The sequence below is a fragment of the Lycorma delicatula genome, chromosome 3 (genome assembly GCF_047948215.1).
Source record: "Lycorma delicatula isolate Av1 chromosome 3, ASM4794821v1, whole genome shotgun sequence".
NCBI classification, from domain to species: Eukaryota; Metazoa; Arthropoda; class Insecta; order Hemiptera; family Fulgoridae; genus Lycorma; species Lycorma delicatula.
This window is the reverse complement of record NC_134457.1, coordinates 202,274,994-202,347,082: the sequence shown is the minus strand read 5'-3', so window position 1 is coordinate 202,347,082 and position 72,089 is coordinate 202,274,994. Positions and strand designations below refer to the sequence as shown.

Here is a 72,089-nt window from a genome sequence, read left to right as displayed (position 1 = left end):
GCTGTTGACTCTGCTCTTTTTTCTTCTTATGGATCTTGTTTTCAAATCAGTCCTGTAGAAAATAGACTTCAACCTTGTGGATACCATATCAATTATCTAGCATTTGTGGATGACATTCTGTTATTTTCCACCATCAACAATGGCATGCAGTTGGCGCTCGACACTTCTGAGGCTGCTGTTATGGTTTATGGCTTGAATTCCAATGTGGCTAAGTGCAGTATACTGTCCATCCGGGCTACTGCAAAACAAAGAAAGACCAAGGTTGTCTCTGACCCTTGTTGTCGTTTGTCTGGTATTATTCTGCAGTTGAAATCCTATGCCCATTTTAAATATTTAGGGGTAGAGTTCCGATCTTCTGATCTTGTTTGGACATCTGCCATTTTGTGGCAGACTGAGAATATTGACAGCTTGAGTAATTGTTGTCCAAATGGTTTCTGGTGTTGGTCAACTTGAAAATTATCATCAGACCAAGATCACTAAACACCACAGGCAACACCACATGGATGTGCAGTCAGTTTGGTGTTGCTGAAGAGCTAACAACATCTTGCATATTGTCTTGGCATGGGGTTTGGAGTAAGGAAAGTGCTGCTGATCTTCGGAACCTAGACCTGTCCTTTCAACCATGGCATCAATTACAACTAATGTGGTGCAAGGAAGCCACACAAACTTCATCCATTTCATGCAATTAACATTTCGTTGAGTCAAAGGAATGGAGCTTGACCCCTGCAGATAGGAAGATGGCGTAGGTGGCGATTGAGGAAGACACTTTGAGGACTTGGTGGGAACAGGGGATGAAGGGCAGGTGGACCCACAGTATAATTCGTGATATTAGCAGACGGATTTTTACCACACTCAGATTCTGACAGGTAATGGGAACTTTAGGGCGTATTTATATCGTTTTGGATTAGACTGTCTGGAAACCTGCCCTGATTGCAGAACAGAAGAAACGGCGCAGCACATATCCTTTGAGTGTCCCCACATAACTATGGAGAGAGGTGAAATGATTGAACTTCTGGGTATGACGGTTTTATTTCCGCCTGAGAGGCTTATAGACTTAATGCTGGCCAAAGAAGAGCACTGGCTTGCTGTGACCAGGTATTCCAGAACAGTCTTGGAGAGGCTTCAGATGGCGGAAGAAACAAGGAAAGCAGACAGATGCCCAAGAGTTCTGGTGCAGGGCTGTGGGTGAGTGTCTAGGGGACCTCCTGATCGTGTTGGGGTCACCTGGATGCAGTGAACCTGTGGCCTCTCTGATGCTCAGAGCATGAGGGTAAGCTCTGCTTTCTAGAGCTAATTAAAAAATTTGAAGTACTCCTGGGTACGAAAGTTATGTTTCTGCCCGAGGGACTTACGGATTCCAGGCTAACCAAAAAAGTGCTATGGCTTGCTGTGGTTATTATGACCTAGTCCATATGGAGATGCTCCTAACTGAGGAAGAAGGAAGAAAGGAGACGGGCGCCTGAGAGCTCTGGTGTGGAGGACAGGGCTGCGGGTAGTGTTAAGCAGATAGATTAAGTAGTATTTTAGTTAGAAGCAAATAAGATTTGTTAAAAACATGTGGATAACCTGAAATTTGCCATGTGCTCGGCAATTTAGGTTAGTTACCGCTATGTGCCAATGTTCTCTCAGAAAGTTTCTCAGCAAAGAAGTGAATATTAGTATTAGTCTGGTGAATTTCCTACTACAATCTACGGTACCAACCTAGAAGTAGTAGTGTTAGTGGACTTGCCCAACATAGTTGTAGGAGGAAGACAGTGAGTGTCAGTTGATCATTTTTAGGCTTGGCTGATCATCTTTGGTCATGGCAGATTTCCAGGAAGTTAAAAAGTCCAGGCGGAAGAGGAGACCAGAGCCTTTTTCTTCTAGCTCCTTGACATCAGAAGATGAAGGGTACGCGATGGACACAGAAGCACCCACTCGGGTAATTAAAGTGAATCCACTAGCAGAAAAATTTCAGAGCGAGAAGAGCAGACCAGGCAGTTCTGTCTAGGGCAATGCAGGAGGAACTAGATAATCTTTTGGTTTTCACAGAAACCCTCCACAGTGTCAGCTCAAAGGTGTGAGCGAAACTGATTCTACAGTTCCGGCGTTTCAAAGAGGTTCTGTCAGCATTGGCGGAAGGCTATGAAATGTTGGCCTCCCAACCCAAGGAGGTCAAAGTTATTCAAAAACTGGTCTTGGTCCCAGCCCCACCACTGCCTAGGCTCTATGCTGATATTGTCAAAAATAAGCGGGAAGCCAGTCAGATGGCAAAAAAGCCGGATGTACTTTTCGTAAACAAAACAGAAGGATCCTCCAAGTCCAGCAAAGACCTAAAAAAGGACTTTCGGGCTGCCCTTCACGACAGCTGAAAGGGCCTTAAGATTCAAGACTTTAAAGAGACCAGCAAAGGGCTGGTTGTAGTTGCAGACAATAAGGAGACTATCTGTGTCATCATGGACTTCCTGGCCATCAAAAAACTTAAAGTTGATCCCAAAAGGAAGCATAGGCCTCGGGTTATTGTCTATGACACTGACTGCAATTTGTCCAATGAGGAGGTGCTGACTCATACGAGAGCAAAACACTGAGTTGAACAAGGCTGCTTTTGAGAAGGAATGCAGGATGGTCTTCAAAATCGGTAATGTGATGCCCAGCGGTATCACAAAGTTTTTGAAGTAGGTGCTAGTCTCTTCCAGAAATTCTTGGCTGAGGGAAGGATTTATGTTGATTTCACATCTTGCCACGTCTAGGAACACACTGACGTGCAATGATGTTTTAAGTGCTGCAGGTTCAGTCATAGGGCCAAATTCTGCAAATGTGTGTTGGTATGCACACATTGTGGTGAGGAAAACCACAAGCATGACAACTGTCCACAGAAGAAAGAGACTCTGTCTTGTGTCAACTTTAAAAGGTTGCACAAGAATCATAGGCACTCCATGAATAGTAGGGAGTGTGGTTGCTATCTAAGAGCAGCTGAGATGTATTTCAACTCTCTGGATGGTTAGATTTGGTCAATTAAATGCCCAGGATGCCTATGTTGTCAAAGTAGAGTTAGATGAGGTTGTCGAACAGCGGTGTCTCGATATCGTACTTCTACAGCACCCATACATGGTCAAGGGTGATATGCCACGTTTCCAAGGATGGAGAAAGTTTTTCGTTGGACAAGACAGTAAAGCCGCAATTCTGAGCAGAAGTGGTTTGGAAATGGTTCTAGTATTGTGAGGGTGAAGATTTCACTATGTTTAGCTGCTATATTTTCCCCTAATACAGATGTAGAGGAATTTCACAGAATGTATGCAATTTGAGTCATATGGTCAAAAGGAGGGGTGACAGATGTCTTATTGGTGGAAACTTCAATGTACAGATCTGGGAGGCCAGATAACAAATGTGGAGAGTTTTCAATTAGTGGCTGGAACATGCAGGTGTCCATGTTTCACTCCTGTTCTTGTTAGCAGTTTATTCAGTGTAATCAAATTTTTTATTGACAACTTTTTTTGTGTGTAGGGAAGGGAGAATGATCATACTATAGTTGCATGCATGTGTATTGAGTGAATGTAAAGAGTGATAGTGTGATTGTTTTAGTATGGTCAATAGTTGATTTATCTTGGACAAATTGCAGGTAGTTTACTGTTTTGTAATTGAATAACATTGGAGTGTATTAGTTTTCAGTATATAAACTGGTTAACTATTTCTGTTTTAATGTTTTATAATACTGTGTGTTATATTAGTTGCCTAGGTTAATCTTGTAAGAGGCTAGTACAATCTGCCAAATTTGGCAGGACTTACTCGGTAACTTTGAGGTTAACCTAACTAAGTCTGCCAGTTTTGGCAGACAGTCAGTGTTTTCCGCAGAAAGTAATTTTTTGAGGTTCACCTAACTGCATATGCCAGTTTTGGCGCCGAGTTAGTGTTTTCCTCCACTTTTGTGAAAACAGCTATTTACATGATTTGTTTACAATCTTTTCCAATTTTGAAATCAAGTCTATTTGATAAATTTTAAAGCACTATTGCTATAATTGCTATCTTTATATTTTATAATTATTAATAGTTGTTTCTGGATTTGATGGAATTTATATACTGTTATGCAATAAATAAAATGCAGGAGGATGAATTGCAGGCCTTCAAAGCCAGCAAGTCTCCCACATTCACCTGTAAGAGAAGCAGGTTCGTTCACTTCAACGCAACAGTAAGTGATGGGGGAGGGGGATCTTTCATAATAAATAAATCTGGTGCAGTGAGGGTCCTCATTAAGTCACCCAAATACACCCTCGCTCCCTTGACAGAATATTAAAAAGGAGAAAAGAGGATGAAGCTAATGATGGGAATACACAGACAAATGTCAATTGTCAAACGTTTGACTCGTCTTTTGCTGCTAGAGCTGTGTGGTTATATTAATTTATTTAAATTAATAACAATCAAGAGGAAGGGGTTGACAAAGAGAAGCTTGGAAAACTTGTCCTCAAGCGATGGTCCAAGGACCTATTTAAGCATACCTCCCTGGTGAATGACCCCATTCAGGATGAGGATATTGGCACAGTGCTGATGCTGGATCTGGCAGCTAACACTGACAAAGAGGGTAAGTAAGAAAGTGATTGACAGAGTACCATGGGTTAGTAAGCTCATTAAGGAAGAGGGACTGAAACCTGGCCAGGTCCTTGTGGAGAAATCTAGTGCAAGGGTCTTGGCAAGAGAAGATTTAGATTGCCACTAGCAAACCTATTATGTAATAATAGTCAATTCCAGTGAAGAAGAGCTGAAGAGGATGTTATACTGGAAGTCTCCAAAATAGTTGCTGAAGATAAGAAGAATAGTTTCATTGGGACTAATAATAAAATGGGACAGATTATGAGGAGAGTAGTTGAGTTCTTTGTTTGGAGGTGCTCAACTGACTTCATGGTGTATCTGGAGAGGACTGCGGAACAGGTGAAGATGGGTACAATTGAAAAAAAGCTGAAGAGACCAGTTTGGGTCCCATCCATCACAGTAGAGGTTAAAGCTGAAGGTCACTCCTACACTGACCTAAAACAAGTGAAGGCCAGCGTGGTAAGTGAAGCGGAGGGGATCCTTTCAGCCAAGAAGCATTCCAAAGACAACCTCCAGATTTGGGTTAAGGTGGAGGGAGAGACAGCTGAAAAACTGAGAGTGGCAACTGCAAAAAATGTATCTTTTGGGGGGGGGCAGATATTTTGGGGAGGCTTGACCATATGTTCATTAAAGATATTGACAATATCTTTACCTCTAGAGACAAAAGAGAGTATTTGGGCAGCAATAGGAATCGGTAGACCTGCCAAGGTTATCTTGACCAGGCCAGCATTTGGATCAACTAAGGTTGCATTAGCGACTGTCGCCTGTAACTGACGCCGGGGCCAGATGGGATTCTGATGGAAGCAGTGAAGGCCCTAGTGGAGTAGTATTACACCACTGGAGTGCAACTGGAAACGATAATCAAGAATGTTACATGTGTATTAGGAAATATCTAGTAACCAATGGGACAAAATTTAAGAACAATTTGCAATAAAAAGGGAAAAGATTACATTTAGACCATGCCTGGACAGTGTTCAAAATTAGATCCTGTTATGTGATTAAGTACTTTACGTTATATTTCTTAATCCTTCATTATTATTTATCAAAATTATTATTTTTTACCAAATTATTCATAAAAATTATTTATTTTCAAATAAACTACCTTCTCATAGTAGAATCTTCATTAGTTAGTGATACAGACTTCAATGAACTTAAGTGTTAGCTTCTAACTAGGATAAGTACTTCATATATAGGTTATGTTCATTATTTAGAGTGGATGTAGCTCCTAATGGCTTGTCAGTATTTTTCCTTAGAAAAGTGGCTTTTCCGGAGTGTATTACATTGTGCGTGTGTGTACTTTTTCATTTGGATGTATTTAACAATCATGCAAGTTCGGAAGGTGCAGTTTTTTCTGTGTGATTAGTTAGTAAGAGATTTATAATAATAGCATAGGACCACGTGCTGCCGGTATAACCAGCGAGTGCTATTAGCTCTATTTGCTAATATTTAACACGTTTATTATTTACTTTGTATTTTTAGACCTTAATTAGACTTCTTTGTTGCATTTATTAGTTTTTATTAGTGAGATTTAGTTTTATAAAGAAGTTACAACTACATTGTTAACTAAACTTCTGCAACATGCTCATACAGCGGAACCTGCCATTGTTGCAGGTCAGTCAACTTTAGTAAAGCAAGTGAGTACAAAGAACATATAGTTTCTCTTTGCACTAAGTAGATTCAATGAATTGTTTGTGGATGGATACAGTGTAGTCTGACAAAAACAAAATGATTGTTCTTAAATAGTGAATCGTTCGAAAGATCGATTATAGGTTTAGTTCACTTAAACTTTAAAAAACTCAGCTACAGTACAGTGAATTATATATTAATTTTTTTTTTTTAAAAATGCAGAATAGATCAGAGGCATGCTGACATGGAGGCTACGCCTGTTAAGGCCAGCACCAGCATGCTGACACCTGATGCACAACCTGGGGGGCTTCATCCCCGTCACAGTACAGATGTTAGAAAAAAGATAGAAAGCCACATTATAAAGAAAACCTCCAACTGGGAAGAGGAGCTTCCCAAACAACTCGAGGACTTTGTCGTGAAATTGGAACGGCTGGCATCTGACCTCCGAAAAAGCATCGATAAGAAGGTAAAACGAAGCATAAAGGAGGTCGATGAGTGACTAAGCAGCACAGTAAAAGAATTAAGAAGAACGGTAAGCAGTAGTATACTCACTACAGGAAAGAAACAAACAGCGGAGGTGGCAACACAGACTGTGACTGCCTCTGGCTGTCCAATTATAGATGACTTAACAATGGAGTCCCCGATGAAGATACGGTAGACTTTATCAAAAAGACATGGCTAAAGAACGCGTACTGCAATACTTACACAAGACAGCCCGATAAAAGAGACGGAGCACTGGATAGCATTGCGATAATAGATATGAAGGAACTAACAGAGAACAAATTACACGAGAAGCTGGATACAAGGCATCCTCAATTAGCGTGGCTACTCAATGCTCTAGGAGTCAAAGCAGGAAATCTCTTGACAGCCTCATTAGAAGCAAGGTTGTTTGGAGAGGGGATGAATGATAAGGTTCCTGTCAGGAATACATTTGAGGTGGCCTACGTGGACTCCAGAGAAGACAATGACCTCACACAATCTCTTGTAAAAATTTTTAACAAGGTCAAGACGTTTAATGGTGGAGAGCTGGGCGAACTTCAAACTGACTTATACGGCACTTCAACCACCAACCTTAAACGAAAAATATTGGAATGCGAGGGGAGGAAGACAGGGCAGAAATATTACCAAGTCGCCCCAGGAGGCAGACTTCCCTAAGCACAAAATGATGAAATACCGGCTGGATCCACGCACAAGGTTGAAACACTTGTTGTAAAGCCTACAGCGACGTACATGGACCTATTGAAAATGGTACGGAGCAAGGTCACAGTGTCCCCAACCATGAAGATCCTTTCCATATGGAGGACCAGAGACCATATGGAAATAAAAGTCAGAGAAGAGCGGAAAAATGCCGGGCAGTTTAAACAAATGGTCACTAATACAATAAAGGATGGGAAGGTGATGGCAAAGACCAGAACTACTGCACTGCGCATAAGGGACCTTGTAACTTTGTATGTGGCACACAAGGTGTAGACATAACAGATGATCGGAGGAAGATTAGATTAGGAGGAGGGAAATACTGGTGACATATCACAGATGGTGCTGTCTGCGGGTCATATCCGGATACCGGACTGTCTCAGGAGCGGCTGCAGAGGTTCTAGTGGGACTTCTTACTATCGACCTGGTGGTTGAGCAACGGAGAAGGATGTGGGAGATTAGGGGTCTCTCACCACAAGAGAGGAGGCAGCAAAATAATAACATAACTGTCGAGATGAACAACATATGGCAGCAGAGATGGGACTAGTGCGAGAAGGGACGGTGGACACATCTCGGATGCTTAGTGATGTCAAGCGATGGAGCGGCAGACGCCACGGCTCCCTAGATTATTACTTAACGTAGTTACTGACAGGCCATGGAGGGTTTAGGTCCTACCTGTTCAGGTTCTGCCTGGACCATTCCGATGAATGTCCTGTCTGCCACGAGGAGGAAACCACCTACCATATGTTTTTTAAGTGCGCGAGATACGATCGTGAGAGAAAAGATCTATTAGATGTTATACATAAAGAGGAAATGTTCACACCGGAAGAAGTCCAAGATATATTATTGCAGTTGGAGACGAACTGGAAGGCTGTCACTGACTATACCAGGACAGTTGTGTGGGACCTAATTACCTGGGAGAGAACCACATAAGAGCTAAGCGTCAGAGGACATGTAGGTGGACAGGCCCTCAACCAAGCGCCTAGGGGGCCCCCCGAATGCGTGGGGGGTCACCTTGGCGCGATGAAGCTGTGAGCACTTAGCACAGGTGTTGGATGGCAGCCTGGGTGGCTTGGTATTTTAGGTAGGTACTGTATCTGTAAGGTATCAGATAGATTATATCATGGTTAAGCAAAGATTTAGAAATCAACTCGTTGACTGCAAAACTTATGCTGGAGCAGACATTGATAGCGACCATAATTTGGTGATAATGAAATGTAGATTGGGGTTTAAAAACCTGAAGAAAAGGTGTCAGATGAATCGGTGGAATTTAGAGAAGCTTGAGGAAGAGGAGATAAAGAAGATTTTTGAGGAGGACATCGCAAGAGGTCTGAGTAAAAAAGATAAGGTAGAAAATGTAGAAGAAGAATGGGAGAATGTTAAAAAGGAAATTCTTAAATCAGCAGAAGCAACTTACGCGGAATAAAGAGAACTGGTACAAAAACTTGGGTTTCAGACGATATGTTGCAGCTGATGGATGAAAGTAGAAAATATAAGAATGCCAGTGATGAAGAAAGTAAAAGGAACTATCGGCAATTAAGAAATGCTATAAACAGGAAGTCCAAACTGGTAAAAGAAGAGTGGATTAAAGAAAACTGTTCAGAAATGGAAAGAGAAATGAACATTGGTAAAATAGACGGAGCATACAGAAAAGTTAAGGAAAATTTTGGGGTACATAATTGAAATCTAATAATGTGTTAAACAAAGATGGTACACCAATATATAATACGAAAGGTAAAGTCGATAGATGGGTGGAATATATTGAAGAGTTATACGGAGGAAATGAATAAGAAAATGGTGTTATAGAGGAAGTTGAGGAGGATGAAATGGGAGAAACAATATTGAGATCTGAATTTAAGAGAGCATTAAAAGATTTAAATGGCAGAAAGGCTCCTGGAATAGACGGAATACCTGTACAATTAATGCGCAGTGCAGGTGAGGAAGCGATTGATAGATTATACAAACTGGTATGTAATATTTATGAAAAAGGGGAATTTCCGCCAGACATCAAAAAAAGTGTTATAGTCATGATACCAAAGAAAGCAGGGGCAGATAAATGTGAAGAATACAGAAAAATTAGTTTAACTAGTCATACATCAAAAATCTTAACTAGAATTCTATACAGAAGAATTGAGAGGAGAGTGAAAGAAGTGTTAGGAAAAGACCAATTTGGTTTCAGGAAAAGTATAGGGACAAGGGAAGCAATTTTAGGCCTCAGATTAATAGTAGAAGGAAGATTAAAGAAAAACAAACAAACATACTTGGCATTTATAGACCTAGAAAAGGCATTCGATAACGTAGACTGGAATAAAATGTTCAGCATTTTAAAAAAATTAGGGTTCAAATACAGAGATAGAAGAACAATTGCTAACATGTACAGGAACCAAACAGCAACAGTAATAATTGAAGAACATAAGAGAGAAGCTGTAATAAGAAAGGGAGTCCAACAAGGATGTTCCCTATCTCCGTTACTTTTTAATCTTTACATGGAACTAGCAGTTAATGAGGTTAAAGAACAATTTAGATTCGGAGTAACAGTACAAGGTGAAAAGATAAAGATGCTACGATTTGCTGATGATATAGTAATTCTAGCCGAGGGTAAAAAGAATTTAGAAGAAACAATGAATGGCATAGATGAAGTCCTACGCAAGAACTATCGCATGAAAATAAACAAGAACAAAAACAGTCATGAAATGTAGTAGAAATAACAAAGATGAACCACTGAATGTGAAAATAGGAGGAGAAAAAATTATGGAGGTAGAAGAATTTTGTTATTTGGGAAGTAGAATTACTAAAGATGGACGAAGCAGGAGCGATATAAAATGCCGAATAGCACAAGCGAAACGAGCCTTCAGTAAGAAATATAATTTGTTTACATCAAAAATTAATTTAAATGTCAGGAAAAGATTTTTGAAAGTATATGTTTGGAGTGTCCCTTTATATGGAAGTGAAACTTGGACGATCGGAGTATCTGAGAAGAAAAGATTAGAAGCTTTTGAAATGTGGTGCTATAGGAGAATGTTAAAAATCAGATGGGTGGATAAAGTGACAAATGAAGAGGTATTGCGGCAAATAGATGAAGAAAGAAGCATTTGGAAAAATATAGTTAAAAGAAGAGACAGACTTATAGGCCACATACTAAGGCATCCTGGAATAGTCGCTTTAATATTGGAAGGACAGGTAGAAGGGAAAAATTGTGTAGCCAGGCCACGTTTGGAATATGTAAAACAAATTGTTGGGGATGTAGGATGTACAGGGTATACTGAAATGAAACGACTAGCACTAGATAGGGAATCTTGGAGAACTGCATCAAACCAGTCAAATGACTGAAGACAAAAAAAAAGTATCTGTGAAATGAGTAACAGCTGTGTGCAGCTTCTGTGGGTTGCGCTTCTGGTGTGTACACATACTCTGTATTTTTGTTTATATCTTCTAGTACTTACATAATGTTTAGTTTTAGGTATTACATTGTTTGTTTATATGGTTAGCTGTATTTGTACATGTATTATATATAATTTTTATTGTGTTTTGTAGTGACTATTTAAAGGCCAAAGAATCTATATTGTGTTTTTAACTTAAGATCTGTACTTGTAGTATGATATGACGTATGACTGTGTGTGTGGGCGACCTCCCCCTACCTGATGGAATGCGTTATTAGTTATGCCAGGGGGGTGGATAACCAGGGGTGGAAGTTTAATCAGTAGTGCGCAGGTATACATACACTCTTTCTATGACCTAGCAGGACCTATTAGCGACCCCGACACTGCTTCGCCGTCTGTAAAATTGATTCCCCACCTCTACAAAAAAAAAGGCATATCCTACGCTGGTCTACTGAAGATGGTGAAAACATCAGTGTCCAACTGGCAGTGGATATTCTGTTGGTGAGGCAAGGCAGAGGTGACAATGTAGATAAGAGTACATCAAGGTTCAGCAGCAATCCAAGACATCAAGCAAAAAGTAGCAGCAGCTTCTCCAATGATAGTGGTTGCAGAAAGGGAAGGGACAAGCAAGATGACGATTGTCCATGTACATGATCTCGATAGTGAAGTCATAAAGGAAGAAGTCTTATGGGCGGTTGTGTGCATACTGGGGGAGCACACTCTGGCTTGGGTGACCTTCCTGCGTCCGGCCTATGGGCCCATGCAAAACGCAATGGTGATGTTATCGTTGAGGGAGGTGCTCCAACTGACCTCGATGGGACTGCTGTTGGTCGGATGGTAGTCCTGTTGGATTGCGATCCGGCAACCATATACCACCTGCTACAGGTTCTGGGGCAGTGGTCACGTTGCTTTGGCATGTATGAGCCAGGACAGCTTGCACGGCTCAACCATGGTGCATAGAATATAAAAATATTGGTCATTGGAGTGGGTGGGGCTTGGGTTTGTATGGCCCGGAAGTGAAACGCCTCCTTTTGAACATAAACAGAAATGTGACTGCCCATGACCTGTTGTGGGCAGCTGCACAGGACAACGATGTCGACTATGTCCTTGTCACTGAGCTGAATCATTGGGTACTGGCCGCAGGCGGTTGGTGCACTGATGAAGAAGGTAACATGGCAATTAGAGATGTAGCTGGAAGCCATGCTATGTTATACACTGAACTGGGAGATGGATATGTTATAATGGAGCTCACAGAATATTTATTGTTCATGGAATATATATTCTCTAAATGTGAACAGTCTTGCTTTCTAGAACACGCTTGATAAATGCATGTGTGTCATATGCAAGCCGACATTCTGGCTGGAGATCTGAACTCTGAATGTGTTGAACTAGGCGGGTTCAAATCAACACAAAGAGGATATGTATTGGTGTCCATGTTAGCGTTGAAAGGCTTGGTGACGATGAATGAACCACAGGTGCCGACTTATGTAGGGAGAGGGTGGGTCAGTTACAGATATTGTTGCAATAACGGACCGTGCTGCTTCAAAGATGGCGAACTGGAGGGTCCTCGAAGAAGAGTATGGGAGCGACCATCAGGCCATTACATTTGATGTGGAATGGGGCAGGGCTGCAGATGTTTGCCTGCCCAAGAGATGGAAACCAACTGAACAGCAGGTGGTAAGGACAGTGGACAATGCTGCCACAGAAATAGCACTCCAGGGGATCACCTACCCTGAGGAGCTGGAAAGGATACTAGCCTCCATGTGCAAGCGGGAGGCAAGCATGTCCACCAGGAGAAAGAAGTCCACATACTGATGGAATGGAAACATTGCAGACAAGAAACGAGAGGCCTGCCAGGTTTGGAGGACCCTCCTAAGACTCAAAGGGAGGCAATGGATTGGGGGTTGACTGAAGCAGAGGAGTGTTGCCAGATTAAGAGGAACTTGAGGGAGGAGATTAGGAAGGCGAAACGGGAGGCCTGGGTTTGCTTGATATGAGGTCATCAAGAAACAATCAGGCAAGCAGCTCCCTCTCCTTTCTAAGGATCAGACACAAGAGCGGTATCAACTCTCTTTCTAGTCATGGTTCTGGACTGGGTCGAGATCCAGAGTGCGATACCCAGACCTTTTGTTGAAGAGGAACTTCGAACTGTGGCCCTGAGGATCACAGGATAGAAGAGTCCATGACCAGAAAAAGTTCCTGGAGTAATTATCAGGAATCTAGTGAGGCACCACCCTTGGGTTGTGTTGGAGGCCATGAACGAGGTATTGACAAATTGGACACTTCCCCAGAACTGAAAGGAGGCCAGGCTGGCTCTATTGCTGAAGCTGGCTGTTACTTTCTGTCACTATCTAGTGACGATAATTAACAAGTACCTCCACAATTGGAGTATTGTCACCTATGCAGAAGAAGTAATGCATTTTGATATGACATGTGGGGTACCACAAGGGTCGGTGCTGGGTTCACTTTTGTGGAACCTGGTATATTATGATCTCCTGAAGATGGAGCTGCCGGACAGGACGGAGGTGGATGTGTAAACCGACAACCTAGCACTACTAGTTGCCAAGTTGGCAAGAATCAGTGATTGGTTATAGAGAAGAGGGATGCAGCTTGCTCCGACAAAGACATCAGTGGTAGCTGTTCTCGGATGGCGTCGACTTTGGCCAATAAAGATTGAAGCTGATGGAGTTAGGGTGGTGGAGCAGTGAAGTGCAAGGTACTTAGGCGTTTGGCTGGATAGGTCAGGGCACTTCACTAACCATCTCCGGGAGGTGGTAATGACCAAATGCAGCAACTAATCAAAGAAAATTCAATGTTGGTACATGTAGAAATTCAAGCTCGCATAGCAGATCTTTGTGGATTACCTGTTCATATTAGGTGTAAAGTAATAACAGAATCAAATAAACTGGGAGAAAATGAAAGTTTTAGTATGCCAGGAAAAACTCATGATAGAATAAAAATGAGTTAATATCGACAACTTCCAAAGATGCGCATTACATAATATCATATACAATTTTCATATACTACATAAAGCTCTGCCCACATTGAAAGATGATTATGTTTAGCTATTGCTTAATGTGATGGAAGTATTCTTTTAATTTTTTTTATTATAATTTTTAGAGATATTATGTTTTGCTAATTAATTTAATTAATTAGAATCACACATTGTTAAATGGATTATTTGTTTTCCTAATAATTAAAGAAAAATTCTGTACAAGGCAACTTGAGAATATTTCTACTACGTATGGAGAGGACATACAAGGAAAAGTTATTAGTTATATTTCAAAGACAAAATTAAACAAGGGTAATAACTATATTTAAAAAAGTAACTGAATTATAACTAAGTAACAGACAAAAACAAGCTCTAACTCAAAGTTTCCTTAAGTGTGTCAGTAAACTTATCAAATTCTCATGCACTACACCAGTATGTACCGGTTTACCCCTTCCTGCCCCAAACAATATCAATCGATTTAAAATTTCCTGGCATGATCATAGTGCAATTTTCCATAGATTATCTGCTGCATACATATAAATAATAATGTTAAGAATTATATCACAACTAATACGTGATGAAATAAATATGATTTTTTTTTTTAATAAAATTAATATTGAACATTTTTTATGTCTTATTAATGCAACAAAAATAATGTGTAATTTTTGTGTAATTTTCTTTGTTTCAGAATACTGTATTATACACCTAAATTATAATAAATTAAAATATTACATAACAGTGCGCATTAAAATAAAAAAATTTCTGTAATATAATATATATATTTAAATATAAATACATAAAAAATTAAAAATTATCATATTTTCCCTACCATTAAAAAAACATTAATTCACAATTACAAAGTACAAGTCATATCTGGAGAACCAATATGCATTCTTTAAAACAAATCAAGTTATATATACTAGAAAAATTTATCCCTTGTGTACTTCATGAGCTAACAATTTGATTGGCATTTCTTTATTCTAAAATTTATATATTATTTTTAAATACAATTATACTATAATTAAAATACTTACTTAGCACTTACAGAAATACTGAGTCACAAAAGACCACTAGAGGTAACCAACACTATCTTGTATGAGTATCAAAAGTATTAATAAGTTTTAAAAATTCTCATTACACAGGTACTAATTACTGTCATATATCGTTCCCAAGCTGACTTAACAGTAGCCTCTCTGAAAATAAATCAGTGAAAAGCAGATTCAATAAGCAATTTGAAAAATATTCTTTACTAAAAAAAACCTTTAACTTACATCAAATAATAAATGTAATAAATTAGGAGTTATAATTTTTAATAAAATTTTGTGAACATCAATTAAAAATTATATATAACGATTTAAGTAAAATTAACAATTCGTTCTTTTATTTCAATTTAAACAATTAATAACATTTTAATCCTCTTGAGCTGCCTCTTAACATATAATAATGTATATGTTAAGAGACAAAATGGATACATGTTTACCTTGCATTATTCTTTTTTAAATCTGTTTACTCTTTGACAGATCTGCTTAATAGTATTTAAAAATTGAAGGTCATTCATTTTTATTTACCAATATGCTACACTTGACTGTTTATTGCTTAGGTAAGAATGGAATTTTCCTCTTTTTTAACTTTATTAAAATAGTATTAATACTTCATTAATTTATATTGAAAACAACTACATTTTTGACAATTTGTAAAGCTGTAAGTAAACTTTCTTGTCATGATTTAATAGTAACTGAAACAAAATAAGATAAAAAATTAAATAACTGTTATTTTTTTTATTATTTTACTGAAATTAATCTTTTTTATAACATTTATATTTTTGCTCTGTACTATTATAATATATTTAAATCTATTTAAAAAACATTTAGTGCAAAATATTGTGATAATCTTTTACGAAAATACTTTCCAGGGATGCTGCATCCTCAGTGACTAAGATTATGGCTGAGGTAAAAGTATTTTCATGAAAAATTAAGGCATGACATGTCTTACCTCAAGATTTTGTAAGAGGTAGTTTATTTAATAGACTTTAAATATAAATTTATATTAATTTAAACTAGTTAGTAATTAATAATATAAACTTACTTTACTTCACACACACACATGCACACGCACATGCACATATGTGGTCTATGCATATAGGTTGTTCAAAAAGCAACTAAACTAAATATTTAGGGTTAACCTGGGAGTTACTGGACCTTGTCATCCTCAAAGTATGAGTAGTTCCTCCAGTACTGAAACATTTATCCCAATGGTGTTTCCACTTTAAAAAACTGTCACAAAAAGCTTTGTGGTTTAAACTTTTTCAATGCCATTTGCAAATTTTTTTTAGTTTCCTCAATTTTGCCTTTAGGTTTTAATATCTAATTTAGTGTTAGGTAACAAAAAAGAGTACACAAGAGTTCATAGAGAACTCTTTAGAGAGAACAGAATCTAAAGCCATCACTTGGCCACCAAGCTTAAGTTCAGGCCACTTTCTCTTGATACTTTCTCATAGTCTTTCGACCTTCAGGCAAAGTTTCATAGCAAAAATACCTTTAATGTCAAAAAAAGAATGTAGACATAACTTAGGTATTTGATTGAACTTAACAGAGGATTTATTTGTCTTTGTGATACTACCCGACTATTAAAAAGACTAAACTTAATTTTCGACATTGTAATTATGAATCTATGTTTTATTAATTATCATTATCTTTTCATAAATGTTTCATTATCACTGACAAGACTTAACAGCTTCTGAAAGTTTGTAACACAATGATATCAAACAAGGAACAAAGTTGATACATTTCCACCTTTTTTTTAACAATTCACGTCATAAACAAATTAAAATGTTGCACTCATCTGCTAGTTTCCACACAGTCAAACAACAATTAGAATACAGTTCTTTGACTTTTGTGATAACAGAGGTGTCTGTTAATGTTGATTGCCTTCTTGAGAAAAAATTGTTCTTCCAAATTATCTACCCTAATTCAGATTTATTTTAAATCATTCAAACCAGTTGTAATACAGAATACAGCATAAATAATCACTACCATAAGCTTCTTTATAAATTCAAACATTTCAGTAAAACTTCTTCCAAGTTTTTAAAAAATCTCATATTAATATGTAACTCATACAAATTACAAAATAAACCACTAAAATGAGGTATGAAACAGCAATTAAAAATGGAAACTTCTAAAAAAAACTTTGAATAGAATGGCACGTTATACTTCATTTTACATAGTGGTAACAACTGCACATCTCTAAAATTCCTCAACTCGGAAATATTTATTTAGATTTAAACATCTCATTATGATTTTCAAACAGATCTTGAATATATTATTAAAAAAAAATGATAATAGTCAGTAAACTACTAATTAATTTTTTTGTAACTTTACTAATATTTCTCAGAATTATTCACTGGCACAAATATTCATTATACTTGTAACAGATATTTTAAAAACTAATCATAGGGAAATGTTTATATATGAAAATGTAAGCAGTCAAGTAGTAATATATGATAAGTTTGTTCTGATATTTTATTTTATATGTTACAGTTGAAAAAAACTATGTTATTGTACATCATTATAGAAACATAATACATATTTTATGATAAAAACTGCAGATGAGATTAATCAAACCCATTTAAATTTATTAAATAACTTTTGGTACACTCCACATGCTACCATAATGTTCTGGCTACTAAACACAAACAACTTGTTTAAGATCTCTTGATGTTAGATAAACAATTAACCTCTTTTTTTATAAATTTTCTAAGTTCTTGACTAAAATGTTCTTTAAAAGATTGAGGCCTATGCAGAAACATAGTTAAATAATGTAGGGCAACAGTCATTATCACAATATGACATGTTTCTTAATGAACTAGGGTCACAACAAGCTATGAGCATGATCACAATTCAGTAGTAACTTGTACAGCTTCACGATCAAACATATCTTAGATAGTGACAGCAACTTTCACCGCATGACCTAATACACTAGTTACAAGTATACTCAAACCCAAATAAAAATAATAATTAAATTAGGTATTTTCCAATAGTATATTCCAAGAACACATAATTGGTATTTCTGAAAATACTGCGATAATAGAGCTAAAATAATCCAAAATGTTTGATAAACTTCACTAGGAATTATCATCAACAGAAAAATAATGAATGTTACCTGAAAACATCCATTTCAATAGCACAACTTGTATATGCTGATAGGAAATTTGATAAGTCAGTTTCTGTCCACGATATCTGACGCCATGGTTCAATACAGCGCTCAACCAGCTCAAGAAACATGCATCTATAATGAAAAAAATGCTAGCTTAATATTTATAATGATATATAAAAATGGTTCTGTAATAAAGACAGAATGAGTTATTAGTTGTTTATCATGTATTTTTATTTTTATTTCATAAACTCTATCTTGTTTTCTATATGCCTTTCATCTCAGATCATTTCATACGAATCTGATAAAAAATATAAAATAATGAAACATTGGTAGATTACTCCTGGCAATTTTAAGCTATCTAAAAAACTGCTAATAATACAGACTATAAAAAATTAAATATTCAAATGTTTTATTTTCTTATTTAAAAATATATTTCTTAAAAACAGTGAAACTTTTTCCCCTATTCAGTGGAAAAAAGCATTGATAATACATTTTTTTCTCATTTAAAGAGATAAGATTAATTTATTACTTAAAACAATTAATTTCTTATGACTACTGTATGTAGATATCCAATGAACAAAACACACCAGTCGGAATAGCTCTAAGAATGATGATATTCAATATTCAGCCCGTCCTGGTGCACAGAGTGAAGACATCACACGTAGCACACAATATTACCTGCATTTTCGTAGGCTTAACACACTGATCTATAACAATATATTATACGCTTAATGAAGTAGGAAACAACTTCACCCTCAATTTCTCTTGTAACATGGTATGGTATTATTCTTGGGAATGATTATACATTGTTTTAAAGAGAATCTGACATATAGTGATTCTAGGCGTCTGGCCAATAATAGAATCTAACTTCCATACTAATAAGAAAGTGAATAATAAAATGATTAACCTTGAAAAACAAAAATCCAACAATTCTATATCAATCAGATTTAAAACATCTGCAAAACAATTTTATAAATAAATAAAATCTTGAGCAACAATAAATTTAATGTTTGGAAACATTCCCAGAAATAAAATATACTGATAAAGAAATTTTTAATCTCAGAAAAGCAGTTTATCATTTTAACTATCTTTTTCATTTCTTTTATAAATATGACCACAAGCATACCCATTACAACACTTTAGTTACCTGTCACATAAACATGTGTCTGTCACTCATAATTTTCAACAATTATTGAGAAAGAAAACATTTTTAAAAGCTTTAAAAAATAAATCCCAGATGGATGGGATGATAATCTCAGCCTTGAATTACATCAGCCATACCATGTGGATGGTAAGGCCCACCAGATTTTTGTTTGAACAGTAGCATAGAAGAGTGAACATTATTTATTATTTGGTTAATTTTTATCTGTTTAATTAAATAGGCATCCCATGTTATTCAAGGCTGAGATTATCATCCCACCCATCTGGGATTTATTTTTTAAAGCTTTTAAAAATTTTTTCTTTCTCAATAATTGTTGAATATTAGGAGTGACAGACAGTCATGTTCATGTGACAGGTATTAGCTGCTGCATTTTATACAGGCTGATTAACTAAAGTGTTGTAATGGAAATGCTTTGTGGTCATATTTATAAAAGAAATGAAAAGATATTAATGAAAAATCTGGTGGGCCTTACCACCCAGATGGTAAGGCCCATGGGGATACACATAAAAATTGCTATAAAGCACCATCAACTACCAGAGTACAGGAGCAACCATATACAGGAAATCTCAATTGAAATTTTTAACTGAATTGGCCCTTTACTATTATCTGTAGTCTACTGTCCTCCCCTCAATGTGATCAGGAATGACCTGATCTCTAATTTCCTTTCAACGCTGGATACCTGTTTTATAGCAGGAGATAACTGGAACATATAGCATTCTCTTGGGCCTCTTGGTTCATAACTACATGGGGAAGAGCTTTAAGGAATTGCATTATCAACAAGCACCTGAATATGATATCTGGGATGGAACCTACATACTGGCTGACAGATCTAACACAAGTCCCAGACTTATTAAACTTTTTCATCAGTTCAGATATTTTACCGATGTACACTGATGTTAAGAACAGTCTTGACTCACGTCTGATCATTCAGATGTACTTCTTATAACTAGCACAATAGATAATTGTAAAAAAGAACAAAATGGCTGTGTTTTACACAATAATAGGACAGACTGGGACTCCTATCAGAGCTGGATTGAGCATATATCTGCCTAGTCCTTTGAAAACTAATACTGATATAGATAATGCAATGCATTACTTGACTGAATTACTGCAAGATACAGTTTGGCGGTCGACACCAGAAGATAGATGTGGAGGACAGGAAGGTATGACAGGAAAGATAAACCTCCAGGAAGGTTATAGATCTTATTTCTGTCAAGAGGAGACTAGGATGGAGATGGCAATGTTACAGAATGCCTGAGGAGAGAACATCCTTGAATAGGACTGCTCATAAATTAAAATAGCTGCTGCGATCCATTAAAAGCAAGAAATTTAGAAACTGCCAAGAGAATCTTTCCCCTTTGCAAAAGGTTGATTACTAACTATAAAAGGCCACAAAGGGTTTGAAAAGACCATCACCATCATTCCCAACTTTTATAACGTTGAATGGGTCGTGAGCTCAGAGTAACAATCAGAAAGCTGAAATATTCACTAGGCAAATTGACCAGATCTTTCAGCCTTTCCACATATGAGGAGCTAATAAAGAGGAAATAAATGAATTCTTGAGTAGCCCTCCCTATTCCTATGAGTCATCAGTAAAAACTTTTTCATTAGTAGAAGTTCTGCAGGTAATCAGAAGAGGATGGAATTCAATGAAAGCTAATGGGTATGATTTGATTACTAACAAAATGTTGATACTTGCATTCACGGCCATCTAATAAATACCACATTTCTTTAATGGCATTCTTCAAACTATAAGCTTCCTGAGAGAAAGGAAGCAAGGTCACAAATGATAATGGTCCCAAACTGAGAAAACCTTCCTATAATGTAGCCTCATACAGACTGATAAGCCTATTACTGATACTATCAAAGATATTTGAAAGACTACTTCTTCAGAGGTTATGGCCAATTCTGGAGAAAGGGCATGTTATTTCATCAGTTCGGCTTCAGTGGTGGTCACTCAATGATCAAACAAACACAGAGGATTGTCAACATTATCAGCAAGAGTCAAGAAGAGAAAATGTATTGTTTCAACATTTTTTTTACATGTCCAACAGACCTTTGATAAGGTTAGTTCTGTGTATAAATTGAAAAGGAGCCTTCCTCAACTGTATTACTTGATCATGCACAACTATTTGGAAGGATGTTTCTTCCAAGTGAGGTACAATCAGGACTTGGTACTCTTTGATACTGAGTCAGGTGTTCATCAAGGATCAGTTCTAGAGTCTCCCGACTCCACCGGACATTACAGTTGCATCATTTGCAAATGACATGGCAAACCTATCTGTGGGTGCTGCCCCTATCATAGCTTCAAATAAACTTCAAACTGTATTGGATGTAATTACTGAATGGCTATCTAAATGGAAGATGAAGGTTAATTCATCTAAATCTATACATTATGTTTGCAATAAGGTGGGATGACTGCCTGTGAATTCAACTGAATGGCGTTTTCATCCCCCATGCTAGCAGCATGTGATAATTGGGGCTACATCTGGATCACCGTCTGATGTGGAGGATTCATGTCAGCAAGAAATAGAAACAGCTTAACAATAAGTTCAGGGAGATGGACAGGTTGCTAGGCAGGGAGTTGCAATTATCATTATCCAACAAGCAGTTGTACAAAATGATCCGGAAATTGATTTGGACCTAGGGGAACCAGCTCTGGGGTAAATAAGCAAGTGTAATGTTGACATCATACAGAGATTGCTGAACAGATTATTGAGAAATAAAACAGAAGCACCTTGGATTGCAAAAAACACTGATATACATGATTACCTGAGAGTGCCACACATTCACGATTCAGTACAAAGTACAAAATGAGACTGATCGAACATGTGAACTGACTCACAGTTAACCTTCTGGATAATAACAAGGACCTACAAGATAATAGCCTTATGGCTGCAAATATTGTATCTGCGAGGTTCTTCAAGATTTGGGATGAATCAGTTAGCTTAGGATATTATGCATCATCAAAATGTTTTGTTTCACAATTTACTTTTGGTGATTCTATTTTTTTCCACTCTTTCTTCATTTAGTTTGTTTTTTTGTAATTCTTTATTCTTTGTATGACTGATAGGGACTACTTCTTGGTGTTTTCTTTGTTTTATGCTCTGGACTTGATCAGAGTTCTTTGGAATCATCATTATATGTACTTGTTTATCTTTGATATGTATTTATATGTACTGTATAAGATATGTATATATATGCATACATATGTACGCAAATTTGATTCTTTGAGATTTTAATGGAAACCTCTTTGCGTGTAATTTATTTTTTTGAAATCAAATTTACTTATAGTTCTCCACTTAATCTAAACTGACTTTAATTAAAAACAATATTACTGAGAAAAAAAATGCAGTCATAAGATACATCTGAGCAAGGAAAATAGAAATAACGGTAATTCATTAAACAAACAATAGAGAAAATCAAAATAATCTATGTCCAAAAACAAAAACAGTATGAAGGAAAACGTCCTAAAGATAAGGATGAAGTTAGTCAGCAACAAATAAAACAATTCATATTTTATAATATATACACATTAAACTTTCCCAGCTATAGTGATGCATGCTGCAATAGCAACTGCTGTTATAATAGGAAGGTGTATAGATCGTAAAAAAAAAAAAAAAATTAAAAAGTCTGTTTTAAGTTCTGTTCCTTAAGAAGACATTTAATTCTTTTTAAACAAAAAAATAGATTTAAAGAAATCATAAATAATCTGAAAAAAAAGATTATTACAATGATCCCAAATCTAAAGAAACTATTTTTTTCAGACAGATATTTATGCATATATACATAAGAAAGTATGAATGTTGGCCTATAATGGTTTTATTACTCTGAACCCTTTCAGACGATTTTCTTCAAACTTAGTGGACAGCTACAACTTTCAAGAGGGAAACAATGTATTGAATATATGCAAAAATTGAAGAAATTGGTGGAGATGTTTGGCTGAAATAAAATTTTTAATCTTTATGGGGCAATTTAGCAAAAACTTTTTGTTTAAAAGTTATTTTTTTTTATCAAGATCATAAATTACTAAAAAAAAAATTAATTTAACATTCACCCCGTCCCCAAAAAATTACTATATTTTTTCTTTTGTAGCTAAATCTTGTTTCAGAAAAGAAGTTAATGGAAGTTTTTTGCATCTATATCTTCTGCATCAATAGGCCTTCAAACAATAATAAAACCTTTTTGCCTATCCCACTCTACTGGTTTCTGGTAACAAAAAATATTTTTAAAATCTTTTAAATTTAAGTCTATCTCACAAGTTACCCATAACATTTAAAACATAAAATTCTTAATTTTTCAATAGCACTTAGTCTTTAGTATTTCTTGAAAACAAAAATTAGCCAATAAATTTCCCCCTCTTCCTAGAAAAATTACAATTTTGTTTATTTACAATTACAGTTAATCTTTGTATTTTTTAAATAATTTTCAACAGTTCTTTTTTTAAAATTTATTATCACCATTTAGGGATTATTTTTATAAAATAATTTAATTTTATTAATTAATAATAATAATTTTATTTTTATAATTTTTTTATAAAAATTAATTTTTACTTCTTGGGTATGTATGCTTTCTCTTGAGACCCCAAAAAAAAAAAAAATTATTTTTTTAAATTTTTATTTTACTAAATTAAAAATCAATATTAATGAACACATCAATCATAAAAAGCCCCTTGATGCATGATCCGTCAAAGTTTAAAGGCAAAAAACATATTTTTCAAAATTGTGATGTTAATATAATCATTAAAAATGTTGGTTATTGCTTTATTTTGATGAGCATCTGCTTGGTTTCAAAAATTATTTTATAATAAAGATACAAATAGAGCTTAAAATGATTGAATTGAAAAATTAATTGCATATCTTGACTGGCATAACTGGTAAAGTTACATAATTGATTGCCGGCTCTTTCGAAATACTGAAGAATATTTCATCTGAAATGTGTGATTACTATTCTACAAAATGTAGTTAAATACACATTCCTTATTATTTTTTTTATGAAGTCGCAAATATAGTAGTACAAGATATAAATGAGTTTCTAATTATTAATTACAACTATCATATACAGTACTCTTTTAAAAAAAAGAAGAAAAATATATTAAAATCAAAAAGTAAACTAAAGCTGCAAATCTATGAATTTTAATCAGTCAAAATGTAATAAAACCTTAATGTAAAAAAATGTTTACCTCAGTTCACGAGTACGATGTAGATTACATGCAAGTCCAATAAGTGCTCGAGAATACATTCTAAAATTTGATTCCAGTTCTTGATAAGCTCTTTCCAATAATTTTGGTTTCAATCGGTGAGAAACTAAACTGTAAAACAAGAAGAAACAATAAAAATTAAACTATCATCATCATACAGGTAAACTTACATATTCCCATTAAGATTTAAAATCTTGAATATTAGAATTAAATTTTGCGGGATTTAACATCCCATTGCTTGATAAATAACATATGCTTGGTTTGAAACCAAATTAATCAAATACTAATTTTAATAAAACTATCTAAAAAGCACCAAAAAGAATCAAATATAAAACATAATCAATCTCAAACTTCAAATAAAATCTGTAGAAATCATATTAAGAATATTTATCAGCTCTTAATGACATGCAAACTAATTTGAGGAAATAAATTTTACTTTTTGTAAAATGACAGGTTGTATGTATAATATACAACACACAAAATGCAATTGGATATACAAAAAGGTATAAATTACATTTTTTACACAATTTAACATGCCTAAAAAAATGTATTAATAATCTAATTTTAATGACTTAAATTAAAAATGATAAAATCAAAAAATTTACAAAAATTGCATTAACTCAACACTAATTTATCTATTCATCAATGTAACTGCATTGTTTTTCAACACTAATAAGCTGGTATACAACGCTCATACAATATTAAATGTATTTTTGCCTAAAGGTTATGGGCTTGTAGTCACTTCCTTTTCTCTTCAGAAACATTATTAACTGTCTATTTATCAGTTTTTATTTCCTCACTATCATAGTTGACAAAAATCTGTAGAAAAATCATTTCTTTTTTTTGTTATTGTATTTGTCCATATTCTCCTCTGTAATAATTATGTCAAAGACAAAAGTATAAAAAGTTTAACACAAAAAGTACAGAATTTAATAATGCCTCTTACCTTATGCTTATTGTTATTATATAAAAGCACTTTCAAGGGTTTCCCTCATCATCAGAAACATATTCTTTTTAAAAATCACACATTAAAATTTAAAATTGTAAACATATAAAAGTAGTCATAAAAGTTAAAAAGATTAAAAATGTTATTATATATGGCTAGCCACACATACAGTACTGTACTAAAATATACTGAATTTTTATTTAAATTATATAAATGTGCTGTTATCTAAGGCGGTCTTGATAAGAAAGTCATTATCAAAGTCTGTCTGTACATTAATAAAATTAAACTTTTGTCTATACTTGTAAATATATTTTCCTAAAATATTTATTGTTTTATTATTATTATTATCCCATCCTTGTATAATTTCTATTATATTTAAATTTGTATCCAAATTGGTGATTGAATGTTTTATTGATTATTAAATGGTCTGCAAGACTGGAGAAACCTAAACTGTTGTTTTTATAAGATCTAAAATGTTCTGCAAACCTTGCCCTAAAGGATCCCAATATAAAAGACGTTTTCCCAATATAAATTTTGTTACAATCATTGCATTTTATTTTATAGGTACCACATAAATTATTGGGATCGTTATCATTACTATGGATTTTTAAATGATTTATTATGTGATTGTATGGTCTATAAGCTATTTTATATTTTTCATCATTGCAAACATTAACCAAATTTTCAATAACGCTTTTATTATTTATAGGTATCAATGTTGTTTCATTATTACATTTCAATTTTTACTTTTTATAAATATTATCTATCAATTAATGACATGTTATATCCTTTTTTTACTGCAATACATTTTATAATACCTATTTCTGAATCTGTTTTTTTCTTTATTATGTGTGTAATGTATTACTCTATTTAACATGTTTGTAAATATATTAATTTTGTGTACCCAAAGATGATTAGAATTTCTGTTAATAGTTATTTTATTAGTTGTTGGTTTCCTATATACAGTTATAATTTCATTATTTTTACTAATTTCTATGCCAACATCTAAAAAATTCATTTTTCTGTATTTGTCAGTTTCAAAGGTAAATTTTAAATTATTATGACAGGAATTTTTTTAAATTATTAAATGTTCATTACTTATAAAAGGTTCATAGACTACCAAAATATCATCCACGTATCAAACCCATAACTGAATTTTGTGAACATGGGTAATACCATATACTATTCTACTTTCAAACTTCTATTAACCCATGCTTTTACAAAATAAAATTATATTATACTTTTGTTGTTGTTATATAAAAACAACAAGCATAAGGTAAGAGACATTATTGAAATCTGTACTCTTGGTAAATTTTTATACTTTTGTCTTTGATATATATATCTTTATTTACAAAGGATTTATGGATGACACAGGACTCAATATTTAAAACTTGAAAAAGTTTTTTGAATGGATCTCATTTCTTCCTTCAACATTAGCTTGTTTTTCTCATCGTTGAATTTCATTCTCTGGGAAGGAATCTCTTCTTCTTGGTTTATTTTAAAAATCCTGACTAGCTATTCACTAGCAAAATTCAAAGTGGACAAGAAGATCTATTGTGTACCTGGTATTTTTTGCAGTTCTGCCTATAACCACAACTATCCACAACTATGTTTTCTATCCGATAGCTATGCAAAAAGTTCATTCAGAGAGGCAAATCTTCTTTAACCTTCCTCCTGCATGCATAGACACATAAACTGGTTATAAATGAATAATTTAATTTACTGAAAAGACAATAACTCAATAACCAAGAACTACAGCAGTATCAGACCAGAAGCTGATTATATCTTTTGCTATAATGCAAAACAAGAAAACCATTATAAAAAGTAACTGAACAAAGTTAGGTTTCTGCCAGTTCCTTCTACTTTTATTACAATACATAATAGTTATGTTAAAAAAAACTGTGTCTAAGCATTACAAAATCTTGTATATAATACACTAAATTAATGTAGTTTATATTAACTAACTAAAGATTACTCATTGACCTGGATATCACTGCCAACGGTAAATATTAACACATACACATTTTACAAAATAAAAACAAACACGACCTTACTACAAACTGAAAGTTACGTACCAGCAAAAATTGTTAGGTTTTGTGAATTTCTCTTTCAGCTTAACTGGTATTCTTCCCAAGTTCCCTTGTCTTTGTTCACTGACCAATCAAAACATTGCTGTTTCTCATTCTCTGTAACTACACTAGCCTGCATTTTCTCTCATCATTCTTTTCCACATTATATTTGCAGGCAATAACTCTCACTCAATGTCCTCTCTCACACCCTTTTAAGACATCTCTTTCTCTCCTTAAGTCCCTTCTCTATGAAAGTTACTTAAATTTTACCACTTTAAGTGCAAATATTTATTTTTATAGAATAAACCCTATATTATCCAAACAATAACTTCAATAATGCATAAACTTTGATAATCTGATTCAAGGTAACCACATAATGGTGCCTGAACCCAAAAACATCTGCAATATTTCCCAATAATGAATTTTCTTTTATCTCTAAACTTCACAAAGGTTACAATTATTTTTGCTTTACATAACTAAAAATGACAAACTTAATTATTCATCAACAATTAACTCCATTATAACTGTAACTAAAAACCTGACACATGATATAATTTAAATTTACAGCCAAATTTCAACTGGCATACCAGACAGTTTTTACTGGAACCTAGCAAGTCCTAGTACCATACAAGAATGTTGTACATAAAACCATAAAATACTTCTTTCTTTTTTTTTCACAATACTGAGAAAGACAAAAAAGACATGAATCATATGGGTTGGAGAAAGAGCAAATAAATATCTCAAAATGTACAATCTTAAATAACCATATTAATAAATATAAATAGCCATTAAATTTAATACTGACTGTTTTAATTCTTTTTCTTTATCAAGTAGTATCCTAAATTCTCTCAAATCTAAAAGAAATTCCCTGTCTAGATCAGTGTCATCATAATCAGCACTGTTCTCTTGGTACGTCCATGATGTCATTATAGCAGATGAACAATGATAGAAGTCAGCAAAAGTCATATGCTGAAGTTTCCTTTTACTTGTTTCAAATCGCATACATGCTATGAATACTACTGCACCATATCGCCTAGAAAAGAAAATTAAAACATAATTTTCTTGAAATAATTAAATATAACATCTTAAACCAGGGTTTTAACAACTTAAATCAGCGTTTGCTTATCACTGGTAACCTAATTTGTGGCAGATTTTCAAAGAATGAAAAATAGGAACTGATTAGCTTTTGTATAAATGGATATTTTTTATTTAATACGTACTTTATAAGCAAAATTGACAACTTAAGTTTTTAAAATCATTTCTTGAATTAGCTAGAAGAATCCTCCATTGATGAAAAAAATTATTTTTCTTAAAAAATATTCATGAAAATGGGAAATCCAATATAATTAGAACATACAGTAGTTTGGTACTGTAATGAGTGGCAGCACTGATGATAGGGCACTCTTAATAAAGGAGTCATTCATAACAAAGCATCTCATTCATTCATTCAGTATGTACCATAATCCATACTTGACATGTTGTCTCATAACATGTTGTCAATATTAGAGGTGTAGTAAGGGAGTACTTGATAAACGATAAGCTAATTATAAGGAGTACAGGAATGACGTTTTAAATTTAATATTAATAAATGTAGTTATAGTATAAATTTAATATTGATTAACAAATTTTGTGTAAAGTACTCAGGTCATGTTATTAGCAAGGATGGTGTTGAAATTAATCAGTCTAAGATAGAAGATATTGTTAAAATGCCTAAGCCTCAGAATAAAAAAGAGTAAGAATAATTTTTACAAATAGAAGTTATTTAAATTTTTGTACAACTACTCTAAAAATCAATATGTTAAGAGAATTAATAAATAAAGATATGGAAAGACATTGGGATGAAATGATGGGTAAACGTTTTGACGAGTTCAGAGAACCATTATGTGAAGCACCAATATTTTAATAATAATAAAACTATTTCCTTAGGTCCTAATAGTTCTACAGAGGGCAAAGGAGAAGTAACTTTGCACGATAATAAAAAAGTCCCTTAAGAATCCTCATGCTCTTATGACAGAAAAGCTATGCTCATATCATGGAGATATTAGTGATCTTGTAACGGTGTGAAAAATTTCTCTCATATCTTTATGGAAGGAAGGTATATGTACAAACAGATCACAAATCATTAGAATTTACTTTTAAGTAATTACCTGACTAAGTCATGGAGATATTAGTGATCTTGTAACGGTGTGAAAAATTTCTCTCATATCTTTATGGAAGGAAGGTATATGTACAAACAGATCACAAATCATTAGAATTTACTTTTAAGTAATTACCTGACTAAGTACTAATGAGATTGCAAAGAATTTTATAACTAAAATAAAAACATGATATAACTGTTACATATTAACCATGAAAAAATTTATATATAATTGATACATAGTCACATTCTTGTATTAACGTAAATAATGTAGAAAAGGATAATATACGTTTAGACATTGACAAATTAATTTATTATTATACGAGGTGCGACAATAAAGTAATGAGACTGATTTTTCTTTGCAAGATGTGGCAACCATGCAGCTTGCGTAGGTACACCATCTTTGACCTTGGTCTATAAGCTACTTCTAGTCCAAGCGGCACATTGATGCAACTGCTCAGTCGTGAGTTGTGCTGTAATAAGTGAACACGTGTTTGTGTCTCTCGTCACAGAAATGAAACCGCAAAATATTGCACAACAGTATGCCATTTCTTTTTGCGTTAAATTGGGTGAAAACGTAACAACTTATGGTAAGCTTCAGAAGGCTTTTGGAGAGAAGGTTATGTCGAGAGCTCAAGTTTTTCGGTGGCATAAAATTTTTAGTGAAGGCAGAACGAATATTGAAGATGAAGACCGCAGTGGACGACCATCAACCTCACGGACAGATAACTTGACCAGGGTGCATGAAATCGTACGATCTGATCGAAGATTATCCGTGAAAATGATTGCAGAAGAACTCAACATCAATCGAGAAACGGTTCGTCTAATATTAACTAAAGATCTCGGTATGAGAAAGATTTGTGCAAAAATGGTCCCCAAAAATCTCACACAACAACAGCGAGAAACATGGAAAAATGTGGCAGCCAATCTGTTAGAGCAAACGGAATCAATCCAGATTTGTTGAGCTGTGTTATCACTGGTGATGAAGGTTGGTTTTTTTCAATACGATCCAGAGACAAAACCCCAAAGTTCGCAATGGTGTTCAAAGGGATCACCCAGACCAAAAAAAGCTCGCATGTCAAAGTCAAAAGTGAAATGGATGCTTGTGTGCTTCTTTGATTCCAAGGGAATTGTTCATAAAGAGTGGGTGCCTCCTGGACAAACAGTTAACCAATATTTCTACAAAGAAATTTTAGAAAGACTTCGTAAACGAGTTCTTCGTGTCCGTGCCAACATTGCTGATAATTGGATTCTCCATCACGATAATGTGCCATCCCATACTGCTCTGTCAGTACAGCAATTTTTAACCTCAAAACAAATTTCAGTACTACCACAGCCACCTTATTCACCAGATATTGCTCCGTGCGACTTTTTTTCTATTTCCAAGAGTCAAAATGGCGGTCAAGGGACACCATTTTCAAACAACACAAGATGTCCAAAAAGCTGTGACGAGGGTCTTGGAGGATATTACAGAAGATGATTACCAGAAATGTTACCATCAATGGCAAAAGCGCTGGAATAAGTGTGTGCAATCAGAGGGGAACTACTTTGAAGGAGACAACACTAAACATGACTACAACCGTAAGCAACATTTTTTTTCATATCAGTCTCACTACTTTATTGTCGCACCTCGTATAATTTAACTGTACCCAACAAAAAATTACACACTTTTCAACTGGAAACTAAAAATGATGCGTTGTTATTGAAATAAATTGGATGGTCAGAGAATAAATAAAATTTGTATATATAGTTAAACAATTTTTTTTTAAATTTTAATGATGATTTTAATATTATAATATTACTCCAATATCTTTAATATTCAAATATCTAATATTAATATTCTTCAAATATCTTTAATATTATAACAGTTTTAAAAATAATAAAATTGTTATTCCTAAAAGTTTACAACTAACAATATAACAATTCATGAAGAAGATTAGGGCAAAGAGAGCAGTACAAATAGAGCAAGAAAGGTTTTATTTTGACCTGAAATGACAGCCCAAATCAGTTATACAGCAAGTAATTGTTTTACAGGTAAAAAGCAAGCTCTGGGACCTCAGGCACAGGGTAAAGATGCCAAATGCCAGGGTAAAGATTGAACTAGATGCTGTTTCAACTTCTTTTTCTGTTTAGCCTCTGGAACCATCAAAAAGTATTACTTTTTGATGGTATTACTTTTTGATCACACCTCATTTACATTAAATGAGGTGTAAATGAGGTGTGATCTTGTACAGTCTCAGGTTGACCATTTCCGAGATGTGTGGTTAATTGAATCCCAACCACCAAAGAAAACTGGTATCCATAATCTAGTATTCAAATCTGTATAAAAGTAACTGTCTTTACTAGGATTTGAACCTTAGAACTCTTGACTTCGAAATCAGCTGATTTGCAATGACAAGTTCACCACTAGACCAACCCGGTGGGTTTATGCCGTTTCAACTGTGGGAAAGAAGGCCATTTTAAATCCGGGTGCCGTGAGCCAATGGTCAGTAGAGGTTGTGGTGCAGAAGGCCACAGAACAGGGAGCCATTTGTGACTTAAAATATGAAACTTCTGCAGTTAAACACGAATCAAAGCAGTCACTCCCATGACCTTTGGGCAATGGTGAGAGAGGTGGAGGTAGATTTTTTTTTATTGGTTTCGGAACCCAACCTCCGGATAATAAACAATAAGAGGTGGTATGCAGATTGAGACAACACTTGCACTGTCGTGTGGGTATCATGACTGGAAACCATTGTGCAAAAGGGTAGTGGTGCTGGCTTTGTATGGATTTGCACAGGGAAGATTTTAACTCAAATGCCCGGAGTATGGCAGTGAGCACATGGATAAGCAGGATAGGTTTCTAGCAAATGCCATAGCCTCTTTGGGGTTGGTTTGCCTGAATGAATTTGGGACCATTACATTTCAGAGGGGGAGCACAGGGTCAACTATTGACCTGTCCTTTGTCAGTAAAACTGGTGTAGGAGATATGAGTTGACGAGTTATATAGGAGGAAGTTTTGAGTGACCAAAAATTTGGTGATGGAAAGCATCAGCACCAACAGGTTGAGGGGAAGGTCTTTTGGATGTTACATTGGGACCAAACTCACAAATGCAAGAGGTATTCGTAGAGAAAGTGGCTTCTCAAGGAGAAATCACCCCTGATGAATTACAAGGGATCATAAATGAAGCATGCAAAGAGACCCTAATGGGGTTAGAAAAGAATGCAGGTCACATGAGATAGAAGAGCTCAGAAAAGAGTGCAGTAAAAACAGGTGTTTGTTAACTCGTGGAAGGAGGTATCAGACAATGGGAAGAGGCTGCAGTGAAATTAAGGCAGTCTAGGAAGGAACTGAGGAGAGCTATAACGAGGTCAAAACAGGAGGCGAGAGAATTATGCGACCGCCTTTGATGAGAATTCATGGGGAGAAGCTTTCAGAATAGTAAGGGATAGATTCAGCAAAAGATGGTCGTTGCTGTCCCATCAGATATTGGATATCATGCAGAAGCTCTTTCCTAAAGAATTTAATTGATGGTGGAAGGAGACAGTGGCAGATGATGTGCCTAGATTTACAGTGGATAGTAGTGAACGCATCTTCGCAAATCAGCTGATTTCAAAGTAGAGAGTTCCAATGTTTAAATCCTAGTAGAGGCAAGTTAATTTTATATGGATTTGAATACTAGATTGTGGATACCCGGTGTTCTTTGGTGGTTGGGTTTCAATTAACCACACATCTCAGAAATGGTCAACCTGAGACTACAAGATCACACCTCATTTACATTCATACATATCATCCTCTGAAGTAATACTTTTTGATGGTTCCAGAGGCTAAACAGAAAAAGAAGTTGAAACAGCATCTAGTTCAATCTTTACCCTGGCATTTGGAGGCCTTTGCCTGAGGTCCCAGAGCTTGCTTTTTACCTGTAAAACAATTACTTGCTGTATAACTGATTTGGGCTGTCATTTCAGGTCAAAATAAAACCTTTCTTGCTCTATTTGTACTGCTCTCTTTGCTCTAATCTTCTTCATGAATTGTTATATTTCTAGTTGTAAACTTTTAGGAATAACAATTTTATTATTTTTAAAACTATGTTATAATATTAAAATCATCATTAAAATTTAAAAAAAAATTGTTTAACTATATATACAAATTTTATTTATTCAGCAGGGATTCAACTGGATTGTCATGGCTAGGAGCCTTGGAGGATGCTGGAAGTCGTGGTTCAAAGACAGCACAAGAGAGCCTGTTTTGACACGTCCGGTGATGAGAATATATCAAATAGGTGGTTCCATCACCGTGTGGTGTAAGAGGGAGGGTTTTTAGTAGGGAAACCCACACACACCCAGCAGTATGGGTTGCTGGGCTTCTGGTTGCATATTTTCCCACCTCCGATACAAAAAAAAGTAAGCTTTTAAAGTAGGTAAAGAATCAATATTAGGTACAGAAATACCAAGTTACTCTGGGTACAGATCAATAATACTGATTTGTTTATGTTTGATGGAATAATGACAATACTAGATGATTATTATATAGAAGGAGTCAAGTTGCTTGATGCAATTTGTAGTACAGTAACTGGTCTGAGATCAGAAATTGCATGTAATGGAATATTTGTTATTTTATTCAGTGATAAAGGTCAACAGTATATAATTTTAATAAGATTGGTATATATAACTTATTAAGATTTATATATATATATATATATATATATAAAATTTCAAATCTTTTTCCTTAAGTCAAAATATTTAAAAAAAAGGACTATACAAACAAACAATTAAAGAATTATTTATTAAATGTATATTTAATGAACAAGATAAATGTTTAGGTTTGCTAAATGTAAGAATAGCATTATCAATTATTTTCAAAATCGTAAAGCCTGCAAATACATCTCCAATATTTAAAAATAAAATTATTGAAAATACATTTACAAGTAAAAAAGTATTGTGATAAAAAATAAAAGAATTAAAAAAGTATTAATAAAAATCATCCAATTATGTGCAAAAACATAAATAAAACATATAAAATATAATAAATAAAAACATATTTTACCAGTGGTAAAAATAGTGAAGAAAAAGTTATGAGAATATGGATATTGAGTATATGTATCTAGTTCTGGGAAAATAGTTAGGAACCTTAGCAGACTAATTTATTATTAATTTGAAAAATAATTATTAGAAAGATTTACTGTATGTTTACAATACATATGTATATTTACAGATGATTAAGGAATTTGTATTTCACGGAACTGGTTGAAAGGAAAAAAAATGTTTTGTAATAAAAATTACATTACATAATAATAATAATGCTTTGTGTAATAATCATAATTGACACAAAAAAAAAATTACAAAAATATATTTGATTACATATAAAAAATTATTTTAAAAAAATGCTTTTATTTAACTAATATTAATACTATCATTACTAAAAAAAAGGAAACAAATTAGAAAAACCCTCTAAAAAGTAAAAAATAAGTATTAAATCAAATTGAGTACTTTAAACAAAAAAATAAAATATATTAACAAATATAAAAATGCACTGAAAAGTAAAAAATAAATTATATAAATATCTAATAAATAACCAATAAATAAATGTAATAATTATTAAATTTTAAAATTAAAAGTAATGAAAATATTTAGTTAAATAAAAGCGTGGCGCAGTTTTTATAATTTATTTAAAACAACACAACATTTATTTTTACAATTAATCTTCATTTTCATTTTCAATAACGACACGAGGAGGCGGAAAGGTCTGCTGGAACCTCTCCAGTTGAGACTGACTACAAGCAACAATCTGGGAAAATGCACCCACTCGCTTTCTTTATACGTGTTCTCACATAGTTGAAGTTCATCTTCGAATTCTGCTTGTAATCTAATTGATCAAACTGAACAAACTCTTTCCGCTGAAAGTTTCATTTTAATTAATTATGAATTTTTATTTAATGAATTCATAATTACGATTACAATTATAATAATGATAATAATTAATAATTTTTCAGATTACCATACCATCACAATGTAATAACCTTGTGCAAGATTTCTAAATTTAATTTTTATTTTTAATCTTATTAACCCTTAAAGGTCATCTCGGTGCAAATTTGAACCATCAAAAAATTAAAACTTGAGTTATTTTATTACAGATAAATAAAGTATATACATATACTAAACAACCTCATTAAACAAAAAATATATTTTAAAGTACAGCAAATGTCTGTAAAAACTTATTTGAATGTTATAAAAACTGCGCCACGCATTTATTTAACTAAATATTTTCATTACTTTTAATTTTAAAATTTAATAATTATTACATTTATTTATTTTTTATTTACTGGTTATTTATTAGATATTTATTTTTTTACTTTTCGGTGCATTTTTATATTTGTTAATATATTATATTTTTTTGTTTCAAATTCTCAATTTGATTTAATTCTTATTTTTTACTTTTAGAGGGTTTTTCTAATTTGTTTCCTTTTTTTTATTAATGATAATATTAATATTAGTTAAATAATATATTTGTAATCAAATATATTTTGTAATATTTTGTATTTTACATCCAAAAAAAATATTCTTAATAATATTTATATCTGAATATTATTGTTTGTTTGTTTATTAAGACTAAAAAGTAAAAATATTTATTTTTAGACATCGAAGTTACATACATGTACCAAATTTCAATCATTTTCATACGATAGTTCATGAGAAATGAAAATTTTCAACTAAATGCATGAATTTAGTGTTGGGGTAGCACGTGGGGGTGGGTCATATAAAATTCTGACACCGTAGTGCAGTACTGTCATCGAAGTTACATATGTGTACCAAATTTCATTGATTTTAATACAATAGATCAAAAGATATAGCAGTTGCAATATTTGATTATAACTAAAGCAAGTTAAATAAAAGCTTATAAAAATAGATGTTTTTTTAAGTCCAACTCTACCTTTTATATTCATTGATCAGCATGATGGATCATACATAAACAGAAACAAATTTAAATTAAATTGATTTTTAAATAATGAATAATATTTCCAAAATCTTTTTTTTCAGCTTGGTCATTCCATGTCAAGTGGAACAGGGATCTCCAGTCGACATCTCCAAACTTCATCAAATTTTGTGTGGACATTCACTGTGGTCTTAAATGCCATTTTACCAAATTGTAGTTCTATATCTGCTATAGATGATTTTCTGTGATCTCTTGAAAAAAGGGTACTTACTGGTAGTTGACATATACATGCAAAAAATTCTAACTTATAATTTTAATTGTGACATAATTTGAAGGTAATATTAAAGTTATACTTTTGAGTTTTAATACTTTGGATTAACATTTTATGCTGAATTCAAATATGTTATTCACAAGTTTCTTTTAGCACTGGTTTTGAGATATAGCAACTGAAATTCAGCTAAAAAGTTGTAACATTTTGTAAGTCAAAGTTTCAAATTTTGAGCTTATATTATTCCTTATCTAGTACTTTAATCAGAACGACACTTTGTAACCTGAAAAAGGGCATAATTGTGTGTAACATCCTAAAGTTTCAAAGCAACTGAAGGCTTGTCAGGAGATATTCATCATCAAATTTGGTCAAAAAGTTTTTAACTAGATTTTTTCCATACCTTTGAAAGCTTCCATCTCAGGTATACCTTCTTAGTTTTTGTTAGCTTTATAATAGTTAGAGCAACTTTTAAACTACAAAATCCATGCAGTTTGTTTGCATGTTGCATCTTGTGAAGAGCAAAAAGATTACAACAGTTGGGCTAAGTTCTTACAATAACTTCTATAATCAGTTGTGACATTTATTGTCATAACTGATTATAGAAGTTATTCACTAACAATTATGCTAATTCACAAAAAGTTGATGCTTATATACCCTTTCTTCAAAATAAAGGATATTCTAGAAGAAATGAAATTTTCCAGAATTTTCTGTAGATTGGAATTATCCAGAACATTTTAGAAATTTTTAGACCATTTTAGAAAATGGATTTTTTCCACATCAGCCTAGAAAGATCTACAGTAGTCCAAAATCTTCTAGAACAAGGCAAATTTTTTTTTCAAGATATTGTAAATTTTAGAACATCCTTTAAAAAATCTAATAATATTCTGAAGCACTGAATGTTTTTCCACCTTCAGCTGTTTTAATTAACCAGAAATGTCCACAGATTAAAAATCTGTCACACCCAAAAGATTAATTATCTTTGAAAAGCACTCATACCTACTATAATATACGGGTCAAAAAACAAAATGCATGGATTATGTTGTTTAAAATCTTTTCACCTATTATACAACTAACAAAATCTGAGAAGGTATACCTGAGACATAAGCCTTCAAAGATGGGCCAAAAATCATGTTAAAAAATCTTTGGCCAAATTTGGTGATGGATTTCTCCTGACATAAGAAACAAACAGCTTTGAAATTGCAGGATCTTACACATAATTATCTCTTTTTCAAATTACAGTCTCATTCCAATTAAAGAATTAGATAAGAAAATATATAAGCTCAAACTTTGACTTCCAAAATGTTGCGACAAATTTTTTGCTGAATTTCATTTGCTATATTTAAAAACCAGGTTCCAAAAGAAACTTGTGATTAACATATTTAGATATAGCATAAAAAGTTAACTGACAGTACCAAAATTCAAATCTGCATCTTTATTACTGCCGTCAAAATTGTTAGTCAAAGATAACAATTTTTACATGTGTCCACAAACTATAAGTAAGTATCTCTTTTTCAAGAGGCCACAAAAAATCAGCCACAGCAGATAGAGCTGCAATTTAGTAAAATGGCTTTTCAGATCATGGGGAACCTCCACCAAAAATTTGATGATATTTAGAGATGGTCAGGTGGGGACAATTTTCAAAACTGGATCACTTGATATGGAATGACCCAATTCATAAATATGGCATCTGAACTATTCAGTCTGAACTACAGTCCACATTTAAACCAAAATAAAATAAGTTCAAATCCATAACAAATACTACTAGCTCAGTGGCAGTAACTTTTCAATGCCAATACTTACAACTATTCCATTTATAAATAGTCTGCCAGATTTATCATAAAAAGTAAATCTAATCTTTTTATTGTAATTATCTTCAGTATACACACTTTTGGTCAAAAAGTTGATAACAGAATTTTTGATGTCAGTATAAAAGTTCATCAGCATTTGGGAAAAAACAATTTTGTGACACATGAATAAAAATGTATAATTAGTAACTGTCATCCACCATGCATTATCAGAAATTTACATAACATATTTCACCATTTTTTTTAAATTTTATCAGTAATGTTCCGCAGTAAACTTATTTAAAACTAAAAATCTTCACAGTTTTTTTAATCAAATTTGATTTTATAGATTTCCAAATAACAATGTTAATGGATAGATTTACATTAAAATTTTAATTAAGAAAATATATATATATACAAGACAGTTTAGTATAAGATTAAAACATTTAAAGGTAACTAAATAAAAAATGATTGACAGAAATTAAGAAAAAAGTTTATTACCCTCTAATAGTAAAATAACTGAAAAGTACTCCCATTCTGAAACCTAATTAAAAAATAATAAAAATATATTTTTTAAGTTGGAAAAAACAATAAGAATTTAAAAAATGTCAATTCTTATTTATAAATGGAGATGAGATCCTCTATCAATGCAATAAAAATTCAAAACTCTTTCAAACCGATAGGTCTCATTTAATTAAAAATATATTAACTTTTATATCAATAGGTTGAAACAGAAAAAAAATTTGTTGAAAAATCTATAAAATTGAATTTTTGAAGTGAAATTGATATTTTTTTTTTAAATTTCAATGAAATTCATTTTTAGTTGAACTGGTAGAACACATACAAGTGAAATTTGCATTTTAGATTTACAAGTCGAACTCCCATCCAAGATAAATATCCCCTTAATATCTTCGTACTCTCCCACCCAATATTTGAAAAAATTAACAAAATTAATTCTTCTATACACAAGATACTTGTACCACTACAAACTTCATTTCTGTAAAATAAACTGTTTCTATAATTAGTACTAACACACATTCATAGATAGAAAATTTATTATTATTATTATTATTAAGATATCTTAAAGTACTAAAATTCAAGTAAAGGATCAATTTTTATAATTAGTGATATTTTCTGTTGCACCACAACATCAAAAAACGTAAAGGTTCCGCTAGGTCAATAAACCTGATGGGTGTTTCCCAGCAAAAATACAGAAAAGCTACTACAGAATGCAATTTATATGATGTAATTATAAATAGGTGTAAATATGTTTAATACTCTATAATTCAATATAGCATTTATAATTTTTTTTCTGTAATTGGTAAAAGAATACTGTAATCAATACTAAATAAAAAAGTATGTTTTTATTTCACATTAAAAATGTGAAATTAAAAATTCACATTAAAAAAAAGAAAACTAATAAATAACGTCACTGAATGCATTAAACACTTACTTTGCTAATTCATCAGGAAGTAAAAACAAACTGCGTATATTTTGAACAACAGAACCTTGCATTTCTTCCACAGTTTTAAAAACACGTTTTACATTATCAAATTGGCGTCTGAAATCATTAAATAAAGAGGCTTTAATTCAGGCTGGTTATTTCCTTTAGTTTAAAGTAAAAAGTACACAACTGATTCTAAGATATGCTTACTTTCTCTAATAAGAAAAGGCAATGAATTGCTTCTTAATAGAAAGGGTTAAGAAGCATCCTAGTCTTTTGTTTTATGCTGGTAAAATGTAAAGCACTTGAGATACAACAGGCATAATCAAAATTTGTTTCTTTAAACGGAAGTAATCAGATAACTCTTCTGGTTGTACAAAATGAAGGTGCCACTTGCACAACTGAATATCACCCGCATTTTAGTGGGATCAGTCTGCTGAAGTACATTATGTATTACTGGCTCAATGAAGAAGGAAAACAAACAAGTACCCCAGTTTTCCAAGTTAACTGTCAAGAGATGCTGATCAATTTTGTGAATGACTTTGCTGGTTAAGGGAATGACCCTCTCTCATGTCAAGTTATCTACAATAATTTTGGTTACAGCACTTAACTAACATACACTTTTTAATAATAAAATCTGCATGATAATGTTTTGAGAGTTTGAATTAAAAAAAAAAATAAATAAATAATTAGTCTAGACAGATATTTTACTATTAAACCAATTTCATCTCATCATCATTCTTAACAATAAGTGGCCAACTTACACGTCCAGCTTATTGTTGTTAGAGAAAAAGAAGAAACAAATTTGAAAAAATAGATTAATTTAAATGACACTTCATCGTATGGTTTTCTCCCTTGAGACAAGTATTTTGAACAATGTCTTTCTTTTCTTTTTTTTTCCTGTTTAGCCTAACGGTAACTACCGTTTAAATAATTCTTCAGAGGATGAATGAGGATGATATGTAAGAGTGTAAATGAAGTGTAGTCTTGTACATTCTCAGTTCGACCGTTCCTGAGACGTGTGGTTAATTGAAACCCGACCACCAAAGAACACCGGTATCCACGATCTAGTATTCAAATCCGTGTAAAAATAACTGGCTTTACTAGGACTTAAACGCTGTAACTCTCGACTTCCAAATCAGCTGATTTGGAAAGATGCGTTAACCACTAGACCAACCCGGTGGGTTTTTGAACAATGTTTACATTTATTCTTCTCTGCTTCCAATTGGAAGTTCCTGAGACCTCAATATTCCTTTTAGACTGTTTGCTCTTTTCTGTTTTCTTATCTTTGCACGTTAAAATGATCCAACTAGTACTGTTTTAATAAATACATCTCCACTTATGGATAATACTTCTCCAGTTAGCTTTTTTATTCCGATTTGTTCTAAATCTGTGCTTAACTTTCCGTTCTCATTCAATCTCTTAAATATCTCATTTTTCACTCTATCTTAATTTTCTCCAATTACTAATATGTCCAGATTTCAGATACCTACAGCTTTCTTTTTGTCCCTTTCACTTAGTGTCCATATACTAAGAAAACCAAAAAAAGATTCAAAGTGAAGAATCACAAGAAGAGAGCTAAAGAGTATGTATTTCATTTTAATATAACAGGCATAAAATATATATACTTGTAAATGAAAAAAATGTGTTGGTCATGATCTATTCTCCCCTGCAAAATACAACAAAGGTTAATTTGTAATCAACATTTTTAAAATAGCTTCCTGAACGCAAAAACAACACAGTCATCATATCTATTTAGCAATAATTACATAACAAAATCAATAATATAAAATCTGTATTCACAAATGCAGAAAGGAATCAAGTTACTGCACTTACTTAGCTCAGAGTCTAAAGGGCTGCACACTTTACAATAATTGGTCAGACTCCAACTATGACTTAAACTAAACATATAATTCTGAAATCAATTAAAATTATTTATAGTTAAGACAGAAAAATGTTTAATTTTTATTTTTCACTATTCATGATTATGTGAACTTTTCACCATACACCAAGTAGATTAATTCTACATTATTCCGGATCTGTGACGTGACTTAAAAATTACATAGAAAAAACTGATACCTAATCAGAAGTTATTCTATGAATTAATTATTTTTTATATAGTAAGTTATAACATAAATCAATTACCAGTCTGTTACAAACACAACAAATATAAATACAGAACATTAAAATTTAAAATTACCTGCATGATTTTAATGACACATTAGTTTTCTCACTAACTTCATCTAGATCTTTACGATGGCGAGATGATAATTTTTTTCCAAGTAACTCACGAATGACAGAATCATCAAATTCATAATATCTAATTGTGAAAGAAAACATACACATATAAAGCTAAATTATTAAAACAGAAATTGCATGCGTGCACGCACGCACGCGCACACACACACACACACACACACACACACACACACACACACACACACACACACACACACACACACACACACACACACACACACACACACAAGTAGAAAAACTATAACTCAATTAAATTAATATGTATGGAACTTTATGGGTGCCAATCATCAAAAAATTCTAATCTGCAAACATCTTTACCTGGAATCACAATAGCAGTTACTGATAAAAGACAAAAGTAAAAGTTAATTTTTTTGCTGTAGTAGTTGGATATAATTTAATACTTGAGTTAAAGAAGAATTAAGTGTAATATTTTGTTTGATTTGCTGAAAAATGTTAAATTAAGGCCATCATGTTTCTTCTCCACTGACTATCATGTTGACTTTACTGAAACGCTTTGGACAGTATACTATCAAAGCATTAACAATTAATGTATTTAGTCATCATGATTAGATATGAAATGAAAACTCATAATAGCTAAGAAACTGATGCTAAAGGATGGATGTATCAGGTAGACTAGAAAGTCTATAGCAAGCAGGATGATCAATACCACATGTGCAAAATGGTTTTGCAGAAAGAAAATAACCCGTCACATGTGTTGTTATTAAGATATAATATAATATGAACAAAAATGTTGTGCAACATTAATTTAAATTTTCAAATTAAAAATATTACATTTACCATAAGCCTGTAAAATTTTGTCTCAATTTTCAACCCTAAAATGAAACATTTTTAAATTTATGGTCTCCACATTGGAAGAATAGCTAACACAAATTCAAATTTAGTGTGGTGTTAGAAATTCTTATAAATTATTAGTAGTTGTAAAAAATATTTTTGAAATTTTACTTCAGCAATAAGAAACCACACCATACTATTAAATCAACTTAATAAAATTGTAACAAAATGTTTCTTACTTTCTCCCAAGGATGCAGATGTGGAGCACACTGGCAAAAGTTAACTCATGTGCCAGCAACACGCCTAGAAAAATGATGTGTTCTTCACTGATTTATTTTCTTGTTTCTCAATTGTGTTGTGTAATTGTCAGGGTTACGATACTTCTGAGTGCAAATTACTTTATATATATAATATTTTCAATATACATCAGATACCATAGTTCTGCATTAAAAATACTATCGTATTATGAAACCACTTCTTTTGGTAGAAGTTCCAAATTTTTTTTTCATCAAAAAGATATCATTGTCAATCTTTTTTTTTTATTCAAACATTATCAGTATATTTTAAAATAAATGTACTATTAAAAAAAATAAATAGTATTAACTTGCAAAAAAGAATTTTCTTTGCAAATCGTAAATACTTGAAAAGAACATATATGAAAACATAATTCATAATTATTTGATAAGAAGAATAATTTGTAATTGCTCAATGTTGTTTATAATCAACAGAAAAAGTTCTGGAACTGTAAAATGACTAAGCAAGAGGTCTCTTGAGATTTCACAAATTGCAACAAAAAATCTGTTCTATCCATATATCTACTTTTTACCAAAATAAATTTTTTTTTCATCTTGCAAATTTGAAAAGCACGTTCTAGACAGGTTTTATTTGAAACATAGGAACAAAAGATGAAGAAGAAAAAAGGGATACAGATTCAATTTTCCCCAGAATTATGTCATCATCAATGTGTTGGAATTTCACCTCTGATAACAGATCTTTTAACCCTGTTATCAAAAGATTATTAAAGTGTGAAACTATTGACATTAATCAATTTAACATCTGATGAGCCAACATAAATGTTTTTTCAAAATTATGAAGTAATGAATGTCAAATTCTCTGAAGTTCTCTCAGTTTATTATAAAATTAATGCAATTATATATATATCATGTGGGGAAAAGTCAATCTCAAAACCAAATCAGCTCTACATGTATGTTTTCAGCTAAGCTATATTGTCTAAGTTCTAGTGAATAAAATCTTATAAGTTCATTAAACTAACTGATATTAAACTGTCTGTCACTTTTCCTTCTTTGTAATTGTGTTGTCTGCTATCATTAATCATTTGAAATGTCAATAGTATGTAACTGCCAATTCAAAGGGAAATTACAGTCAACATCACTGTTTAACTTTGAATTTTTACAGAAAACAGTTTGATATTTCTTATATTCATCTATTATCATAGATGAAATTCCCTGAAATGTTACAAAGGGATTACCATGTTGTAACACTACAAATAATCATGTATTACACATCAAGAATCAAGTATCATGTAATAATACACAGGATCTAAAGATAAGCTAATTATAATATTTTTTTTTAATTTTAAGATTATAACTCGCAACAGTCTATAGCTACATAATTAAAATTATTTTTTTTAAATAATACTAATAATCACTAACTTAATAAATAATTTACTTACTTTTCAATTAATAATTGTTTAGTCTGTGGTTCTATTTGAAATGCTAATTGTTCAGCTAATTTTAAGGGATTGTGAAGGAGCCTTTCCAATAAACTATAAGTACGATAATGATTTAGCACATCAGATGCTATAAGTTCAACAGTAGTACCAGGTTGTTTCAAAGCACTTTCTTGCTGTAATACAGCAACTGCTTCTGAAGCTGTAAAATGTCACATATAATACTAAAATTTGGAAGCTATTATTTTAAACTAAACTGCAATAAAACAAATAAGGTAAACACAATTACAGTCAAATCTTGTTAACCCATAATAAAGAAACTAAAATTTTGAATTAAATTTATATATAAGTTTGTTTGACAATTTATTTGGTTAATAAAGTTAATTTTATTTTATTTTATTTTTTAATACAGGATGAATGTACCATCATTATGTACATAATCTAATGTGTGCACACACATGCACATTTGCGAATATGTGATGTGTTATCTTTACTTAAAATTTAAACCTAAACAAACATTTCAAATGTTAAATAATCATTATCAGTAGACACTGGAAAAAAGACAAAGTAAGTAGATTAATTAAAAAAGGATTAGTAATAATAATACATATATTAACTGATAAATAAATTCAAGAAACACTGTAAAACTGCATCCTAATAGAAAATTTTGCCTAAAATATTAACAGGCATTTGTATTTTAACAATAATATTGTTTTAGAAGAATTGTTTATTTGTCAATTAATACAATTATTATTACTATTATTACTTCTACTTTATTAATTTATTTATTTACTTTTTTTAATTTATATATTTTTCAGGATATCTACTGATGATTATTGTTTAACAATTCAACGAAGTAAACATATTTTGAGCATAATTTTGTTTTTCAAATTAATTTCAATAACCATTTACCAAAGATATTTATTTATATTTAATAGAGTAATATTATTACATCATTTAGGATCCATGGAATGTACTTTATTATTTTGAGTGGTTTTTCTTGTCAAAAGTATGAGCCATTTCACCTTTTCTTAAGCCTGTTTCAAGTGAAATATATCAAATTGTTTTTGAATATTCCTTTCAAAATACAGTGGTACCCAAGTGATATTCCTAATAATATAAACAAAGGCTCCCTTTCTATGCTAATTAATAACATGATTTTCAATTTTTATTTTATTTTAAGGGCTTTTCTGCAACATGTTTTCATTGATGAATAAAGACATTACATTACATACTCACAATTGGATTGTAAAGTAAATTAAATACTTTATCATACAGGACCAATATCAATATGAGAATTAATTAAAATTTATAAAACTAATAATACAAACTGAAGAATACAAAGAAATTCTATTGGCGTAGTCATTAAGAAAATATGAATTTTAAATTTTTATTTAAAAGAACAATTTGAAGCTAATTAGTAGTATATCCTTTAAAAGAGTTGCTGGTAATTCTGTTGTTAGTAGTGCCTTTCTTAAAAGGGATTAGAAGAGCCACTTATTTATGTAACAGAATAATAAATTCAATTTACATCGTGTTTGTTCAATTAATATGAGCATGCAATTTCTTCCAAGTTTGTGCGTAAATTTTCATATTGTTTAATCATACTTGGGAGCTTTATTTTTATGTGGTATACATCTTTATAACTCACAGTAAAGAAAAAAAATATATGAATAAAATTTTCTGTTATGATAAATTTCTTAGAATATGCATTCTGTTTCTGTAAGGTGATATGCAAAATTGAATTCAGTGGTTATCCATAATGCCTAAAATTATATATCTATATCTACGAATGAATGTTCATCAGGTCTGGCTCCACATCATGTGGTGAGTGGACCAAAGTTGGGCGACTGCTTGAATAAGGATTAGCCAAACCTAAAGTCGGCTACCTATCAGCTCCAAACTGGGTCTACCCCTGAACAAAATCCTCTGCTTTCTGTGTCAAGCATAACCTAAAGCAGATAGAGTTGCCTCATGCGTCTTCAATTTCAGTGTGATGAGGGTTTGCTACACTAAGGTTAGCAACTGGGAATGGCAGAGGATAAACAGTATTACACCCTGTTCTACATATTACAAAGAGATATCATTACAAGCAGGTAATAGAAGGATACCTTGTGGCTTATAATGTGACAGCTGATGTTGTATAGTCAGGTCTGAACTGATGTAAAATTGTTTGATAATACCGCATTGTTTATCAACTTAACACTGGCTAACCTCATCAAATTAACAATAAATATAAAAAATTATATACAACTAATATCCACAAAGAATTTTGTATGCCACATTTTGATATTTTTGATTCAACAGGACTTCAAAACATCAAGAAAAAAATCAGACCAGAGTCATTTTCTGACCAATATAAGTATTTTACCTTGCCTATTTAAAACCAGAAAAATAATTTTTTTTTAATGTACACAATGGCCTTGGAAAATGTTAATTTTTATGCTCTTATTAATGTATAATAAGTACATACTTGTATTTCAATATTGTCCATTATTATTTAAAGATTCTGAAATAAAGAACCAAATGCATCTGAACAGAAATATTATCTATTATTGTACAACATCCAACAAAACTGTTAAATTAATTAAACATAACATTAGACCTATATTTCATTATTCTTTAATTTTATATATATATACACACAAGCACATATACCTATGTGCATAAGCATATTAAATGAATATCATACAGGATGGATCAAGTGAGGTAATTTAATAGCTAGAGTAGAGTAAATAACAGCACAACCTATATAATGAGTAATGTGCCGATTAAAATAAAATATTTATTTACTTAAGCTTACATGTAGCACGCTTAAAATTTAGCATTAGAATAAGCTTTTTTTTTGTTATTAATAGATAATATTGAATTTATAAGGATTATCAACAACAGTTATTCAACAAGTTTGAAATAAACATTCCTTTACTGCAATCACAAGATCAATAACTCTTGTCAAATTTTTTTCTCAAAGATTTTAAACATTTTCAGAAAAACTTTATTGATTTTAACAAAGTAAACTTAAATGCAAAAGCTGAAAAAGAAAATTGTGTGGGATTTATTATTACTTTCACTCAGCAATATACAGTAGTAACTAATAGTCAATATGGATTATACTGGATTACATTTTTTCCCATTCAATAATTTTATTTTTTGAATGTAAATTAAATTTTTGCAACATAACCAACAGCTTATGATAGGTTCACCAAATCATAGTTTCCTCCATAAAATAAAACTGGATCATTAAAAACAGGCCATTTGGCGAGAAGTAATTATTGGATATAACGTTTCAAGTGGGTCAAATTGAGAACTTTCTTAATTTTTTAAATCTGTTTAAAATAACTGGGTTGTTATGTATGTATGTACATTTGATAATGTAATTATATTGAACTTCCTCTTTTATACAATTAAATTAAATCTTTATTATTATATCTTTATTATATCTTATTATTATTATATTATTATATCTTTAGAGTTATCTTTATTATTCATATCATTTAACACATATCTTATTATATGTTAAAATAAGATTTTAACAAAATAAGAATAAAAAAACAAGATATTTTATTCTTTTTAAAAACAGTTATTTAATCTATTTCAAGAATAATACTTATGATTTTATCACTGAATTCCAAGTTTTATTTTAATAAATAAAATGATTGTCAAAAAAAGAAAGAATTAGGATTCAAATGCTATGTGCCATGCAGTTTATTTCAGTCAAATCAGATTAGAAATTACATTTTCCTGAGAAGCATATTAAATTAAACATTTCAATTTTACATTTAAATCAATGCAACACAGCAAAAAAAAACAGTTACTCAAACAGCCTATATACCGTGGGTTTGTTTCACTTTCTAAACATTCATAATATTTGTTTAAAAAGTATGGTATATTTTTATTTGACTTTGTGCTATAATTAAATAAATGTTTTAGATGGTAGGTTTTTTATAGCTCCTAACTTCACAAAATTTAAAATGATACTGTGAATGGCAGTCAGTTCATAATAATGTATAAAAATAAAATGAAGCACAACAGATACCGTTATCATTTTTTAAAGATATGTTCACAAAATTTACTACGATCAATGCAAGGTTGTTAATCAACTTTCTCTTGTTAATTGATTGCCAAAGAAATTTTCTCTTGTTAATTTTTAACACTAATTTTTTTAAACAATAGCCATCTGCATTGTTAATACTAATTAGAATGACAATTACAGCCTAAATTATTACTTTTAAAAAAATTACTTACGTAATTTATTTTTTATTGCATTTTAAAAATGTAAATTTATTTAAAACGTGGCAACTTACAACAAATCATATTATTAATTTTAGTTATAAAAAGGGCTGCGACCTGTAGAATAAATTCAACAAAATGAAACACAAAAATAATTCAGGATATATCTTGCCTAAAATATTATCTGTAATGATTAACAAAGAATATTTAATTGAAAACCCAGTCAAATATACTTTCCAATTATAGAACTTATAATCTACGATGTTGATAAAAATATCTATTGGGAAATAAATCTAATTTCCAGTTAGAGAAAATGCTTCAGGGTTTTACATATAAATTTTAGATAATTAAAACCTTGCTGCTTTGGAAAACACACAAGCTTTAGGCTTCTGCATGGATTATTAAATGGAAAATTTTTAGTATTAAAAAAAAATGCCAACCCTGACCTGTTACCTTCAGGATTAAAAAAGAGACACAACCACATCACCATGTATGACTATTTTATTCTAAAATTAAATTATTAATAAATGTACAAAAATTTTGGTAATCACATTGCCAGTTTTTTTGGAAAATCATTGTTAAATAAATCATAAAATTTAGTTTTTTGCCCTAAAATATTACACAGTAGAATTGATGCAAATTTCAGATTTTGGTTATTTTTCTATTGATGTATCCTTTGTTATTAGTAATCAAAGAGCTACAATATTTATATAATCTTAGGGAGCACAATTAAAAGAGTCTATGATTATTTATAATGTTCGTAATATACTCAAAAACTCATTTACGATTAAATGTACATTTACATTCAAAAATTAATTTATTATCTGGTAATGAAAAAAATACTTAATCACATATTGTTAATTCAAATAAATATAAAAATTTTATAAAACTAGAATCAAACTCTTACACTTTTCATACTCCTTGCATCTTGCCACTATATGAAAATACTATTATAAAGTTAAAGACAATTAAATCAACAAAAATTACTTAAAACATCAAATTAAAAAAAAATAATAATAAGAACATACAACCCAGATTCCCCACCCTGCAAAAAAAAATAGAAAAACTACAATTATAATGATAATGCTATATTTGTCATTTATAGTTTTAACAATTATTTGATAACAATCATTATTCAACGTGAATATAAGCTTATAAAATATGCATAGTCTACTATTTCTGAGCAATTTTTTATTTAAAAAAATTGATTTTCATTGAATCAGATTTTAAAACCATTTCATATCATATCATATCATTTGACCTAAAAAGCAAATACCTGTTCCAAAATCGTTATCAATGCCACAATCATTAAAAAACAGATTGTCTACACAAATAATACTGTAAATACATCAGGACAATCAACAGAAAAATTATATGTGAAAACCTTTAACAAGCTCCTGATCATTTGTATACATAACCTAAAATATAACGCCGGTTAACCACAATAACTAGATGACATTCGATACGTTAATTTCATAATTTACAATGTCGAAAAACTTACACGAATATCCATCAACCCATAACTGATAAACTTCGGGATCAACTAGCGTGTAATTGCTTATAAAAACATCAACTTCTGCTATCATCGTGACTTCTTCGGACAACTGTTTCGAATTTGTAATGTAAAAAGCATAAGAAAACATTTCTACTTCCACATCTTTAGAAAATTATTTTATACGTTAATTATTAATGTCAAAACCATATACACTGCAGTTTCCATAATTTTGTAAACACGCTAATGGCAATTCTAAACACGAGCTTAACCTGTTTTAGCACACTGATAACTGAATTATATTCGTTTGTAATAAGATATCGAGTATCGATAGATATGCCACAATCGATAGGACAGAAGAGTAACTATAATGCTAATATACTGATATAAAAAAGTAAAACTTTTTTAATGTTTCTCTAAGTGGAATGCAATACCTTTGTTTGTATTTATTTTTTTGCATAGAATGCAGAGGTGTAAACAGAATCTTTCTATTACCTGCAATTTAACATAACTGGAATATTAAAGGTCTTATAAAGTTAATGTTGTTGGGTACCCCATATACTTTAAACTTCTTAGCAGGTGCTCTCCTTTTGTAGGTATCCTCAGATACATCTCGAATTAAGGTACAGTAATCAGCTAGCATATTAACATTCCATTTGCCATAGTAACCGTTTCCCAAAACTGAAAATTTTGGTGGAAATGTTGGCCGAGTTCACTCCATGTCCCTGTTATGTTCACTGTGTTCCTAAGGTTTGGAAGGAAGAAATTCAGATGTAAATTCAGGAAATGGGCTTTTAGTGACATATTATACTCCATACCTCTGTTTCAATTTATCAGTTTATCTGCAGTATCCTGGTAATTTTGTTATTTTTGGACACTTTTTTCCTGTTTAGCCTCCGGGAATTACCATCAGGTATTACTTCAGAGGATGAACGAGAATATGTATGAGTGTAAGTGAAGTGTAGTCTTGTACAGTCTCTGATCGACCATTTCGAGATGTGTGGTTAATTGAAACCCAACCACTAAAGAACACTGGTATCCACAATCTAGTATTCAAATCCATATAAAAGTAACCTGCCTTTACTAGTATTTGAACGTTAGAACTCTCAACTTCAAAATCAGCTGATTTGCAAAGACATGTTCGCCACTAGACCAACCCAGTGGGTGTATTTTTGGACACCTGGAAAATTTTCACAAGTGTTTTTAAACACTGTCTGCCGATCAGTGAGTTCTACATCAGTCAATACATTTAAACATTTCATCTCTGACCAGTTCCCTTATTTGTGTGCCAATAAAAATTCCTAATTTAATTTTTGCTTCACTTATTGCTTAGAATCTGCCTTACATACACAAATCCTTGACTTTCATTCTTCATAGCTTTACAAATTTTTTTATTAACCCCATTTTGAGATGAACAGGTGGTAAAAATATTTTTTCTGGTTTAACTAGAGCCTCATGAATACACTGTTATAGCAAATAATACTGATCCCTAGCTCATAAGGCTGTACCATTCTCAAAAAAGAAACAAAAATATTTTACACATCCTAACCACATGCCTAACAAAAGAACTATTACTTTTAAATCTCCACACACATTCCAACTATGCTTTTTTATAATTTACTTTTCCATAACAGTTTACTTAACATTGTACATTTGTTTCATATTATTTCCATAACAGATGGTTACAGAAAGATATTTATTTCTATTGTGAAGCAGAACTGCTTTTAATCTCTAGTTGAAGGAATCAATGAAAAGGCAACACTCATCAGGTTTTGAACTTGTCCTAATTGTAACATAAGCTCATCAATATTTGAACAGTAAACTAAGTTATTTTCTTCAACAAAGTCTTAAGAAAAATCTTTTCTTTTATAATGCTTTTATAATGCGAGATTTTTATATTATTTTTAAGTGAATTTTAACCTTGCAATCATGAGCCTAAAAATTCAGGTTGATTTTTTGATAATTTTTTAATGTTTTACCAAGTTATTTAGCCCACCTTGTGATGTAAGATGTAGCTCACCCCACTGGATTGTAAATCATGATTCTGAATCATGATTGTCTTTTTCCAAAAAGTCCACTTCTTTGTTATTGTTTCCACAAAACAAATTTTCAGAAACCTTGGGAACTGGAATACATTAAAGATTTTTAATGCAGCATTAAAAAAAACAGATTGGTTTTATGTATCACATGTTAAGAAACAAAACTTGTGTTCATCAGTGTAATTTACTATCACTGTAGATAGAACTTTCCTAAAGAGTAAGCCATCATATTTATTGTCATATGATGCAGGCAGACATAAACACAATTTTTGATATAGTTCACGCAAACCAATAATGAAATAAATTATGTCAACATTTATTTTCATCCTATGTGCTACAACATGCACGTCACATTTTTCAACGCAGTATAATTAATATATTGTCGCGTGTTTGCTGCTTGATCAGGACATTGAGAGATTGGCAATTAAAAAATGTTAATAACACTCTCAATATCTCACTTCTGATACCATAATTACAATTTATTAGTTCAAGAACATAAATAAAATTAGACAAATCAATAATAACAATAATGGCAACAGTAGTAATATCAATAAGCAACAGTGATTACATATACGACAGAATTTAAAGTCAGGATTTATTTACAGATAGTTAAATATAATTCAGTCCCATTGACAAAAGATATTAGAATGACTGCTAGTCTTAACACTTTTAACTAATAGTCTTGTTTTAACAACAATAGATAAAACAAGTACAAAGATCTTTCACTGTAAATACCTTTTATGTTCACAAATAAAACTATCCTAACAGTTTGAAATGAAATTTAGTACATTATCTTTCACTTATAATCTAACAGTTCTTCACTAAACCATTACTTGTGATATCACCTTAATCACACTAGAAATTTGCTCCTTCACTCCTCTTTGCAGAATACTCTCTCACAGAATCTCCTCGCAGACTGACATCATAACATCTCACTTAGACTCACATCTCACAGAACTGATTTCAACTGGTCTTCTCCAAAGTATTTATACTCCTATCTTCTTTTCCTGCAGGACCAGACTCCAGTTGAGTGTGAGAACAATTGACCGAGCCCTTTCTTTCCCATGCATTCCTAACCTGGATCCGGTAAGTCTTCTCATGAAACAACATTTGTTTAGGTGTGTCAGTGGGCAATATTACAAAGGACGATTATTAAACGGACCTGTTACCTTTACTAAAAAGGTTCCTTTTAGCCCCTTTCTGGATTCCTCCCATTATTATATTTTCTACTAATTTCTTCTTAATTGGTAGGAACCCATTACTCAGGTCCGTTATTCCGGTCTTGTTACAAAATCATGGCCTCAGAGAATAACAGTGTTCATCTATTCCATTTCTGTCACTGTTCTTTCTTCGAAAGTAAATATTTTTCATGGATTAACAAAAAAATATTTTAATTATTACCTATTATTATTATTTTGATATAGGTTTATAAATAAATAAAACCTTTTTACTTATTTTACAAAATAATGGTACATAAACACATTATGTTAATATATTTCACTTTTTTTTTTCTCTTAGAGGAAAATTGGTTTTATTAAAGAAAAAAAGTTACTGTAAATTATTTTAAATATTGTAAGATTATTTTAAATACTGCCATCTTATATTTTCTCTATGTATGTACTAGTCTACTAAATATAATATTATCTTGGAACTCCGAAGAAAGAGAACAAGCCTTTTTTATACAGAAAAATGAACTATCAGATCTTTGGTATACATAATAAACTTGTCTTGTAAACAAATATTTGGTAAATTAGAAATTTTAATTCATTTATACTAATGATTTGAGTATTATAAATATTTTACATATTACATTAATGTAAATGTGAATACTTAGTGCAATGACATATTACGTTGATGTAATTCTAATAAAAGTATTTTTGCACAAATATTCAAGAAAATTATTTGTTTTACTGTAAAATAATACATATTTTCACACTCCAGATTCTGAAAATAAAACTTATTCAATTATTTTTTAAATTTCTACTTTTTGAAGAAGAAATCTCATCTGATGAAATAGTGATCACTTCAAAAATAACATTTAGTTTACATTTCTTTTATATACTTGGTAAACAATAACTGAGGTATTACAGTAATTCCAAAACATTAATATTTATATTTAACAATATCTATTTCATCACTACCTAAAAATCATTTTTTGTATCATGCTGCCCAACCTTTGATCTTAAACACCAATATTTTGGACTTCTGTATTAATTTCTAATCCTGCTTTTATCACAATATAAGTTCAAGTTGTTTATCATTTTTTATAAATTTTTTTGTATAAAGGCAAGAAAGACAAGGTCATATGTATATATCAGATTCTTATATTAAGTTCACAACCACAACCCCACCAAATATAATCATAAATATCTGTATAAAGTGAACAATAGAGGAGGTAACTGTTAACCTTGCTTAATGTTTCAGCTAGTTTCAAAAAAATTTTTTACCTCTGCATTCTACTATAACCATCTCACATAGAATTTCTATTTAGCTCTGCTAACACTTACACAAAACTATTAGGTAGTCCCAATGCATGTAATTTATAAACAAGTATACCCCTATCCACTTGATTGAAAACTGTCCTTGGGCTCATAAAAACTATACACTTTTTATATTTACTACTTAACTTCAAATAACAATATTTTATAAATTAAAAATATTGTCAGTGGTTGAGTACTGTCTTCTAAAACCTACTACTTACTCAATCATTTTATATTGTCATTGGTGTTAATAAAAAAAATAATTATTGTCAACAGATTCATTTATTTAGACCCCAATGATTTTCTGCCATGTTTTTCTTTGAACATCTATTTCAAGCTTTGTTATATTCTTCAGCCTACAATTCTGTAGCAAATCTATAAGGTCATCTACTTTTTAAACTGATCCATTTTTAATCTTTTGACTCTTAAAATTTATTGAAATTATTTTGAAATGATAAAGTAACATACAATCAGATGTTATTTATGCATCAGGAAATTAAATGTTCAATATGATGAAGAAAAGTACTATTAGGAAAGCAAAATTAAAATTTAGAGTGTTTAATTTCAAATTTGAATAAATATTATTTGTTCCAGTAATTTAAGTAACTCTAGAAGGTAAATATTAAGATGTGAGGACTAGTTTTGAGCCAGTTACTGCAGTCTATATATAATAGAGCAAACATTTTTGTCTGCTTAAGGAAAACAAAATGAAGAAAAGCAACTACCACATCTATTCAGTAATAATTAGTGAGTATAAATGGTTTATTTTATTAGGTTTTTCTTTATTTTATAACATTCCACAAGAGTAAATAACGGAAATAAAGATGTTTTAAAGGTTAATACATGTTATTGATTTACACCACAGAAAAATAGTAACAAAATTAAATATTTTATTCATTTATTTATACTGAAACTTAGTTAAGAAAGAAATCTCATTTTTCAACTTTAATGAGACAAAAGGAGTATTCACTTTTGCACATTTTCAAATAAACAGTACTGAATCCTTAAATCTGCAAGAAGACTTGTTTCGTCTAGAAGGAATTTTTTTTCCATTAAGCAGATAAGATTATTGTTGTATAAATAAGCCACAATAAACTTAAAAACATAAATAAGTTTTTTGAAGCTGAAATAACATATTCAAAACCATTAAGTTTTTCATTTTCTCATTCAGTCACAAATTTTTTAGGTATGTAAATGTTTCTTAAAAAAGGATTTTTTTCTCCAAGAAATATTTAAGAAAAAATTATTTATTATTTATTCTTAAACATGATAACATTCTGAAGAATGCAATTGGTTGCACTATAATAAATATGTATTTACAAGTAAATAAATGAATGCAATAGAAATATTTAGAGTTGGAAAAACAAAAAGAAAAAGTAATGTTGTGGACTCATTACTGTTTTTTTGTTAGTTAGTTAGTTATTCAATATCAGATGTAAAATAAAAGAAATAGGTAGAAAATTTTAAATGCAAATTAAATGTTAAGCAAACAAGTTAAAAACACCTTAAAGCAAGACTGCTTTTTGTCATTAAAATAATATGTTAAAATTCATAAATGAATACAAAGCATTTCACAGTCAACTATGCTTGTCAAATTAGAAGAAAGTTTTTTTAAAAGAAAATTTATAAATATTTCAAAAAAATTATTGTCTGAGCTCATCATGGTCACTTAAACTTTAAAAACTGTATCATTGCTTTGTATAAAAAAATACAGATAAATTTAAAAAACTGATTACTCTATTATAACAAGCAAACTACTTAAAATAAATATGTGTTAAAGGATATTTTAACTCAGTTTTAAAAATTAAAGATTAATAAATTGATGTCTCACATTAGTCCACCTTAATATTTATAATTAATTAGTTATACTACTAGTTTCATTTGGATCCCCTGAAAGAGGATGATGTATCTTCATCAGGTCTTCTGATAAAACTAAAATGAAATTAAAAGTAAGGCAATAGTAACTTTCTTCAGCAAGTTTAGTAAACATTTGATGAGAAATTTAAGCATAAGTACATACAAGCAGGGAGAAAGACACACACACACACACACACACATATATATATGTGTGTGTGTGTGTGTGTGTGTGTGTCTTTATATATATATATATATATATATATATATATATATATATATACACACACACACAAACTGACTCAAATCATTGTGCAGTAAGCCAAAAGATACTCTTATATCAAGACTACAGGTATATGTAAGGGGCTACACCAATAAAATTTCTGGTGTATTGGGAATATGTATGATAATAAATTCATCTACAATAAATAAATGCATGTTTGCGTGTCTGGAAGTTCTAGAACAACTGTCAGAATTAAAAAAAAAAATAGATACCTTTTGACCTATTTCAGCTGCATAAGAAGCACAAGCATTAGATGAGTAAAAAAACTAAGAATACAGATGTTAGATTCTGTTTTTTTTCTTTTGAATGATAATTCAATATCTTTCAACAGTATTAAGTAAAGTATGAGATTAAAGTGCATAGAAAAATTATATGTTTGTAAATAGTGTTTACAAAAGGTCATATGCTAAACTTCTAAAAATGATTCCTACATAATATGCCTCCCTCTATGAATCATGAGACCTTGCTGTTGGTGAGGGGGCTTGAGTGCTCAGTGATACAGAGTAGCTGGACCGAAGGTGCAACCATATCGGAGAGTCATCTGTTGAGAGCCAGACTAAGGAATGATTCCTGAAAGAAGGTAGCAGCTCTTTCAGTAGTTGTTAAGGGCATAGGTCAGGACGACTTAAACGGCCATATCAACATCACTCAGTCCTCTGAGTACTGCGCAGCTGAAAGCAATGGAAAACTACAGCTGCTTTTATTCCAAGAAAATGTAGCTCTCTGCATTTTCATATAGCAATGATGACGGCACCTTCCTTGGTAAATATTCTGGAGGTAAACTAGTCCCCTGTTTGAATATCCAGGTGGGGACTACTAAGGAAGGGGTCACCAGAAAATTAAAAAATAACATTCTACGAGTCGGAGCGTGGAATATTAGAAGTTTAAAAAAGGTTGGTAGATTAGAAAATTTAAATAGGGAAATGGATAGGAATTAGCAAGGTTTGGTGGGAAGAGGAAAACGACTTTTGGTCAGGTGATTTTAGAATAATTAACTCAGCTTCAAATTATGGGCAGGCAGGAGTAGGTTTCGTAATGAACAAGAAGATAGGGAAGAGAGTGGAGTATTTCAAAATGTATAGCGATAGAATCATTGTAATAGGGATAAAATCAAAACCTAAACCGACGATTGTTAATGTCTATATGCCTACAAGCACCCATGATGATGGTGAGGTAGACTGTTTATATGAAGAAATTGATGAAGCAATTAAACACATAAAAGGAGATGAAAATTTAATAATAGTTGGAGATTGGAATGAAAGCATTGGAAAAGAGCAAGGAAGGAAATATAGTGGGTGAATACGGGCTGGGCAAAAGGAATGAAAGAGGGGACCGACTTATACTTGCATGAAGTATAATTTAGTAATTTCCAACACCCAGTTTAAAAATCATAATAGTTTGATTTGCATATCAACATCAACATCCACCAAAATTCAAGTGATTTTGTCCTACAACTGACATCATTTCTATATCTATCACAGGCTGCACAATGAACATCAGATAACTCAGATAAAAAAAACTCTTTAGCTGTTAAATTTCAGGTGCTTCATATGTATCAGAACTGTAAAAAGAAAAATTAGATAAGATAGTGTAAACCCATAATTTAAGAAACCTCTTTCTGTGGGAAAGCAATGCATTTCATACCTCTGTACCATGTACAGAATAAAGTAAATTATTTTTTTATAAAAAAAGTATGGTGATTTGATTGTTATATTTTCAGATGGGAGGGGGGTGACTAGCAAGATAGTCTTCTCATTAAAACTATTTAGAATATTTAGCTGTGGTCAGATAACTTTGAATTTTTGCCTATCATCTCTAATTTTCTTTTATATTTTTCTAGTGATAATTGCATTACACAGCTGTCTTTCTAAAACAAATGATGCAATCAGAAGTATAAAAAATTGATTAGTTATTTTCTGATTCTAAACCGAATATTTTCAGTAGCAATGCCATGATCTAGTCACTATTAATGAAAACAATGTATATTTATAAAGTACAGACTTTTAAATTAAGTCATAAAAAATGTTTTAATTAGAAAAAATATATCAAAAATTTTAAACAAAAATTTTTTCATAAAAATGTTTTTGGAAAAATTACAAATTAAAATTTATTGCAAACATCACGCATGAAATCAACAATAATGGTATGATTTTTAATCATTTAATTTGAAAAATGGTATGTTTGCTTATTTATGTAAAACAAAGTTAAAAAGGGCAATGAAACTAATAACATTTATTATACAAACTGAACTGAAATTAATATCTGGGTTAGGTTGTTAGAGATTGTAATGGAGGACCACGTTCATTAAAAAGATTCTTCTGATCTTTAACTTTAGATATCAAGTAAATAATCTAAAAAACTTCATATCCTCAGTGTATTTTTTTATTTACCTCATGTCCTGAGTGTATGTCAATATGAGGTTTTACAGCTACTGCAATGGCCAAAGTACCTTAGAATGATGATCCACATCCCAAAGAGATTACTTGCTTTGTTAAAATTAGCTTTTGTGGAATAAGATTTATTATATACCACAAACATTTTTATAACATTAATTTCATCTCAAGAATGAAGAAAGGAAGGACATGAGCTTTAGACAGGAAACATAATGCAGAAACACTATGACTATGAAACATAATGCAGAAGAGAAGAAAACAGAATGAATGGATTTGAAATAAGACAATGTTCTGACTGACTACAGTACATTGGTCCATTCATATATAAAATATGAATAGCTGATTAAATATGAACAGTTTGGGCTGAAATGGCATATTTTTTTTACTTTTTAAGTCAGCAGACAGTTTATTGGTTTGATGCTGTTCTCCATTCCTTTGTGTCTTGTCAAAATTCTTTAACTTATATATTTGTTACATCCTAAATCTTTACATATCTGTCTTATAACTTTCTGTTTTATATCTTTTTATCTATTACCCAAAAAAAACCTAGATCTATACATCCTCCTACTTATTTTGTCTCTTCAAAATTCTCCCACAAATTTTTTCTCTGATTTCATTAATTTTAGACCTCCCTAGTTGAAATCTCCTCGTGTATACCATATGCATCCTTCTTCAATGCCATTTTAAAAGCTCTCTTTTTTCCTTTCCGTTGTATCTTTGACTAGCATAATATACTACTTTTTACACTGATATTTTCAGAATTTTTTTTAAATTCTTAGATCACTATTTTATTTTAGGAGATTTTTTCCTTGAAAAAGTACTTCATGTATATGCCAGTCTGCTTTTAATTTCATCTCTTCTACTTTTAGTTCCTAAATAACAAAATTCTGCAGCTTCTGTTGTATTGCATTTTTCTATCAGAAAAAAATGGTCGACAATGACTTTGTTACAAGGTCAATATTTGCAGAATCTTATGTATTTTTGGGCACTGATTCTGATATGGCCAGAAGTTCCCTACTGGCCTTGATTTTTTGTAATTGCCCCTCCTATTTCCCAGAAAGTATATATGTATCAATAATGCAAGTACAATATATTATTTATTGCAGCAGTTAAGTTGCTAAATAAATTATAATTTATTTGAGTTGATAAATAACCATGAAAAGTAAGTGTTATTATTATTATTTATACATTAATTAAAGCGATTACAAATGATTCAAACGGTATTAGTCACACATTGTGCAGTATGTATGAATTTTGTTTCGGTAACTCAGTGCTGGATGAAATATTGTAAACAATAAACAATGTATCATGCTTTCTAAGAAAAATCTCAACTACATCAGTCAAGTGCGAGCTCTCATGAGTGTAACATTTAGTGGTGGAGATACTTTTCCTACCAATTTGTGATTTTATCTTTATCTGTAGTTTGTGAATAAAGTATTTAAAGTTTTGTAATATATGTTTATGAGTGTATTGCAGAGAACATTTTAATAAAAATGTCATGTAATTGTATTAACCATCCAGACAGTTTCTACTACATTTTTGGTGAGATAACATTAAAGCTTTAGAGGAAAAGTATAAATCCATGGATAAAAAATCCTGTGAAGTTTATTTTGGATTAAAGTAATAGGTAATCAGGAGAGGTTCTGGGATCCTCGTATTTGCTGCAATTTATGTATAACGCTGTTGACTGGTTAGTTGAATGGATCTTCTCATGTGACATTTGCAATTCCAATGGTTTGGAACCAAAGAACCACTTCACAGACCAAAGATAACTTACAGATAACCAAAGAATCACTTCACAGACTGCCATTTTTGTAAATTGAAAATATCAAGGATAACAGTAAAGACTAGACATACCATTAAATATTCTGATAATCCTTCTGCTATAAAAACAGTGCCTCACACAGTCCACAGTTTTCAATTCCAGTAAACCAAAAAGAAGGGAATTAGATGAAGATGAATCTGCTGCTGTTGTTGAAGGTTGTGCAGATTTATAAGATGATGAGCAAATGAGAGACCCAGAGATTTTAGAAAATATAAATACTGAACCACACTTAATTAATCAGTCAGACTTAAATGATTTCTAAATTTATTCAAAAATCAAACAAAATTTCTTGCATCAACTGGAAGTATCCAGTAGAGATCTTTTACAATGCAATATTAAAATAAGTGCTTTCTATGACAGGCAGTGTGATTTTGAACATTTCTTGGAGGTGATTGATTTCTTTTGGATTGATTTTTATCAATCTTGGAGCTGTGAGTGATAAACATGAAGACCGCTTATATCAGGAAATATCTACCTTGGAAACATGCTACCTGGGAAAAGTGAACCCAAGAATGCTGGCTGACTACTGCTGGAATCTGATGTACCTATAGCAAACTACACCAGAAAATCCAAAAGAAGGAAATTTTAGGCATGCAGAAATTGCATATATAATATTGTAATACAATGTCACAATGAATTTTTTTTATATAACCCCAAATGGTAATTACAAAAAAAAACTATGCCTGATAGGAAGAAACCATTAATGAAAGAAACCTCGAACAAATTTGAAATCAGTGTCAAAGCATTAAGTACTATAAGATACAGCTATTAATATTCTTGTGACAAACAAAAAATTAAATTTTTGTTGTCAAGTGAAATTAGCTAGTGAGTAACAAATATTTTAGATAAAAATTGATCTATTTATTAGAGATAATCTTTCTTTTTATTAAAATTACATTCCACTGCGAAAATAAAAGAAACCATTTTCCAAGCGAACCAGTCAGAAAGGAATATCACCCACCAGTTTTTTTTTTGAAATGCTCTGTAGCCTATGTTTAAATCAGGGCTAAAACCAAATTTGCCCTAATCAAAGGCAATTTTTTTTGTGGGTTGATCATTCTCTTCCTCTATTCTCTCCTCAGATATGTAACGTGGGAAGTATTGCTATCTGTGTATTCCATCATTCTTGCAACCATTTGTGATTCCATTCTGTAGCCAACATTTCAGTTATTTCTTTGGTAGGACTAAATGGTGTAATGATTTGTAAGGAGTGATCTGTGCTTAGTTTTGTATCCATGGGGGGTTGCATAAAAATCCAAACTACTGGCAGAAGTGTCTGTTACATTAAAATATCTCTTCTCTTAAAGTCGAAGAATCAAATCATTCTACAAATTACATTAAAAACAGATAAGTTATTAGAATGTAATGTCTTAACTGACACTATTATTCATAATATGTCATTTTAACAAACTTAATGATAATTAAAAATAAGTTTAATAGTACACATAACTCATTTTAATAAAATATAAATAAATTATTATTAATGCATCATATTTAATTCAGAAATTTATGTTCTAGTTAGTTAGTTGTTCACTGCAAAATAACTGAAGTAGATTGCAAAATAGTATTGTGAAGACTGAATATAGTATTGAGATTTTTTTGGTAGACTGCAAAATTAATTTTTGTTATATATGTAATTAAAAGTGGTATGTGTATCTCTCTCTAATTAAAAGTGGTATGTGGCATGTGCTCTCTCACTCACTCACACTCACACACACACACACACACACACACACACACACACACACACACACACACCTGTAGCAGAGGAGAAACTGCTAACAGGCGCGTCTCCACGTGTGGATTGGAGAAGCCCTCCCTGCCCCTTAGGGGGCATAGGGTTGGGGTGAAATAAAATAGCTCCCGTGTACAAAACTCCCCAACAATGGGTTGGTCATAACATCTGACCTGCCAAGAAGAAGATTGTTCGCTGTTATAACACACTGGGAGTGTTCGTGACTGTGTCGATGTCTGTTGTCGATGCAAGTTTATGACTGATGTGAGCTTGCTCTGCCGACGTGTAAGTTATAGCAGTAGATCTGGAACCAGCCACTTCGGGCCTTGATCAGGAAGTACGCAGTGAGTGCTAGAGATCGGAATCTTCACCGCACCGAGTGAGTCCAGTCCGTCCGTGAATTCCGGGACTGGCTAAGTGTCGACTGGGCCTCAGGGAACTGGGGTAGGAGTATTATCTCCGAGGGTACACCCGTTCCTAGTTATGACAACCCGCTCCTCTCCGTACGATGCGCTGGTAAAACTAAAGTATGCAGAATTTCGAAAACAGACAAAAATTAGATGATGCTGGTTTGCACAGCAAAGTAGACCCCATGGCTTTGCTGTCAGGAAATGTTACAGGGAGTACAACAACCGTGTCAATGGAAGTGGAAGGAGAGTCGGGTGACGCTCATTCAGTGGGTGAAAAACCCATCGCACCCGCCGTTATTCCAAGAGGGAGAATTAATTCACTACCGACCGTCACTGGCCAACACTCGCCGATGGAGCGGCTCGGTGGCAAAATCGAGAAGCTTGTTGATTTCATTGAAGACAAGAAGAACGTGCATCATGAAATCAGAAAACTGGTTAAGTCCATTGCTACGGCATATAAGTTAGCCAGCAAAGCACCGCAGATGATGGTTTCAACTACCCAAACATCTCCGCGTGCCACGCCAGAGCAAAAATGCCAAAGCAGTGACGTGACCCAGTTGACAAAGATAACCGGAGCCGAAGCTAATGGAGGATTAGTTTCGGAAGACAACGGAAAGAGTCTTACTACGTCTGGGAAGAGAAAAGAAAGAACTTCTCCAGACACCGATAATAAAGTCAAGAAAAGGAAGGACTTAAAACCCAGCCCGCTGCAGAAAACGACAGTCCAGAACACCGAAAAGAAACGAGAAAATGCTTGGCAGGCAGTCTTGTCTAAAAAGGAAAAGAGGAAGCAAGCCAAAGAGCGGTTACCAAAAGAACCGGCGCACAAATCTCGGCCGGAGCCTAAGCGGAAAAAACCGCGAAAATTCACCAGGCCGGACGCCTTGATTATCCGACCTGTTGAGAAGGCGAAATATGCTGAGATACTGCGTCGGATTAAAAATGACGTTCCACAAGAGCAGGCCCGGGACGTAGTTGACAAGGTCCAAAAGACGAATGATGGAAACATGCTCATTACGCTCTCCAGGAAGAGCACAGACAAAGGACAAGCTCTAATGAAGACAATAAAGAGCATCCTGAAAGAAGAAGCCGACGTCATCTGTAAAGGTCCAGAGGAACAGCTCGAAATCCGGGACATTGACGACGAAACAACCAAGAACGATGTCCAGAAGGCCTTACAAGAGGCAGCTGGCTATGACTACGAAATACCTGGAGAGGTCATTAAAATTCGTCCGGCCTACAGAGGCACACAAACCGCTTTGGTACGATTATCAGCAGCAACAGCGCAGAAGATACTCGGAGAGAGAGGCAAGATACGAATTGGCTGGGTGAATTGCCGTATCAGAACAGTGAAGACTCCACTACGATGCTATAAGTGCTGGCACTTTGGACACACTACTGTTCAATGTAAAAGCGAGGTCAACCGATCTGGGCTTTGCATCAAATGTGGGCAAACAGGTCATCAAGCTGCTCAATGCCCAAATAAGGTGAAATGTGTTTTATGTGCGGAAAAACCTGGTTCTCAGGATACTGCTCACCGGTCTGGCGCTGGTCGGTGCCCGGTCTTCCAGGAAGCACTCCAGAAGCTGACAAATAAACGAACATGAAGATACTGCAGCTCAACATTAATCACTGTGAAGCTGCGCATGATTTGCTCATGCAGACAGTACGAGAATTGAAGGTTGATCTTGTGTTTCTATCGGAGCCATATAAACATCTCACCGGGCAACCATGGGAGACAGACATCACCGCTAAAGCTGTCATTTGGTCCTGTGGTAAACTCTCCTTCCAGAATGTAGACAACAGTGGCAGCGCCGGCTTCGTAGCAGCATCAATAGATGGCATCCGCTTCTACAGCTGCTACGCACCGCCTAGCCTCTCCATTGCTGAATTTACTGACTTCTTGGATCGCCTGACCGAAGACGCGAAGCAACATCATCCAGTGGCGATAGCCGGGGACTTCAACGCCTGGGCAGTCGACTGGGGTAGTAGGCAGACTAATGCACGAGGAAGAGAACTACTAGAAGCTTTTTCTACACTTGATGTAGTCTTGCTCAACAGTGGTGACAGGCCGACCTACACCAAAGGTGACGCAAGCTCGATTGTAGACCTCACTTTTGTCAGTGCCAGCCTTGCTAAAGGTAACTCCAACTGGAAGGTACTAGACATCTACACTGCCAGTGACCATCATGCTATACTCTGGGAAACGTCTAACGACCAGAAACTCAGAGGGCCTAACAAGCCATCTAACATCGTTGGTTGGAAGGTGAAATCCCTAGACCCAGAAGTATTGATAACAGCCCTCGATAGTGATCCGATAGAGACTGGATGTGCAGAAGAACATACTAAGGCCCTGATGATGCGAGTAACACAAGCTTGTGATGCCAGTATGCCTCGCAAACGTGTTATCAATTCAAGACCTGCGGTACACTGGTGGAACGATCACATCAGCAACCTTCGTAAAGAGTGTCATAGAAAAAGAAGATTATCTCAGCGTGGCTATCAACGACCCAACTCTGCAGTGCTGATTGCAGAGTATAAAAAAGCTCGTCGTGAACTCAATAAGGCCATAAAAGAGAGCAAAGGAAGATGCTGGAAAGAGCTCATATACGAGGTGGACAAGGACGTGTGAGGCAGGCCTTATAAAGTGGTCATGACCCACCTGAAGAAACAACAAATGCCGTCACCTACGTGTCCTCAGCTCCTTCAGAAAATCGTCACTGCGCTGTTTCCACAGCAACACAGTCTCGATTATCAGTTAACGCCAGGCGAACTAGACGACATTCCACCTGTCACTGAAGAAGAGTTGCTGGAGGCCTGTAATCGTGTAGGAAATAATAAAGCGTCGGGATTGGACGGAATCCCGAATATAGCCTTGAAAACCATCATAAAGGCAGCACTAGCATTATTTCTAGACGCGTATAACGCATGCCTCAAGGAGGGGACTTTTCCTCGTAAGTGGAAACAGCAACGGTTAGTACTGTTACCTAAAGGGAAGAAACCGCGAGAAGAACCGTCATCTTACAGACCACTCTGCATGCTAGATACGGCGGGTAAGATATTTGAGCGTATCATCCATCAGCGAATAGATGCAGTGGTTGACCCACTCCTGGCAGACAACCAGTATGGATTCCGGAAAGGACGATCAACCCTGGACGCGATCAACCTGGTTGTCAATACGGCCAAGGAGGCGATGGCAGGAACTAGATGGAAGGGTGGAACGAAGAAGTACTGCCTGGTTGCTGCCTTAGACACCAGAAATGCTTTCAATTCCGCTAATTGGGACTGCATCATGCAAGCTCTCGACGAGAAAAACGTGCCAGTATATCTTCGCAGACTAGTGATTAGCTATTTTACAGATAGAGTGCTGAAGTACGATACAAAGAATGGTCCGAAAGAGTATGATATAACCGGTGGTGTGCCACAGGGCTCTGTTCTCTGTCCACTTCTGTGGAATATCATGTATGACGGGCTCCTGAGATTGAAGCTTCCAAGATGTGTCAAACTGGTAGCGTATGCGGATGATGTTGCCGCAGTGATCGTCGCCAAACACCTCGACGAGATTCAACATCTGTTTGACATTACTTTTGAGAGGATCAACCAGTGGATGGATACAGTTAACCTTCAACTGGCCAAGCAGAAGACCGAAGCAGTGCTTATTACCAGCCGAAAAGAAGTTGAAACAATTAAGCTAAAAGTCGGTGACCAAGAAATTACATAACAACCTCATATACGATATCTGGGAGTGATGCTTGATGCCCGACTCAACTTCAAGCAGCAAGTAGAACACGTCTGTACGAAAGCGTCAGTAGTGAGAGCTAGTCTCGCACGATTGATGCCGAACGTCGGAGGCCCAAAGCAGAGCAGAAGGCTACTATTGTCATCAGTAGTAACATCGGTGCTCACTTACGGAATATCTATTTGGGCTGACGCACTAGAGACGCAAGATTCGTGGAGAAAGGCGGGACCGATATATCGTATGAGTGCATTACGAGTCGCAAGCGCTTTCCGCACAGTGTCTGAGGAAGCAGTTTGTGTCATTTCCGGAACTCTGCCTCTTAGAGTTCTAGCTGAAGAACGACGCAACCTTTACCATCGAAAGACGTCAACCTTACTGAGTGCTGAAGAACTCAAGACAGAAGAGCGACAGAAAAGCATCGCACGTTGGCAGCTACAGTGGGATGTTGCCGTGAAAGGCAGGTGGACACACCGTCTCATACCACGGATTGACTTTTGGCTGAATCGTAATCACGGTGAGGTCAACTACTATCTAACGCAGATGCTATCATGACATGGCTGCTTTCGAGAATACTTACACCGCTTCAAGCACGATAATTCTCCAGAGTGCCCGTCCTGCCCAGGAGTCAATGAAGATGCAGAGCATGTTTTCTTTGTGTGCCCACAATTTTGTCTACAGCGTGATCAACTCGAAAACATCTTACATTAAAGTATCCAACCTGAGACACTAATAGAAGCAATGTTGTTGTCAAAAGCCGCATGGAACGCAATAAGCACGTTTGCAACAGACGTCCTTACAGACCTGCGTTCCATCGAAAGAAAAAGAGCAAAGGACCACAACATCTAGATGAAAGAAGTAATAACATCTTAGCTACCAGAAGGAAGAGCAGTAGCTAAATCCTCCCCCCCACGAAGTAATGCCTAACGGCGGATACCGTGGGGGATCAGAGTTCAGAGGATAGCGGAGGTTTTAGTCGGTATTAGCATTAACAAGTCACCTTTAAGTTAATGTTTGAGTCCGACATACCAGGCAAAACATCTAAGCCAGAGATTCGTAAAGGAATTTCCTTCGCTATAAAAAAAAAAAAAAAAAAAAACCACACACACACATTTAATTGGGTGTAATACTTTTAAAAATTTATTCAAAAATATGTTTTCTGGTGTTATCTGTTTCAGTTACTTTGTAAATTTGTGTCACTTTTTTTAAAAAAACATCTTCAATAATAAAAAAAAATGATTTATTATAAAATTTAAAAAAAACTTGTATGTATAATAGATGAATTTGTCACGTCCATCAATCATAATAATTATTCTTTTGTAGTCAAACAGAATAAATTATTAATATTGACAAATTTGCTATTACATTTTAAATGAAATAGTTTAAAATTACACTTAATGAAAAAATTAACAAACATGTTCTGATGACGAATATACTTCAAGAATAAATGAGGTAAGAATTTACACATTTTAAATAAAACATAACAGAAAATTATATATTTTTGTATTAACATACACAGGTTATGTACAAAACTATGGTACCAACTGAATATTTTATAGATTGAAGGTATACAAAATTTAACATAATGTAATGTTTAGTACTTAAAATATTGTTATAATTTTGTTTTGTATTTTTTTTTTTGTCTTCAGTCATTTGACTGGTTTGATGCAGCTCTCCAAGATTCCCTATCTAGTGCTAGATTCATTTCAGTATATCCTGTACATCCTACATCCCTAACAATTTGTTTTACATATTCCAAACGTGGCCTGCCTACACAATTTTTCCCTTCTACCTGTCCTTCCAATATTAAAGCGACTATTCCAGGATGCCTTAGTATGTGGCCTATAAATCTGTCTCTTCTTTTAACTATATTTTTCCAAACGCTTCTTTCTTCATCTATTTGCCGCAATACCTCTTCATTTGTCACTTTATCCACCCGTCTGATTTTTAACATTCTCCTATAGTACCACATTTCAAAAGCTTCTAATCTTTTCTTCTCAGATACTCTGAGAAGAGTACTCCTTCTTACTGAAGGCTCGTTTAGCTTGTGCTATTCGGCATTTTATATCGCTCCTGCTTCGTCCATCTTTAGTAATTCTACTTCCCAAATAACAAAATTCTTCTACCTCCATAATCTTTTCTCCTCCTATTTTTACATTCAGTGGTCCATCTTTGTTATTTCTACTACATTTCATTACTTTTGTTTTGGTCTTGTTTATTTTCATGCGGTAGTTCTTGCGTAGGACTTCATCTATGCCGTTCATTGTTTCTTCTAAATCCTTTTTACTCTCGGCTAGAATTACTATATCATCAGCAAATCGTAGCATCTTTATCTTTTCACCTTGTACTGTTACTCCGAATCTAAATTGTTCTTTAACATCATTAACTGCTAGTTCCATGTAAAGATTAAAAAGTAACGGAGATAGGGAACATCCTTGTCGGACTCCCTTTCTTATTACGGCTTCTTTCTTATGTTCTTCAATTGTTACTGTTGCTGTTTGGTTCCTGTACATGTTAGCAATTGTTCTTCTATCTCTGTATTTGAACCCTAATTTTTTTAAAATGCTGAACATTTTATTCCAGTCTACGTTATCGGATGCCTTTTCTAGGTCTATAAACGCCAAGTATGTTTGTTTGTTTTTCTTTAATCTTCCTTCTACTATTAATCTGAGGCCTAAAATTGCTTCCCTTGTCCCTATACTTTTCCTGAAACCAAATTGGTCTTCTCCTAACACTTCTTCCACTCTCCTCTCAATTCTTCTGTATAGAATTCTAGTTAAGATTTTTGATGCATGACTAGTTAAACTAATTGTTCTGTATTCTTCACATTTATCTGCCCCTGCTTTCTTTGGTATCATTACTATAAGACTTTTTTTGAAGTCTGACGGAGATTCCCCTTTTTCATAAATATTACACACCAGATTGTTTAATCTATCAATCGCTTCCTCACCTGCACTGCGCAGTAATTGTACAGGTATTCCATCTATTCCAGGAGCCTTTCTGCCATTTAAATCTTTTAATGCTCTCTTAAATTCAGATCTCAGTATTGTTTCTCCCATTTCATCCTCCTCAACTTCCTCTTCTGCCTCTATAACACCATTTTCTAATTCATTTCCTCCGTATAACTCTTCAAAATATTCCACCCATCTATCGACTTTACCTTTCGTATTATATATTGCTGTACCATCTTTGTTTAACACATTATTAGATTTTAATTTATGTACCCCAAAATTTTCCTTAACTTTCCTGTTTGCTCCGTCTATTTTACCAATGTTCATTTCTCTTTCCACTTCTGAACACTTTTCTTTAATCCACTCTTCTTTCGCCAGTTTGCACTTCCTGTTTATAGCATTTCTTAATTGCCGATAGTTCCTTTTACTTTCTTCATCACTAGCATTCTTATATTTTCTACGTTCATCCATCACCTGCAATATATCATCTGAAACCCAAGGTTTTCTACCAGTTCTCTTTATTCCGCCTAAGTTTGCTTCTGCTGATTTAAGAATTTCCTTTTTAACATTCTCCCATTCTTCTTCTACATTTTCTACCTTATCTTTTTTACTCAGACCTCTTGAGATGTCCTCCTCAAAAATCTTCTTTATCTCCTCTTCCTCAAGCTTCTCTAAATTCCACCGATTCATCTGACACCTTTTCTTCAGGTTTTTAAACCCCAATCTACATTTCATTATCACCAAATTATGGTCGCTATCAATGTCTGCTCCAGGGTAAGTTTTGCAGTCAACAAGTTGATTTCTAAATCTTTGCTTAACCATGATATAATCTATCTGATACCTTGCAGTATCGCCTGGCTTTTTCCAAGTGTATATTCTTCTATTATGATTTTTAAATTGGGTGTTGGCAATTACTAAATTATACTTTGTGCAAAACTCTATAAGTCGGTCCCCTCTTTCATTCCTTTTGCCCAGCCCGTATTCACCTACTATATTTCCTTCCTCGCCCTTTCCAATGCTTGCATTCCATTCTCCAACTATTATTAAATTTTCATCTCCTTTTACGTGTTTAATTGCTTCATCAATTTCTTCGTATACATACTCCACTTCATCATCATCATGGGCGCTTGTAGGTTTGTGTAGCTTGTTAGGTTTTGATTTTATCCTTATTACAATGATTCTATTGCTATGCGTTTTGAAATATTCTACTCTCTTCCCTATCTTCTTGTTCATTATGAAACCTACTCCTGCCTGCCCATTATTTGAAGCTGAGTTAATTATTCTAAAATCACCTGACCAAAAGTCGCCTTCCTCTTCCCACCGAACCTCACTAATTCCTACTACATCCACATTTATCCTATCCATTTCCCTTTTTAAATTTTCTAGCCTACCAACCTTTTTTAAACTTCTAAAATTCCACGCTCCGACTCGTAGAATGTTATTTTTTAATTTTATGGTGACCCCTTCCTTAGTAGTCCCCACCCGGAGATAAGAACGGGGGACTAGTTTACCTCCGGAATATTTTACCAAGGAAGGCGCCTCCATCATTGCTATATGAAAATGCAGAGAGCCACATTTTCTTGGAAAAAAAGCAGCTGTAGTTTTCCATTGCTTTCAGCTGCGCAGTACTCAGAGGACTGAGTGATGTTGATATGGCCGTTTAAGTCATTCTGACTCACGCCCCTAACAACTACTGAAAGAGCTGCTGCCCTCTTTCAGGAATCATTCCTTAGTCTGGCTCTCAATAGATACCTATCCGATATGGTTGCATCTTCGGACTAACTACTCTGTATCCCTGAGCACTCAAGCCCCCTCACCAACGGCAAGGTCTCATGATTCATAGAGGAGGTTGTTTTATATAATAATAAAAAAGTAAGAAATAAGTAAAATATGACAAAATTATTTATTTTGACAATGCATTTTATTCAGTAAATGAATTACTTTCATTGTAGACTATAAAAAAAAAAAAAAAATATTATTCAGTGTCACCCATTGAGTATTTAAAATGACATTAAAAGATTTTCTAAATTCAGAAATAATATAACTATATCAGTAAGTTTTTAAATTATAAAATTAAAAAATACTGGTAA

At 32.9% G+C, this 72,089-nt stretch overlaps 2 protein-coding genes across 2 annotated transcripts; one reads left to right on the top strand and one right to left on the bottom strand.

The window, feature by feature from the left end:
- Positions 1-14,392: 14,392 nt before the first annotated feature.
- Fibp (acidic fibroblast growth factor intracellular-binding protein) lies at positions 14,393-50,566 on the bottom strand. Its single transcript, XM_075361376.1, has 8 exons — positions 50,303-50,566; positions 44,575-44,773; positions 42,031-42,150; positions 39,840-39,947; positions 28,090-28,317; positions 24,252-24,380; positions 17,914-18,039; positions 14,393-14,948 (listed from the first exon to the last, which is right to left on the bottom strand). Exons 1-8 carry the CDS (start codon positions 50,442-50,444, stop codon positions 14,867-14,869), a joined length of 1,134 nt encoding a protein of 377 aa, XP_075217491.1. The 5' UTR covers positions 50,445-50,566; the 3' UTR covers positions 14,393-14,866.
- A 14,349-nt stretch (positions 50,567-64,915) lies between these two features.
- Positions 64,916-65,944, top strand: LOC142321287 (uncharacterized). Its single transcript, XM_075359285.1, has one exon. The coding sequence runs from the start codon at positions 64,916-64,918 to the stop codon at positions 65,942-65,944; it is 1,029 nt and encodes a 342-aa protein (XP_075215400.1).
- The last annotated feature ends 6,145 nt before the right edge of the window (positions 65,945-72,089 follow it).

Bases quoted from the DNA above. Each gene is read 5' to 3' on its own strand.
- Fibp (XM_075361376.1), bottom strand. From the start codon at position 50,444: ATGTTTTCTTATGCTTTTTACATTACAAATTCGAAACAGTTGTCCGAA. The intron at 24,381-28,089 runs GTCAGTATTAAA...CTTGTTTTACAG, and splicing joins AAAGAAAAAGAATTAAAACA to TTTAGTTTCTCACCGATTGA. The intron at 14,949-17,913 runs GTAACATTCATT...ATTTATTTTCAG, and splicing joins ATTGAAATGGATGTTTTCAG to AGAGGCTACTGTTAAGTCAG.
- LOC142321287 (XM_075359285.1), top strand. From the start codon at position 64,916: ATGAAGATACTGCAGCTCAACATTAATCACTGTGAAGCTGCGCATGAT.